The 72,089-nt window shown below is 35.6% G+C and overlaps 1 protein-coding gene and 1 pseudogene across 1 annotated transcript; one reads left to right on the top strand and one right to left on the bottom strand.

Moving 5' to 3' along the window:
- Positions 1–20,436: 20,436 nt before the first annotated feature.
- Positions 20,437–62,143, top strand: C1H1orf185 (chromosome 1 C1orf185 homolog). Its single transcript, XM_047527377.1, has 5 exons — positions 20,437–20,452; positions 29,362–29,467; positions 34,129–34,264; positions 60,542–60,578; positions 61,749–62,143. The coding sequence occupies exons 1-5, from the start codon at positions 20,437–20,439 to the stop codon at positions 62,141–62,143; spliced, it is 690 nt and encodes a 229-aa protein (XP_047383333.1).
- Positions 35,757–36,547, bottom strand: LOC124966321 (60S ribosomal protein L7a-like; annotated as a pseudogene).
- Positions 62,144–72,089: the final 9,946 nt, after the last annotated feature.

Below are 72,089 nucleotides of genomic sequence, written 5' to 3'. Positions count from 1 at the left end.
TTCTGTAAGGTACATCATTGGGATTTTAATTGGAATTGCATTGAATCTGTATAGCACTTTAGGTAGTATGGCCATTTTGACAATATTAATTCTGCCTATCCAAGAACATGGGAGATCTTTCCATCTTCTGAAGTTTTCTTTCATTTCTTTCTTTAGTGTTCTGTAGTTCTCATTGTAGAGGTCTTTCACCTCTTTTGTGAGATTGATTCCCAAGTATTTTGTTTTTTATTTTAATTTTTGTTTTTGAGGCTATTGTGAAGGGGGTAGTTTTCCTAATTATTCTTTCCAAAGATTCATCACTTATGTATAAAAATGTATTAGATTTATGTGCATTGATCTTATATCCTGCTACTTTACTGAATTCACTTATGAGTTCTAAAAGTTTTCTGGTGGAATTTCCTGGTTCCTCTAAGTGTATAACCATGTCATCAGCAAATAGGGATAGTTTGAGTTCTTCTTTTCCTATTCATATCCCTTTAATTTCTTTGTTCTGTCTAATTGCTCTGACTAGAGTTTCAAGGACGATATTGAATAGAAGTGGTGAAAGAGGGCATCCCTGAATGCTTTCAGTTTTTCACCATTTAGAATGATATTAGCCATGGGCTTAGCATAGGGCCATTACAATGTTAAGGAATGTTCCCACTATCCCAATTTTTTCTAATGTTTTGAGCATGAAGGGATGCTATATTTTATCAAATGCGTTTTCTGCATCTATTGAAATAATCATGTGATTCTTCATCATATTCCAAAGTCTTTCCGTGTGACGGACCAGGGAGGGACTCGAACTGTGGTCCTTGCTTATGCTAGGTGAGCGCTCTCCAAGAGGAGCCATCTCTCCAGCTTCGCAGGAACTTAATCATGTGATTCTTGACTTGTTGATATGGTGAATTACATTTATTGATTTCCTGATGTTGAACCAACCTTGCATTCCTGGGATGAAACCCACTTGATCATGGTGCACTATCTTTTTAATATGTTTTTGTATGCGATTTGCTAAAATTTTGTTGAGAGCTTTTGCGTCGATGTTCATTAAGGATATTGGTCTGAAATTTTCTTTCCTCGATGTGTCTCTGTCCGGTTTAGGTATCAGGGTAATATTGGCTTCATAGAACGAGTTTGGGAGGGTTCCCTCCTCTTCTATTTCAAGGAATACTTTGAGGAGTATTGGAATGAGCTCTTCTTTAAAGGTTTTGTAGAACTCGGCTGAGAACCCATCTGGTCCTGGACTTTTCTTTGTTGGTAGGCTATTGATGACTTCTTCTATTTCATTGCTTGAAATTGGTCTATTTAAATTGTGTATATCCTCCTCGTTCAGTTTAGGCAATTAATAAGTCTCTAGAAACCTGTTGACGTCTTCGAAATTTTCCATTTTGTTGGAGTATAGATTTTCAAAATAGCTTCTAATTATGTTTTGTATTTCACTCACATCTGTTGTGATATTTCCTTGTTCATTCCGAATTTTAGTGATTTGGGTTTTCTCTCGTCTTCTCTTTGTTAGTGTGGCTAAAGGTTTATCAATTTTGTTTATTTTTTCGAAGAACAAACTATTTATTTTGTCAGTTTTTTGTATTGTTTCTTTTGTTTCAATTTCGTTGATTTCAGCTCTGAGTTTGACTATTTCCTGTCTTCTACTACTTTTGGTGTCTGTTGTTCTTTTTCTAGGGCTTTGAGCTGTAGTGTTAGGTCATTTATTTTTTGAGTTTTACTTCTTTTATTAAATGCGCTCCATGAAATAAATCTTCCTCTATGTACTGCTTTCATAGTGTCCCAGAGATTTTGATATGATGTTTCTTTGTTCTCGTTTACCTCTAAGAATTTTTAAATTTCCTTCCTAATATTTTCTGTTATCCATTCATCATATAATAGCATATTGTTTAATCTCCAGATGTTGGAGTAGTTTCTGTTTTTTACTCTTTCATTTATTTCTAACTTCAATCCATTATGATCTGATAGAATACAAGGTAGTGTCTCTATCTTCATGTATTTGCTAACATTAGCTTTGTGGCATAATATATGGTCTATTTTAGAGAAAGATCCATGTACTGCTGAGAAGAAAGTGTATTCGCTCTTGGTTGGATGGTATATTCTATAAATGTCTGTTAAGTCTAAATTATTGATTGTGTTATTGAGATCTATGGTTTCTTTGTTCAATTTTTGTTTGGAAGATCTATCTAGTGGTGAGAGAGGCGTGTTAAAATCACCTAGTATTATTGTGTTATGGTCTATTTGGTTTCTGGAATGAGAAGGATTTGTTTGACATACATGGATGAGCCACTGTTTGGGGCATAGATGTTTATGATTGTTATGTCTTGCTGATTTATGCTTCCCTTAAGCCTTATGAAATGTCCTTCTTTATCCCTTCTAACTTTGGTTTGAAGTCCATATTATCTGAAATGAGGATGGATACCCCCACTTTTTTGTTGAGTCCATATGCATGGTATGTTTTTCCCCATCCTTTCACCTTTAGCCTGTGGGTATCTTTTTCTTGAGGTGAGTCTCTTGCAGGCAACATATTGTTGGATCTTTCTTTTTAATCCAATGTGCCAGTCTATGTCTTTTGATTGATTAATTCAGGTCATTAACATTCAGGGTCATTATTGAGATATGATTTGTATTCCCGGTCACTTGGTTCATTTATTTTATTTTATTTATTTATTTTTCTTTTGACACGAGTTGGTTCCTCCTTTATTTGACAATTCCTTTAGGATAGCTCCTCCCTTTGCTGATTTTCTTCTTTGTTTTTCATCTCTTCATCATGGAATATTTTGCTGAGAATGTTCTGTAATGCTGGCTTTCTTTTTGTAAATTCTTTTAGCTTTTGTTTATCATGGAAGGATTTTATTTCATTGTCAAATCTGAAGGTAAGTTTTGCTGGGTATAAGATTCTTGGTTGGCATCCGTTTTCTTTCAGGGCTTGGTAAATGTTGTTCCAGGCCCTTCTAGCTTTTAGGGTCTGGATTGAAAAATCTGCTGATCTTCTTATTGGTTTCCCCCTGAATGTAATTTGATTCTTTTCTCTCGTGGCCTTTAAAATTCTGTCTTTATTTTGTATGTTAGGTATTTTCATTATAATGTGCCTTGGTGTGGGTCTGTTGTAATTTTGTGTATTTGGAGTCCTATAGGCCTCTTGTACTTGCTTTTCCATTTCATTCTTCAGATTTGGGAAATTTTCTGATATTATTTCATTGAATAGATTGTTCATTCCTTTGGATTGTTTCTCTAAGCCTTCCTCAATCCCAATAATTATCAAATTTGGCCTTTTCATGATATCCCATAGTTCTTGGAGATTCTGTTCATGATTTCTTACCATCTCTTCTGTTTGGTCAACTTTGTTTTCAAGGTTAAATATTTTTTCTTCAATATCTGAGGTTCTGTCTTCCAGGTGTTCTATCCTATTGGTTATGCTTTCTATGGAGTTCTTAATTTGGTTTATTGTTTCCTTCATTTCAAGAATTTCTGTTTGGTTTTTTTTCAATATCTTTAACTCTTTATTGAAATGATCTTTTGCTTCCCATATTTACTCTTTTAACTGTCGATTGGTGCTATCATTCAGTGCCTGCATTTGTTCTTTCATCTCGTCATTTGCTTCCCTGATCATTTTAATTATGTACATTCTGAAATCCCTTTCTGTCATTTTTTCTGGCATGTTGTCATTGGATTTTATTGATGTAACATCTAGATTTGTTTGGGGCATTTTCTTCCCTTGTTTTCTCATATTTTTCAGGTATCAGTGAACCGCTAAGATATTGCAGATTTCCTCTATTGACTTATAATGTCCCTGAAGATTGCTAGTATATCCCCTCTTATCCTTCAGTAGCCTGAAGTCTTGGAGGAAGTTGATAATGCAGTGTTCCACAAGGAAGCTGCCTCTGTAGGGATGGTGGCCTTCAGGTGGGGTATATTCCCTGCTAGTGGGCAGAGGTGTCTTCACTTGTTGACCAATGGTCATCCAAAGGGGAAGTAGGCTACAGACTGAGGCAAGGCCTGTTTGGGCCTGTGTCTGTGATTTTACCGTCCTTGTGGGAAACCCTCTTGGCAGGGAAGACTCACTGGTGGGGAGGTCTCGCTGTTCAGTTCCCTTCCAGAGGTTCCCCTCAATCTACAACTACCACCTGGGCTGGGCTGTCTTCCTCTGCAACGTTCCCAGGGGCCCGGACCTACCTCTTGGGTCTGGGAGCCTCACCCTTCGCAGATGAGTCTCCTTAGGCTGCCTCTCCTCAGAGAATCTGCCCGCAGTCCTGGAACCTTCACTCCGCACTAAGTGTGTCTCTGTGCAGCTCTTCCACCAAGAAGCCTGCTAGGTCCTGGGACCCTGCTCTGTACCTAGTCACCTGGCTATGTGGCCCGTCCTCTGAGCAGCCACCTGGAGCCCCGTATAGTCGCTCCGAGTCCTAGGACCTGCCGCACCCCTCTTCCTCCGGATAGCCACCCGGTGTTCCAGTGCGGTCACTAGGAGTCCAGGCAACTCACTGCATGCCTCTTCCTCCCACCAACAGCCCGTAGCCCTGGGCAGTCACTCTGAGTCCAAGTGACCCGCCCTGTTCCTCCTCCTCCTGCGGGCAGCCCCCCAGGTGTTCAGGAGCAGTCACTCTGAGTCCAAGCGACCCGCCACACGCCTGCTCCGTGCAGCCCAGAGCTCTGGTGCGGCCACTCCGAGACCAAGTGACCCATCGTGTTCCTCCTCCAGGCAGCCCCCCGGTGTTCTGGAGCGGTCACTTTGAGTCCAAACAACTCACCACTCACCTCCTCCTCTGAGCAGCCACCCGGAGCTCTGATGCAGTCACTCCGAGTCCAAGCGACCTGCTGCGCTCCTCCTCCTCCTCCGGGCAGGCCCCGGTGTTCAGGAGTGGTTGCTCTGAGTCCAAACAGCTCGCTACACAGCTCCTCCTCTGGGCAGCCACCCGGAGCCCCAGTGGTTGCTCCGAGTTCAAGCGCTGTGCTGAGCGGCCTCCTCTACGATGCTCCCAGTTGTCCATGTTCACTGCTCCAGTGGGGGGGAAGGGTGTCCTGTTGGGCAGCTCTACTTCACAAAGTTCCCTGCATTCCAGGACTACTTCCCCATCCAGGACGCCTCTCCAATGGGAGAGACTCACCCGGTGGCCTTGAGTTGGTCCCAAGTCTCTCAATATCTCCTCTTTTGAATCCTGAGTCCTGGAGCAACATGAAATGCAGCCACCCTCTAGTCTGCCATCTTGAAACTCCCCTGAAGTTGGTTTTGAACTTGTGATCCTCCTGCCTCAGCCTTGGGAGTCTCTGGGACTATAGGTGTGCACCACCATGCCTGGCTTGGATGACAGGGACTTTTATCTGTTTGATCTTATGCTTCACACAAAGTAAGAAATCAACAAATACTTGTTGAATTGATGAATAAAATAATGTGGTTAAAAATTATTAAAGTTGATGTACCTTTTATATTCATCCGAAGAGGCTCATCTTTTTTCATGAGTTTATTACATAATGTTTTTTCAGAATTGCTTATGGTTATTAATGCTAACCTGGACTAGCTAATTATAATTTAGAACTCTATTCCACTAGATGTTTCCTGCTTTCCTTTCAAGCCATAAATGGAGCTAAATGAGCTTGGAGACAAAGGCCAAAAATATATGAGGGACATGGACACAGACTTTGGAATCAGACAGACCTGGATTTACATTCCAGATATTCCATTTGATAGTATAAGTTATTTAACTACTATGTGCTTTCATCGTTGTAAAGACAGTGTGAAACGAGAAAGAACACATTCACTTAGAAATCTGATTCTTAGATTCCAATCTAGCTGTGATTCTGGGCAAGCTATTTAATATATTGCTCAGTCTCAATTTCCTCACCTATAAAATGAGGATATCTCCTTTATAGGACTCTTGTAAAAATGTGCACTAATAAAGCACCTCACACAAAAAGTTAATTTCTACCACTAATATAAGGTATTCATGAATTTTCTTCTCAAGATAACTTCATTTATTGCTAATTTGAGGGTTTTCTTCCCTAAGACTTCCACCTTCCTAAGCAACCTAAGGTCACCATTTCAATATTATTACTAATCTCTATCACTAGACACCAAAATCGGAAGTATATTCCTATTAGCAATATTTTACTCACAAATATGGATTCCTAAGGGAATAAAAGACAATAGCAAGAACTTCCCAGCTTACAACATTCCTTTTTCATTCGCTTTCTGTTTTCTATTACAGGTGGAATCTCATTTTAATGAATACCACTTTAAACATCTGTTTCTACATAGTGAAGTTATTTTTGTGTTCTAACAGATGGGCCACAGGAACTGTGCTTTGTTGACTTGGCTAAAATAAATTCTAAAAATGAAAATTCTTACAAGTACTATCCTTACAGAAATAAGTTTTTAAATAAAAGATAATTAAGTAAAATCATTTGTAAGTAATATACCTTGGCCTACACTAGTTTCAAGAAAAGAGACCGAGGGCAAGGGCTGAGTGGGTATGTAAAAGGCAAAGGGACTAGACAGCAAGAGAAAATAAATGGACCAAAGCCCTCAAGTGATATCTGTTAGAAAGTACAAAACTTAAGCCAAAACTCTACTTGCAAACATAACCTCTCTTTCTAGGGCCTACTTTACATGTTACCTTCTCTACCAAGTCATTAAAATTCCCTCTAAACATATAACTCAGTGCTCTGCTTCCTGTATTCCCACTTGTCCTGAATCTGGGTAGTAGCATTTTCCAGCATTTATGCTGTCCTTGAAAGGTAATTTTTTCTGCTCTGTACAAAGCTGTGGGCTCAGATCATAAGATTGATTCAATTTTCTACACCCAACACCTAGCACAGAGTTTACTATATGATAGTTGTTTAATAAATTCTCACTGAATTTAATACATATGAAGACATACTGATACGTTTTGAGCATTTCTACCTAACTTGGGTGCTCTCTGAGAGCAAGAACCATGTTTTACTTCCTCAAGATTTGGAACAAAGACATTAGTGCTATGTACTGATTAAGAAAAAAAATTACTGAACTGGGCAAGGTAGTGCCCATTTATAATCCCAGCAACTTTGGGAGGTTGAGGCAAGAGGATGGCAAGGTGGAGACCAGTCTCAGCAACTTAGTGAGACCCTCAGCAACTCAGAGCCTCTCTCAAAATAAAATAAAAAGAAAGACCTTGGGATGTAGCTAATTGGTAAAGTGCCCCTAGGTTAAATCTCTAGTACCAAAAAAGAAAAAAAAAAAATTACTGAGATTAATATGTCAAAGTTGGTAAATCCAACATTTAATTTCTTTCAGGACTTGGAGGCACAAGTGAATCTATTACATGCAACTTAACTATTACATGCAACTTAACTAAAAGCAGATAGTAACTAAAACACAGCATGTGCTCTGGGGAGGCAAAGCTTAAGTCTCACCACCCTGGCCATTACCTAGGAAGGGGCAAAACACAGTTCCCGGGGCAGGGACTTGGAAGGGCTTGACACACCACCACGAGGGAGCTGGTTACCTCAGAAGAAACCGCCCAGAGCCCGGACTGTGAAAATGGAATCGGAGGAATCCTGGTCCCGTTCCATTAGGTTACATCAGCCCACGGTATTGGTGGCAACGGTCTGAGAGAGATGAGGCCTTCCAACATACAAACCCCAAGCTTCCTGCCCTCAAGGCCTGGCATCAGAAGGCCTGCTGACCCCAGCATTTCCGCTTAGAGACTCCAACTTCCTGTTTCAAGTTCCACTTCCGGTACGAGGCTTTGGCTTCTGGCCAGGCGCGGAGTGAAAGCGCCAAGCAGGTGCCTCATCTCTAGGCTCTCTGGTAGACCTGGTTTGTTTTCCCAGTCCGCCCACCAGCGGGGTCCTTTCTCTCTAGTTTTGCCACGTGGACCAGCAAACTTAAAAACGCAATGAAAAGAATATCCCCTTCCCTTTGAGCCTATGGCAAATGGTGACCTCTGTGAGGTCTCCTTTTATCAAGTCTGAGCCACAAGGCAACCACCCATATGTGCTCATATTTTCTCTTTTTCCATTTCTTTGACATCCACTGGGCTTTGGGGTTTTGGGGTCAGTAACTTCCCTTTCTCACCTAGATTTTCTGGAAGAGCTTATGCCCTAGTTGACACCTCTGCTTTGCTTTGCAAAGATGAGCTCCTCATCCTGTTTGTAAGAGAAAGGTTTGAATCCTCTTAAAAGGAAGAAGAAAATGCTCACTCTAAAACTAAAATTGTTGCCTTAATCTGACCCTTCCAGTATGGTCTTTAGAAAGATTAAGATAGCCCTCTTTCCTCTTCCTTACATCTGAACACTTTCTGAAAAGAAATCTACCACTTGTTAATTAAGGTGAACATCAGGAGTCACCTTCATATGTGACCTTACTTTTGCAGGGTCTGCAGTGGTAATTAAGTGTAAATATTTTAGTTATGCATGAGTTTAAGCAACCCTCCCCACCTTGTACTGAGAAGTGAACCCAGGGGCTTAGCACATGCTAGACCCTATCTCTGATTATACTCCCAGATCTTTTATTATTTTTGAGACAGTGTCCCACTGAATTGCTTGGTCTGGCCTCAAATTTACTATTCTCATGCCTAAGCCTCTGGAGTAGCTGGTACAGGCATGTGTCATTAAACCCAGAAGTGATCTATTTATCTTAAATTAGGTTCTCCCACAACTAAGACTTTAAGATAAATAATTGGGATGTGGAGAATTTTATTTAGGAAACCTGCTGAGAAAATGAAACAGGGAAGGGAGGAAAGTAAGTAGAAAGTGTTTTAATAAACAGGTTACCACTTAGGGCAAATGTACCTCAATTCCATTGGAAACTCTGAGAGACTATATAGAACAGAACTCAATTATTCAACTGAGGAACAAGAAAATTGGGATATTTATCCACCAAATTCCTGCCCTCAGTGATCAAGGGTTACTTCTGGGAGTGTTAACTTCCTGGTACTTCCTTTGGCAGTCTTCCTTAGAACAGAATCCTCCTATTGCTAGGAAAAAATCCTTGGGCAGAAAGAAAAATGGTTGAGATCTGAAGCCACTGGCGTGGAATGTATGGGAATTGCTGCAAATGGCCTGAATGGTGGACCAAGGGGATATAGGCAGGGCACTGACAATATCTGATATATTCAGTCATTGAATCTTAGTTTCTGTCTTTGTAAACTGGAAATATTAATTGCCATCCTGTAGAGTAATGTTAAGTCTCTGATCCATTTTAAAAATACTAAAAACTGAGCATGGTGGTTCATGCAACTTGGGAGGTTAAGGTAGGAGGATTGCAAGTTGGAGGTCAGTCAGGGCAATATAGTGACACCCTGTCTCTACTAGACCTTAGTAAGAACAAAGACAGTGTAATTATCTTTCAACAAAAATGTATGAAGCACCAGGACAAACAGGAATTTAAAGATAGGATATTTACAATTCAGGTTGGGTATAAATCAAAATTTAACAATTAAAATGTATTTTGATACTCTGAAAAGTATAAGCTCAAGTTGTTGTAGAAGTAAATAGAAGGAGTAAACTGACCCTGACCATGAGTTGGGGAAAGCTGCAGGAGGAAGTGATTGATGAATAAGTAGAATTTAGTCCACAAGAATGTGATCAGACTGTTAATAATAGGTATCTGTGAAAAAGGAATTGGGAAGTGCAAGTGTGTAGCGGGGGGAGAGTTTGGTCAAGATGAACAGTTAACTTTTTATTATATGTATTTTTTTGTGTTGTGTAAATATTTTCTAAAGAACATGTAATCATAATGTGCTTGTGTAATTAAGAGGAAAATAGCTTGAAAGTAATATATACCAGGTTTCTGTGGTGAATACTTTGTATACATTATTGTATCAATCATTGTTATAAATACATCAAGAGGTGACTAATATCTTGTTCAGGTCTCACAACTGATAACTGATGAGCCAGAATTTGAACCCTGAGTTTTTGGCTTCAGATCCTATGACTGATATGCCTTTAAGGTTTAGCGAAACCCAAAGATGTGCTATTATATTTGTACAATCAGGCCTTATGTTGAATAGGGGGAAAAGTACACATGGAAGTAAAGTCAGAGAGTGAAAATAAATAAATTGGGGAAAAGAGGAGAAAGTCAAGGGTTGGAATATCAATGATAAAAAGTTATAGTAGGATTAAGGAAGTAAAAACTGAAATAAGGATAAGAAAGCATATTTTGGTTAAAAGAATATAAGAATGTGGGCTGGGGTTGTGGCTCAGTGGTAGAGTGATCACCTAGAATACATGAGGCACTGGGTTTGATCCTCAGCTCCATGTAAAAATAAAGTTACTATGTCCATTTACAACTAAAAAATAAATAAAAGTAAGAAAAAAAAGAATACAAGAATATTTCAGTCAACTTTTTTGTTATTGTGAACAAAAGATCTGACAAGAACAATTTTAAGAAGGAAAAGTTTATTTTGGGCTCACAGTTTCAGAGGTCTCAGATCATAGATGGCTAACTCCATTCCGCAGAGGCTGGAGGTGAGGAAGAATATCATGGCAGAAGGGTGTAGCATCAGAAGAAAGCAGTTCAGAACATCACACCAGGAAGCAGAGCAAGAGAGCTCTGCTCAACAAGGACAAAATATAAACCCCAAAGGCACATCCCCCAGGGACCCACCTTCTACCTGGCTACAGTTACCACCAAATTAATCCCTATCAGGGAATTAATGGGCTGATTAGGTTAACCTCTTATAATCCAATCATTTAATCTCTAAACTTTCTTGCATTGTCTCACACATGAGGTTTTGGGGGACACCTTATATAAACCATAACACAGGAGTTATGCTTTCAGAGTTGGCATAGTTTGGATCTGAGGTGGTTTGGGAGTGAGGCAAGACCTAAAAAGTAGGGAAAGAGTGATGATAGGTATCATTTATGGTTTTAGAGTGATGAATACTCTACTGAGCATTTTATAGGCAGTATCTCATTTAATTCTCACAATCCTTAGGCAAATAAGTATTATCTTAACTTCCATTTTCTAGATGAGGTGATTTGGATTGTTTTCCCAAATTAAGCTAATATAATCAGAGTTTTATAAGGCAGCTTCATTTTTTAATTAATCTCCTTACTACATTGTTTATAATTTTTTCAGTTTTACTCTTTACCATTAGAATTCTGCAAAATGATAATCATAATAATCAATGATTTAATATTGAATAACAAAGTGATTTAAAACATCTGTTTTAGCTGGACTTGGTGGCGCATACCTGTAATCCCAGGCACTCCTGAGGCTGAAGTAGGAGGATCAAAAATTTGAGGCCAGCCTCAGCAACTTAGTGAGACCCTAAGCAACTTAGTGATAACTTGTCTCAAAATTAAAAAAAAAAACAAATAAATAAATAAAAAGACCTGGGGATATGGCTCAGTGGTTAAACACCCTTGGATTCAATCTCTAGTACCTATTCCGAAATTCTGCTTTATAATATTCTGTTTGTATGTTTAATATTTTTCGGAGCAAATAAAAGGGCATCAGTATCAGTGCTAAACTGAACTACTTTCAAAGTAGGCTATGCTTCAAAATTTAAATTATTGAAGTATTAAATTTATAAATTTAAATTATTAAAGTTTTCAGAAATTCTACACAAAATATGAAACAAAGAATTGGCAACAAAAACTTTTACTTAGAAAAAAAAATTTTTTTTGTACCAGGGATTGAACCCAGGGGGCGCTTAACCACTAAGTCACATCCCCACCCTCATTCATTTATTTTTTTATTTTTTATTTTGAGAAGGAGGTCTCACTAAATTGCTTAGGGCTTCACTAAGTACCTGAGGCTGGCTTTGAACTTGAGATCCTTCTACCTTGGTCCCACCTCCAGCCACTGGAATTACAGGTGTGCGCTACCATGCCCAGCTACTTAGAAATATTTAAAAGATCATTTTATAAAGCAAAAAGGAAAAAAAAAAGTCAGTGAAATAAAATATCTATGTACAGAAGAGAAACAAGAAATAAGAAAGGCAGTTCACTTTAACAGAAAAAACAGTATTGTTGGGAATTATAAGAAGAGTGAAGAAACACAAAGATATCAGATCATGTGTTATAAAGGGATTTTAAGTCAATTTACCGAGGCCCTAAGCAATTTAGCAACACCCTGTCTCAAAATAAAAAACAAAAAAGACTGTGGTATGGCTCAGTGGTTAAGTACCCCTGGGTTCAATCCCCTGTACCAAAAAAGAAAAATGAAAGCAATTGAAAAGAATATCAACCTAGCATACTTTAATGAATTTTAATATGTGATCTGACATGTGGTTGGTATATGCATTGAGAAAGGCTCATGAGAATAAAAAGCACTGAGTAAGCATCTCAGTATTTATGTATTTATTTATGTATGTATGTATGTATGTATGTATGTATGTATGTATGTATTTAGGTGAGGGAGGGTACTCGGGATTGAATCCAGAGGTGTTTTACCCCCAAGCTATACCCTCGGTCTTTTTTTGTTTTTGTTTCTTGTTCTTAATTTGAGACAGGGTCTCTATAGATTGTTGAGACTAACCTCAAACTTGTTATCCTCCCTGCTTCAGCCTCCTGAATAGCTGGAATTACAGGTTACAGGCATGCACCACCACACTCAGCTGTGAACATCTCAGAATTAAATTTAACCAACTCTCTTCAGGATGACAAAAACAAAATCATTTCAAACTAAAAGTGAAAAACAGATACTGTGTTGTTAGTAGATTGCTAACATTTCTTGATAACTTTAATTTCAGAACAGGAAAAACATGAATTATTTCAATCACTTCATTCAAAACTATTTTATGTGTTAAACAAGAAAATAAAGTGGGAAGAAATCCCATAATGTTTTATATAAAGCATGAAGGATTATATTATATTATTTATTTATTTTTTTGTGATAATGGGGATTGAACCCAGTGCCTCCCACATAGTAGGCGAGTGCTCTAAGCTACACTCCTAGCCCTTTAAATATTTTAATAAATGATAGAAAAATCATTTACCAAAGTTTCCCAAAAAAAGGACAATAAAATTTCTTCAGTCTTCTTAACCTCTGTTGAAAAAAAAAACCAATCAAAATTCAGAAGAATCAATTTATAGAGAATGTAGATTTGTTTGTCAGTAGGACAAGATTATTCATGGTAACTCAATAAACCTTTGGAATAAAATGAATAACAGATTGGAACAGTTATTCAATTTTAGTTTTTAATTTTTTAAAGATTTTTTAAAAAATTGTTTTAGTTGTAGATGGGCAAAATATCTTTATTTGTTTTTTAATGTGGTGCTGAGGACAGAACCCAGTGCCTCACACATGCTAGGCAAGCACCTACTACTGAGCTACAACCCCAGTCCAGTTATTCAATTTTAAAAAGCAAAGGAAAGCAGTTTCAGAATTTATTCAAGAAAAACTAAAAAGTCTGATGTTCATTTAAATTGACACTCAATTGGCAAAAAGAATGTGAGATTTTAATATAGTCATATGATAGGATCTTCAGAACAATTTGAAGGAATTTCACCCAAACCTCCAAAATAACAAGTTGCTAAAGCCAAGATGTCACAAAAGAATCAGAAGTCATCTACAGAAGTTTAAATTGATAAGGGGTTGAAATGAATTACCAAAAGAGGTACCTGAAGTAAAAAAATAATAATAAATTTTGAAAAAGAAGTAAGGTGAACGTGTATAAATGTGATCTATAGTCAATATCACATTTGAATTATTAAATCAGATTCAAATAATGCAAATGTTTAAAAATGTAGTCATTGCATTTATTTGAAAATTCAAAACAGTTTCCTAACAAGTTGAATATATTATTTAAAACTAAAATGAATTATCTTTGTTTTTGAGGGGGCATTTCTAGGGATCAAACCCAGGGGCTTGCACTTGCTAGGCAAGTGTGTATATATATATTTTTTTCAGAATTTTACATACTCCTTAATGAGATGGATCACTAATTATCAAAATTAAATCACAAGGCTGTTTTTTCGAGTCCTTAAAAAAAGAGGAAGAAAAAGGTAATAAATAAGGATAATAAGACTGTCCCAGTAACTGTAGATAAATTTGATCCCATTATTTTCCTCTGTGTGAGTACACATTATTAGTATGTATTCATTTGCAGTTCATTGCTGGTATTGAACCCATGGATGTTAGACAAGCACCCTCCCACTGAACTACATCTCCAGTAGTTATTTCTTAAATCTCAAAGATATGAGAAAGTAATCTATGAGCTATATATTTGCACAAAAATTTCATAGGTTATACATTTGACAAGTGGTTCTAGGATTTTGTTATTTAGGCTAATATCATTGCACTGAAGTATATTCTAGGTTGCTAGAGAAAGTTTCTAAAGACAATTATTTTCCTATTCTTAATATAAAATATCTTTCATAATAAATATGAACACCTGAGACTTTCATATTTATCTTGAGTGAGAAATGAAAAATTAAAGCACGTTTCTCTCTGCCCAAAACTCCTATCAGTTATGTGTGATTGTACTGCATATAGTAGGGACTCCTTTAAATAAGATCTTAAGTAAGCAGAGAATAAAGGAATCTCATTCGGAGGTTGTATATCCCATGGTTGTCTGGTATCAGACCCTGGGATAATTAGGCTTGGCAGTGTAGTGACCCAGAGTGTGGGATTCCCAGTAAAGGAGGAGTTTGAGGGTAAGAACTTTACAGGTTGCTCCAGAAAGGGAATTGACCATTCTCAAGCCAGGACCTCAAAACAAGGTCAAGACAGCATTTATTAAAAAACTAAATATAAGGAAATCTTTTGCTTTTATATGTGTAGTATTAAATGAATGGAATTATATATAACATTTTTAATGCATACAGACATGTCTGTGAGGTTGCATATACTAACTAGTCTTACTAGTTGGATTTATCTGAGTCTATAAAATGTGGAAGTTTCAGTTTGTTGTGGAATAAATTATTTTTTTTCCTTCTTGATCTCTTACTGGCTTTTAGGGGGTTAAAATAACTTCTAGTCATATATTTGATCATTTCAGAATGTGCAATGAGCTTAAATAACAAAACTGCTTACTTCAATTCAGAGACTCTTAATAGGATTGCAGAGGAATGGAGGGGAAAAAATCGGTAGTTACAAAGATAATATTTCACAGTGTTGTGGAAGTTGGAGCTCAGTCAAATTGTAACAGTTCACTGCAAAAACTGTCCTTCATTAAAGTGGACAATCCATGCTGGGTATGGTGATGCATGCCCATAATCCCAGTGACTAAAGGGACTGAGACGGGAGAATCACAAACTCAAGGCCAGCCTCGCCAATTTAACAAGGCGGGAAGCAATTTAGGGAGACCCTGTCTCAAAATAAAATAAAAAAATAAAATCAATAAATAGATAAGTAAAGGCTGCAGGTGTAGCCCTTTAACCCAGAGGCATCCAAAGCAACTCTGGGTTAAATCTTTAGACCCTCCCCATCCCCCACCCTACTACCTCACCCGCGCCAAAAAAAAAAAGTAGATAGTCATGGCAAGGCCAGCCGTGCCTATAATACCAGCAACTCGAGAGCTGAGGCTGGAGGATTGTAAATTCGAGATCAACAGTGGCAATTTAGCAAGACCCAAACTCAAAAATAAAAAGGACTGGGGATGTGACTCAGTGGTAAAAGACCCCTGGGTTAAATCCTAGTAGCAGCCATTCAGAAGATGTTAAAGTAGAATAAGAATGCTCTGGTTTCTTATAATCTAACTAAACATCTTATGCTTGAAATTTTATTCTCTGCCCAGATAACAGCTGTAATTGCACCTCTAGTAGAAACTGGGTAACTTTAGAGTCCTCTTCGTGGTCCATAAGCATTTGGTTTTCTCCTTTCTATTTTTCTGTGCATTAATTAAGATTTGCATAAGTCCCACCTCTTCATCAGGTCTTTGATATAATAAATATCTTTGATGGACAGCAACATATAATTTACTTTCCTAGCAAATAAGTCCTATCTCTGACATTGAAATTTGAGGACTTTGAGATTGCCAATTAATCCATAGTCATGGCTTTGACTTTATTGGTCCCTTGAGATCCTTTCACTTATTACAATTCTTGGGTAGTAACAATATACTAGAAGGGGAAAATATTTCAAAAGTAAAATGGTACTAATCTCCAACTTTTTATTTTATGACCTGTTATACATCAGTGGCTTTATTGATTGGGCTATAAAGCATCCTGTAAGAATTAAGGATCTGCCAAATCCCAAAAAACCAAAAGCCAAATGTTCTCTCTGATATTCAGATGCTAAACACACAGTAAGGGGGGTGGAAAATAGAAGTTCATTGGATTAGACTAAGGGGAGGGAGGGGAGATGGGAAAAGGAAAGACAGTATAATGAATTGGACATAACTTTCCAATGTTCGTACAATATGAATAACATGACCAGTATAACTCCAACTCATGTACAGCCACAAGAATGGGAAGTTACACTCCATGTATGCTTAATATGTCAAAATACATTCTACCGACATGTGTATCTAAAAAGATCAAGTAAAAAAATTAGAAAAAAGAACTAAGAATCTTTGTTACTTGTTTTATAAGAAACAATATTTTATTTCACCAATTTTGTGTTATTCACAAGAAGCAAATTATTTAAATAATTTCTCTTGAATAAAAAATTATACTTAAATATCTTATGTTACCTTTTCCCAAATGTACATTTAAAAACATTTTTTGTACTAGGGATTGAACCGAAGGACACTTAGCCACTGAGCCATATCCCCAATCCTTTTTATATTTTATTTTGAGACAGGGTCTCACTAAGTTGCTGAGGCTAGCTTTAAACCTGTGATGCCCCTGCCTCAGCCTCCAGAACTGCTGGGATTACAGGCATGGGCAACCGTGCCTGGAACTTTTTAACTTTATGAATATATAATAAATGTGAATATGACAAATAAAAAGAATATTCACAATTAGAGGATTTAAATTGCGAAAATTTTGTTTTCCTTTTAAAATTTGAATGGAATTTTTTCAGAATAACATATTCCCTTTTTATTAGTAGTAACAATATTATTTATGTTTACTATATTTTTATCAGAGATTTGTTTAAATTTGACAATAAACACAAATATGATGCTTTATTTTATTAATCAAAAGAAAAAAAAAGATAAAGCACTGTATATTTTATTCTTGTTCCAAAAGCTATAAAAGCTTTTCTCAGAAGGTATACAATAAATTAATGCCCACCAGAGGATGCTACAACTGCACGGAAAAAAGCCAACAATGACCTCAACGTCTTCCTAACTCAAGTCAGGGAAACTATTACTTAAGTATTTATGCTAGACAGTGATATGTATCTATCTTTTGGGTCTATGACCCACACCTTTTGGAAGACAGGTTGCAGTGAAGAGAACAGAGGTAAATTCAGGGAAAACTTGAGAGATAAAATTAAAGACTACTTTGGTGAAGGCCAACAGACTTCTGCTCTCCAGTGGTATCTTGTTCAACATTCACTTCTACATACTTAAACAGGGCTCTCTAGCACTATTAAAAAAAAATTCCGGGGTGGAAGGGGTGGGGGGGAAGGGAAAAAATAACAGAATGAATCAAACAGCATTACCCTATGTAAATTTATGATTACACAAATGGTATGCCTTTATGCCATGTACAAACAGAGAAACAACATGTATCCCATTTGTTTACAATAAAAAAAAAAAAAATTCCCCCAATGATTGAATCAGTGACAAATACAGGCAGAGTCCCTCTCAAATGGACTTCAGATCTTTCAGTGAGTGATAATATGAGAATATATATTCTCTTACACCATCCTTTGCAACTCCCTCCTGGTCATTAGATAATTTCTTCAAGACCTTTATCAATTTCTAAAAGTATCTTATTTGCTTCTGTTTTTATTTACTCATCCCTTTGTATTAAAATACGAGACCTTGGACACTTGTCTTACTTACCACCACATTATTGGCTTCTAGATCAGTACTGGTACATAGTAGGTGTTCAGTAAATATTTGTTGAATGAACGAATTCCACTTCCATTGTGTAGTGATTTTTCAAATGGGAGTATAAATCTTCACAATTAAACCTCTATTGTGTACCAGGCAGAAAATAAATTTATTTATGAATACATTTTAAAGTGTCAAGAGACACAAAAGTAAATAATATCAGACCCTTTCCTTTGAAGTACTAACAATTTATGGCAAACTAAAATTCGCTGAAACTTGTCTACTGTGTTTGTTTATCTTGACTACTTTTACAGTTTAAAATAGCTTTCAGTAAAAGTCATATATAATAGAACAAATTATGTAAAAGATGAAAACTGGAAGGAGAAATGGAAAAGTCGTCATTTTAAAATTTGAGTTAAATGAATTTCCATAATCAAGCAGGAATTTTATATTTAAACTTTCTGGTATGCACAACAAAGAAACTTTGGGTTTACAGTCTTGTTATCTGACAAATGAACACAGTTGACAGTTTAACAAGAATGTTTCTTGATATTAAATTCTAGAAGAAATTTGTCACAGGATTCTTATGTAAGGGACACAGGATTATGTAGTGGATAAAATAGTTAATGTTTAGATAATTACTCCCTATATAATCACTTCTTTATTAGATCCTCACTTAGGAACAGATAATATTGAAGTATAATTTATTAAAGGCATTTCTTTAGAAATACTAATATCACTTAGATATACTTTCTAGTAGGGTTACTTAATACAAGTAACATGTGCTTCTTATATCTTTTTTTATATATATTTTGCTTTAGTTGTTGTAGGTGGACACAATATCTTTATTTTATTTTTTTTGTGGTGCTGAAGATCAAACCCAGGGCCTCATGCATGCTAGGCAAGCACTCTATCACTGAGCCACAATCCCAGCCCTGCTTCTTATATCTTAACTATTTCAAATTTCATTTGTCTGCACTGACTTCAAGGAGCTAGATAGAAATAAGTTCAAGATATCTATCAGACAAGGATACAAAATAGTTTATTATTTCTTAAAGGAAAATCAGTGTATTTTATATGGTAGGTATGTAGAAAATAAAGTAGATGACCTATTTTATGAATTATTATTCATCATTAATCTCATCAGATGACTAATATATTTTATAACTATTTCCAGCTTTTAATTTTTTATTAATTAGCTCATAATCTCACTAACAACTCCTTGAGGTAGATGTCAAGAGGTAAAATCAGAATTCAACTCAGAACTTCTACCTTGAAAATCTGGTGCCTTTTCACTAATTCTAGCCTGTCTTCAAAAATCAAGATGAGTCCCAGGAGTATCTGCAATGATAACTACTTTTCTTTTGTACCAGAGGAGTATTTATTTATTTATTATAGTTGCTGTCTTGTTATTGAACATGGTACAGGTTATTTTGGCTGAACTTTTTTTTGGGGGGGTGAAGAATTATTGTTATAGTTTGGCATCTATTATAAAGGAGTTGCCTATATCTTCTGGCCATCTAGTTTTTATTTTACTTGTTTATTTATCTTTTTTAAAAGACAGGGTCTGGCTATGTTGACCAGGCTGGTCTCACATTCTTGGGCTCAAGTAATTCTCCTCCCTCATCTTCCCATGTAGCTGGGTCTACAGGCATGCACCACCATACCCAGCTGAGTGCTCAAATCTAAATGATCAGCTTCATAGAGTCTGACATTATGAATTTGTCCTTGTAATGACTGCACAAGGTCAGGCATGGCTTTCTCTGGATGTGCCAGCTCTGAGCTTAGTGTTTTCTTTTCTTTTTGGTACTGTGTACTGAACTTAGGGTTGCTTTATCCGAGAGCTACATCCATCCCTTTTTATTTTTTATTTTGAGATAGGGTCTTACTAGTTTGCTAAGGCTATCCTTGAACCTGTGATCCTCCTGCCTCAACCTTGAACAAAAAGGAGAAAGTTTAGAATATCTTCAGTGAAGAACTGGAAAAAGAGTTGATTAAATATCTGTATAATTCATTGGATTTAATTTACTTTAAAAATAAGTAAAAAAGTCATCAGAAATAATTATTTCTAAAACCTCTTTCACTATCATATGAACCATTAGATTACAAAATCTAGGTCGATAATTCATTGAGAGTAAAAGTGCAATGCCTTTTTCATTAAATATGTAGTATAATACTGGTTCTATAATTTTACAAAGCTAAGGGATTGCCCCGTTTATGAAAAAATAATAGATTATACCTCTTAAGTGCTGCTTTAGTAAGTAGCATCCCATAAATCTTGATGTATGGTGTTTTCATTTTATTTGTTGAAAATATTTCGTATTTTAATTTGAGTCTTCCTTTTTTCACCCATGGATTATTTAGAAATGTATTATTTAGAAGTCTTAATGATTTTCAACTATTTCTATTAGAGAATGTACCACATGCACTTGAAAAGAATATGCATTCTTCTGTGGTTGGATTGCTTTTTCTAGTGTCAATTATATCCAGTTGATTGATGGTGGTGATATCATGGCTTACAAGGTTTCCTGGGGATCATCTCCATTTCAGTCAGGGAAAAGAACGTGGAGAAAAGTATTTGAGAGGTTTTTGTGACATCACTTCCATTCAAATTCCATTGGTTAGAACTCAGTCAATGGCTTCACCTAATGGTAGGGGAAGCTGGAACATGTAGTCTAGCTTTTTGCCTGGGAAGAAGAGGAAAATGTATTTGGACAAACAGCTAGAAATCTCTTTTTGTTCTCTGGAAGAGCTTGTATAAGATAAGAAATACTTGAAAATGGGTATACAATAGAAATTGTAAAGCTACTAGTCCCTGCTGTTTTCTTTGGGGGAAAGTTAGTAACTGCTAATTCAATTTAATGGATACATATTCATTTAGGTTTCTATTACCTCTTGAGTCATTTTTCGTAAGTCATTTTTTAGGTATACATCATTTTATATAAGTTTTAAAATATATTAGCATAAATTCATTTAAAGTATTTTCTAAATGTCTGTTATTTGTAATTATGCTTTTCTTCATTTTTAGTATTAACTTATACCTTCAGAATTTTTAATTTGGTTAATTTGACCAGATTAGATTATCAATTTCAGTAGTCTTTAACAGAATCATAATTTTTATTTCATTAATTTCTGTTTTTTATTTTTTCCTTCCTCTACATTCTTTGGGTTTATTTTTTGGGTTCTTTTTCAACTCGCAATTTGGATGCTAAACTCATTGTTTTTCAACCTTCTTTTCTAATATATTTAGGGCTATACACATCCCTTAGATTTTGCTATAGGTGTACTGTTTGCAAATACTTATACATAGTACTTTCATTATCAACTAGTTTTATATGTTTTCTAATTTCTATAGATTTATTATTTAATATGAGCTATTTTCAGTGTGATTTTAAATTTACAGAAGTATGGAAACTTTTCTTAGGCTATATTTCAGATTGTTAATTTAGAAATAAATTTTATTGTCAGAGAATGTGATCTATATAATAATGATTTTATAAAATTTGCTTTACGACCTGGTGTATTCATTTTAGGTTTGAAATGCCTTTCTTTTTTTTTTTTTTTTTTTTGATTTTTTTTTTGTTGTTGTTTTTAGTTGTAGAGGGACACAATACCTTTATTTTATTTATTTATGTGGTACTGAGGATTAAACTCAGTGCCTCATGCATGTGAGACAAGCACTCTACCTCTGAACTACAACCCCAGCCCTGAAATACCTTTCTATTTATTATTACTATTATTATTAATTTATTGCAACATTCTTCTTTCCTACTGTAATTTTTTGAGATTATATGATTCCCATTATTCAAGGGAGAACATTAAAATTTGATCAACATAAGAGGTAAAAATTTCAAGTTCACAGGTCCAGTTAGGTTTATATCCAATCAAAGCAGATACACAATATAAAAAAAAATAAGTATGGACTCCTTTATTACTGCTTGTGTAACAACTCTGTTTATATATTATTATAGAATTTTAAACCTTAGGGTGAGGATTCTTATTTAAATAGATTTTTTTAACTTCCTATTTTCTATTCCTTTGGTGTTCTACACAATGTCATCCACAGTGAACTACTGGTATTCTACAGCTATTTGTTAAATTGGAGTAAACCATTTGTAAATAATATAAGCCTGAGACTGAAATCTGGCAAAACTCCAAAAGAATAAAATAGGTAGTTTGTAATTAAAAATAAGAGGTTGTTTGTGATTACTTAAAAAATAAAGCAGTGCTTACCATTCTGGAAACATTGCAAAAAATTATCTGAAATACTAGTACAATGCCTAGTAATTCTGGCTTAGTAGATGGATACATAACCTATAAATATGTAACAGATAGATATATAATAGATAGACTTGGGAAGAGGAACCTACAAAGGCAGTAAAGGCATAAACAAAAATAAGAGAAAAAACCATATGAATTTAAATTACATACACAAAGAGAGAAATGTCAATAGTTACCTTGCAATTTAGTGTTAATGAAGTTATTAATCACCTTGGAAATAAAAGTTGTGGGAAAATATGTTTTTTTGAAAAAGAATTTTGGCCATAAATAAGAAAAAGATCAATTATTATGTAGAGGGTGAGTTTTGTCTATTTTGAGATGAAAAAGTCATAACCAGGTTTCAGACTGAATCCCTTTGGCTAGCTATTTCTTAAATTATGTCAGATTCAGCTCAGGTGTCATCTCTAGAAAACTGTTCCTACATTAGGTCAGACTACTTCTGTCGTAGTACTATGAACAGAGCACTATCATAGCACTTGGAATATTTTAGGGAATACATGTATTTAAATGTCACCTTCCAGATTTTAAGTCTCATGATCATGTATCACTTACTATTGAATCACCAGTTCTTGACAAGAATTTAATAATAGAACATTCTCAGGTGACGTTTAACTAGGGAGCCTTTTTTTTTCTTTACACTTTCTCCTTTACAGATTTTACTGTGTCTTTATGTTATACTTATTTCTTCCATTAGAATATCTATAATACTTTAAAACTTGTTTTTACATGTATGTTGTTCCTACTAAGCAATGTACTTCTTGAGGGAAACAACCTTGTATTATTCATTTCCTTAATACTACCATCTAGTTCCTATCTTTCATTCATTGACTTCAACCATTTCTTGAGTAACCAGTCAGTATTCTACATTCTGAGAATACCATGGTGAAAGAAACATCTTCCAATGGAAAAGGACAGACAATAAGCCAAGAAGTAAAGAAGACTATGATAATAATTATTAAAGACAAAGAAACATTGACATGTTAAAGTAACTGTTGAAAGTGAGGAATCATTACTTTGGATAGAATATTTAAGGGCAGAGTCAAGAAAGTAAAAATAGTAACTTTGTATATAATGTTGCTAAATTAAATATATTTACTACACCTTCAGAATGGGAGAAGAACTTGGGTGATCACTGAGTTAAGCCTTCTCATCTTATATTTTATTATATTTTTGAAGGTGTTAACAAATACATAATTTATCAATGCAATCTTTAGATCTCATTGAAATTTCCTTGAGATGTAAATAAGTCAGTGATACATTTAAACCAAGGACTAGAGGGTGTATTCATCATACATATTTTTCTGCCCTACTGAAGAATTTTTAAGAGGGAAAAAGAGATCTTCAGGAGATGAAAGTCCAGTGGGCTACAGTGATAAAAATTAAGAGAAGGTGCTACAAGGAGACTTGTTGCAACTAAGTAGTTAGGAATTACATATTAGGTTTCAATTTTTACTCTGATTTTTCTAAGATATTCATGACAGAAATTTTGAATATACAGAAAAGTCTGGAGTGAAAATTTTACCTATAAGCCTGTACTACAGGAATAGTCAGTGTTGATTGTTTTTCTTATGCCAATGTTTCTTTTTCTTTTTCTCCTTCTTCCTGTTCTTCTTACTCTTCTTCCAAAATTGAGATTATATTCTTTTACATTTTTTAGATATTTGAGAAAATTAGAAAAAGGAAAAGGAAAAAAGGACAACAGACACCCATGGATGTCCTAAATGAGCATTTTTTGGTGGAGGGGGTCATATGAGTGCTAAAGCTTTGATTTTTTTTTTTTAAGGTATAAAACATTACAAAGTCTGTAATTCATCCATAGTCCCACTTCCCTCATTTCTCCCCAGAATCAACTAACATCATGAATTTGATGTATTTTAATACTTCTATTATATTTAATTATAAAAATATATTATTTTTCATTTCTTTCAAGTTCATAAATTAAATCAGTATCAGCTGGAATTATTGAACTTAAATTTATGGAACTTACCTTTTTAACTGAATGTTAAGTGTTTCAGTTCAACTCATGCTATACATACGGATTTATTTTATTTATAAGTTGTGTTAAACTTTTTTTAAGATGTTGATAGACCTCTATTTTATTTATTTGTTTATTTATATATGGAGCTGATAATTGAACCCAGTGCCTCACGCATGCTGAGCAAGTGCTCTACCACTGAGCCACACACTAGCCCCAGTATTAAGCTTGATTAAGTTTCACTGAACAAATACACACACACACATATATATGCACATATATCCCAGCACTCAAAAAACTACCCTTAATATCTGTGTTTGAACTTTGTGTCTGACTTCTTTTGCCCAACCTTCTGTCTATTGAAATTTATCCACTTTGTCATGCATGGCTATAGTCCATTCTTTCCCATTACTGTGGGATATTTTTTTTTTTCTTTAGTCAATTCATTCAACTGCTCATGAAATTTGGGCAGTTTCCAATTTGTGGTTTTCTCAAATATAGTGCTGCTATAAACATGTTTTTGTGAAAATATGTGTGCTCTTTAGTCCAGTATATGCCTAAAAGTTGAATTTCTGGATCATAGGGTATACATACATTCAACTTTAATGAGAGTGTCAAACAGTTTTCCAAAGTATTGTACCAAATTACACTGTTAGCAGCAGCCAATGAAAGTTCAGTTTACTCTTCCCTTGTCAAGTCTTGATATATTTTGTCTTTTTCATTTTGGGCATTATATATAGTGGTCATAGTACCACACTGTGGTTTAATTTGCACCTCCTTGATAAGCAACACAGTTTTCCTATGTTTTGGCTACTTAGCTATCCTCTTCTATGACACGCTTAAACTTTCAACATCCTTAAACTGTTTTTCTAATAAAGTCTAAAGATAATCACTGCCTCTAGTCTTTACTCAATCTAGACAAGGAAGGACCTTAGCAGTTTAAGTTAATACTGGTCCCCCACTTGGCATTTGTATGCCTTTGACATCTGTTTTTCTCATTGCAGTGAAGAAACGATAGTATTTAATTCATTGGGTTTTTGTGATAAATAATCAAGTTAATATATGTAAAGCACTTTGAACAATCCCTGATATATAGTATTTGCTATTTAAATGTAAAACGTTATTGTTATTGCTGGAAAAATAGATAATATAGATCAAATAAACAGAATTAAGATTACAGAAAAAGATTGGCACAAATATAGCTAATTGATTTTTGGCAAAGGTGTAAAGGCAAGTCATTAAAAAAAGTTTTTTCAACAAATAACAATGAAAACTTTGTATGTCCACATACAAGGAAAAGAAGAAAAATAACCTGATCAATACCTGGCACCTTATGCAAAAATTAATTCAAAATAAATTAAATGTTAAACATAAAACTATAAAACATTTAAGGGAAAATGTAGGAGAAAATCTTTGTGACCTGGGTTAGGCAAAAAGTTCTTAGATAAGACCCATAAGTATAATCCATAAAATAACAAAGTTGAGAAACTGGACATCTCCAAAATGAAAAATGTTTTGATCTGTATTGACACTCTTAAGAGAATTGAAAAGGCAAGTCATAGCCTGGAAGAAATGTTTCTAAATCATGTATCTTACTAAGGACTTGTAACTAGAATATATAAAGAATTCTCAATGCTCAGCAAAGATTTGAATAGATGCATCAATGAAGAAGATATGTGAATGGCAAATATGCACATGAAAAGATGTTCAACATCATTATTTACTAAGGAAATGCAAATTAAACTACAAAGAAATATCACTACACATCTATTAAAGTGACCAAAATGAAACTGATAGTATCAAGGGCTGGTGGTGGTTATACAGGTCACTTAGAATGACTGTATATTGCTGGTGAGAAAGTAAAGGTGGCACAGCCCCTGTAGAAAGTTGTTTGGCAATTTCTTATAATTCTTTTTGTGTGTGTGGTGCTGGGGATTGAACCCAGGGCCTTGTGCATGCAAGGCACGCACTTTACCAACTGAGATATATCCCCAGACAATTTCTTATAAATTTTAATAAATACATGCTTCATGAACCCAGTGAAATAAAAACTCATGTTCAAACAAAGACCTATATGCAAGTGTGTAATAACTTTATTCCTAACTCCCCAAACTGGAAACAACCCAAATATCCTTCATCTAGGGAAAAAGCAAACCATGGTACATCAATAAGATAGAATACTACTCAGCAATACAAAGAAACAAACTATTGACATATACAACAACATGGATGGAATTTACATGTACTATGCTGCGTGAAAAGCAGACTCAAAATGCCTTTCCATACCATTTATGTGAAATTCTGGAAAACACAAAATTATAGAAAATATTCTGGTTGCTAGCAGTCAGTGAGGGATACAAGAGACAGAATGAAGAAATTTGGAAAGAAGTAATGGAGGTACTTTGTAACTTGCTTGTGGGGTGATTAAACACTTTGTATTTGTCAAGATGTATATAATTGCACACTTGTGTGTTTTACTATGTGTAAAATGTTAACATAAAAAACCTTGGGTTTTACTTCAGTGTACTGCTTTTCTAGTCTGTAATCTCTTTTGGAACTCCTTTTGGACAGGAGGTGTAACTCAGTGACAGAGTACTTAATATGTGCAACATCCTAGGTTTGATTCCCAGCACCACAAAAAATAATAGTGGAACTCCTGGTTTTTGTTTTTGCAGTACTGGGAATTAAACCCAGGGGTGCTCTACCACTGAGTTACATCCCAGTTCCTTTTTTTTTTTTTTTTTTTTTTTTTTTTTTTTTTGAGGCAGGATTTCACTGAACTGCTGAGGCTGGCCTCAAACTTGCAATACTCCTTCCTCAACCTTTGGAGTCGTAGGAATTTTAGGTGTGCATCACCACACCTGGCATCCTTTTGGTTTTATGTTACATATTCTTAAGCTTTTCCATGTCTCATAATTTCTTTATCATATTTTTCATTTCTTTGTGTAATTGGATGAATTTCTCAGTATTATATTTTATTTCATTTATTCTTTCTTTGTGTTCAGAGAAGGGTTTATTCCATTTTACAGTTTTGAAATTTTCATTTCTAAGATTCATCATTGGTCCTGTTTCAAATTGGTCTTTTGTTGAAGACTCAGTTTCCTTCTCTCAGAGTTATTGGTCATATGGATTCATTCACTATGCCAGAGGATAGTCTGGAGTAGGTTTTGTCTGTTTCTTTGGGCTAATTCCTGTTTGCAGATTTCAGAGCCCAGCATGTCCATGGTTTTAGCCCTTCCTTATCTGTATTGCTTTTCTTTTTTCATCTATTGAGATCCTAATATTTGAATACAACTGTATCTTTTTAAAATACAGATTTTATTTATTATTATTTCATCATTAATAATAACTGGTATTCTCTCTCTTTTTTTTTTTTTTCCTTTTTTTTTTATTGTAAACAAATGGGATACATGTTGTTATACCACTATATCAGTGGTTCAGAGCAGGGGACAATTTTGCCCCTCAGTGTATATTTGATAATCTACAGGGATGTATTTGGTACAATGCACAGAACAATCCCCCACAACAAAGAATTATCTAGCCAAAGAGATCAATAGTATTGACATTGCTATACAAAACAATTGAAGAATACTGTATTTTTCATATATAGCATCATCACAACATACTTGACTTCCTAATTTGAGCTATTTAGAGTATTTTGTTCTAAATGTGTCACTCTGATAAATGACCCTGTGTACTTTTTTTTCATGTTAATTCCTGAATGTAGACCTTTCTGAATTCAAAGAAAACCAAGGTTTGAGAGATACTATCTTGAAGCTAGAAATTACTTAGGAAACAACAAAAATATGGAAACAAGAGTATTCATCATGTAATATCCTTAGTGAAACTTGATAATATGTTCTCATAAAAAGATCTTCAAGTAGTTTTTTACTTCTTAACTCTTCTTCCCAAGTAATCTATTCCTCAGTTAGATTCTATATTGCCTTCTGTGAAAGCTTTCTGTTGTTTGTTTTTTGCTTAGGTAATAGGTTGCAGAACCTTAAGGAAGACTTAACCAAACTGTCTATAATTACTTACTTTCTTTACTCATTATTTATTTATTTACTGAATTATTTATTTAATTGAATTGAATCCAGGGTGCTTACCCACTGAGCCACATCCTCACTCCTTTTTATTTTTTGAGACAAAATCTCACTAAGTGACTTAGAGCCTTGCTAAGTTGCTGAGGCTGGCGTTGAACTTGCGCTCCTCCTGCCTCAGCCTCCCGAGTCTCTAGGATTACAGGTGTGCACCACCATGCCTAGTTTTATTCTTTATTATTTTTAATAAACCAGAATTAAGATGTTTGGTAGCTGAAATTATAGAAAAAAAACAAAATACTGGTATTAATTTGCTGCACAATCTTAGTTCAATTACTTCTCTTACATGGGCCTCAGTTTACCAACTGTAAAGGAGTAAAACTGTAATTCCTATAGATTTTCACAATTATAAAATTTGTGATAAGCTATTATTTTCTATTGCTTTCATTTAGTTTTTGACCATGATCTTTTGCAGTTCCTTAAAATGGAAAGAAATTTTTTAAAGGTTTCTTAAATCTTAAAAAAAAAAGCCAAGCACTTACATGACATTCTTAAAATCAATAGTATATGGTGAATGAATAAAAGGCAACTTAGATTTAAAAACAAAACAAAACAAATTCCCCATATCTGTTCCTTTATTTGCTTCATTTGCCTCCTTATAGTGATTGATAACATGAATATGTGTATAATACTGGGGATTGAAGCTAGGGACACTTCATCCCTGAGCTATATTCCCAGTTCTTTTAAAATTCTTTAATTTTTTTAAAATTTAAAAGATATTGAGGCTGGCCTCAGACTTGTGCTCCTCCTACCTCAGCCTCCGGAGTCTCTGAGATTACAGGCATTCACCACCATCCCTAGATATAATATGAATTTAAAAATGAAAACTTTCTTGTGTCAGAGGTCTATCAGTATTGATACCAGAGAAATAACAACAACAAAAAAAATCACAGTTGAACTGCAAAGGGAAAAAACTAAAAAAGAAAAGAAGGAGGTGACAGCTGTATAAAAACAAAATCTAGGTTTCAAATCCTGGCAGGGTCAAAGAAATGTGCCTTAGGACCTAATCTGCAGGAGAGACTGTGCCACTTTATTTCTTGGAGTTTTCAAATTATTATAATAGCACAGGACTATTCAGGTCTCCCAATGTCCTGGAGTTTTCATACTATACTATGTTATATCATTTGGAATATTATGTAATTTAACTTTACCTAGAGAATGAAGATACATACATGTAATAATCTTTCATAATTTATTTGTATAGGTTTTTTTAACCACTTAACCTATTTTCTGGCTGCTGGTGCTGTTAGTTTGGGAATTGGTTTCTTTGCTTTGGCATCTGCTTTGTGGTTCCTGATTTGTAAACGAAGGTAAGTTTTATTAGAATACTTTTTTCTTTTAAAAATTCAAAGACTTTTTCAAATAGTATTGAACTTATTATAGTAACTATAATAGTATTGATTTTGTAATCTGCAATTTGGTTGTAGATCCTTTGGTTGGGGAGGAAAGGGTTTATGTGTTTTAAATAGCTCAAAGAACTAGAGTAATATAATAGCAATCTTCATGCATTAAAATTTTGAGGAATAATAAATATTATTTTATTTTCAATAAGTCATGGGTCTGGTTGAAATACAAAGCTAGAAATTTTAAAAATTTCAACTTCCAATTTGAGATTTAAAACATTGCTGAGAGGGAAATACACTCTTTAGGAGACATCTAAGAAAAGAAATGACAGAATGCTCCGGTATGGCCTAAAAGTAGTGCCTTGCCAGAAACAGAAAAAAAAAAAAAAAAAAAAAAAAACTGACACCCTCATTCCTTTCAATTCTAAAATCTGGTGCATCTAATTATTTAATCATATCAGTATTTGCATCATCTTATGTTTAAAAACTGTAAATTGCAACATGATTTTCCCACATATTCTTATTGTATCCCCTGTCTCAGCAAATGACTAAGTGGTATCCGCATGTACAAATCAGAAACCAAGAAATTATTGATTTACTCACTCTTCCAACAAATATTTATTGGATGTCTGCCATTGTTCTAGGAATTGAGGTTACAACTGTGCACAAGTTAGACAAAGTTTCTCTTTCATTGACTTGCAGTACCACTGGCAGGAGACAGATAATGAACAAGTAGATAAAGTGGTCAGGGAATGCCTGTACAAGTAGTTGATATTTAATTTGAGAACTGAGTTTAAAAGAGGGAACCAGATATATGAACATCTTGTATCAGTGTTTTCCAAACTGAAAGCACAGTAAATGCAAAGACTCCAATGTGAGAATGACCTTGCAATTGTCAGTTAACATAAGGCCAGTGTGAATAATCTGTAGTAAAAGTGGGAAATTATGAGATTGAAGAGGCAGGTCTAAGGACCAGATTTGTAGAGTGGAATACAGAGTCTGGATTTATTATTTGTGTAGCACTGGAAGATTTTAAAAAGGGCAAAGGCATTATCATAGTACCCAACATTGAGTGTTGACTACATGCTAGGAACTGTTCTAAGTGCTTTAAAAGTTTTTCCATTTGGACTCTACAATGTCTCTCATGGCTGATTCACATATTAACATTTTAAAATTGAGATATAATTAACATACAATGAAATGCACAGGTTTTAAATGCACAGAGATAAATTTCAATAAACAAATTCTTATGTAACCACTCCAGTCAAATTATGGAACTCTTTCATCCCCTGAAAAGTTCCAACATGTTCCTTTCCAGGCTTCAATTCCTATGTTCTACCTTAGAGGCAACCATGATTCTGTTTTCTATTGTCACAGTTTACTTTTGCCTATTCTTGGACTTAAGTGGAATCATATGGACTTCTTTATGACTGCTTTTTTCACTCACCATAATATTTTTGAGATATATTTGTTACATTTATCCATAGTCTGTTGTTTTTAATAATGAGTAGTACCATTGTGTGAATGAATATACCCTGTTTTTTTGATTCTTCTATTAGTGGATATTGGAGTCATTTCCAGGTTTTAGCTTTCAGGAAGATGGTTGCCATAGACATTCTTGAGTAAATCTTTTGTACACACATTTTCAATTCTCTTAGGTAAATACCTAAAAGTAGAATTGTTAGATAATATGATTAACTTTATAAGAAACTGCTGAATAGTTTTCCAAAATGAGTATATATTCCCAACATCAATGTATGAGAGTTCTGGTTTGTATTTTTTAAAGATGTTTCTTATTTCTCTTTGAAGACTGAATTTTAATAGAGCAAGAATGAAAGCAGATAGAGAACTTAGGAGGTTATTTAGTTCCATGTGAAAGGTGATGATGTCTTGAACTAATATTAACATAAAGGAGATGAAAAGAAGGGGCTCGATCTGGAATGTGTTTTGCAGGTAGAATCAGGATTTGTTGATAAATGAAGTGATGGAGTTAATGCTGATGTGTAGGTTTTTGTGTCGAACTGAGTAATTGGTTGTGCCATTTTCTTTGATGAGGAAATTATCATAAAGGGGATCAATTTTGGGGAGTGGTGATAAGCTAGGAGTTCAGTTTTGGATGTAAGCTTAAAAGACTATTAGGAAGTCTATTAGACATTAAAGTGGAAATGTCACATAGGCAGTTGAATACACACATAAACTTCAGGACAGAATCCAGGGTTGAAGATTTGATATACAGAGAGTATCTAAAGTCTAGAACTTGATAAGACCAACCAGGGAGTGATTGTCAAAAGAGAGACATAGTACTATGCACTTCTTGCTACCATGAAGAAATCTAGTATAAGAGTAAAAAAAGTCAACAACATCTGTCAAAAAAAAAGGTGTGGTGTCAACAAAGTCAAAACCAAAAAAATGTTACAAGAGGGAGATGTCAACCAGCTATGTTGAAGGTACTTGAGAAAGATAAGGAGAAATAGATTTTCAGATTTGACAATATAGAGGTCATTGGTCACCTTGATGAAGTTTTGGGGGAGAGATGGGTTTAGAAACTCCCCTTGGAAGAGAAAGCAGGAGGTAAGAAAATTGAGACATAGACATCTCTTTCAAGAAGTTATTTTTGTGAGGAGGAGTTGGTGAATGGTTAGTAGCTGGAGGAATATGTAGAGCCAAAGATTTTTTTCCTTCTAAAAAGCTCCCCTTCTCTGCCCCATTCACACTAAATGTGAACTATCACCAAGTTATATTTTATCTCAAAAATTGCTCACACCTATTCATTTCTCTCGATTACCTCCACCGTGACTCATCCAGTTTTTCATTATCTCCTGTATAGACAATATAGACTACTATAATAGAGGTTACAAAACCCCATACCTTCAATATTATCTTCATTTAATCTCCACACTTCAGCCAGACTTTTTCCAAATACAAATTTGGTCAAGTCACCATATCCTTTTTTTCCAGCCCCATTATATTTTAAAGAACTTTCTATTGCTTTTAGAATAACCACAAAACATGACTTTTAAGACCCTGCATGGTCCATCCACACACAGTCCCCAAATTCATGTTCTATTTCCCTCTTGCTTTCTGTGTTTCTCTTAATCTAGATGCTAGATGGTTGTACCTGATGTTCTCTTTGTCCAGAATATTTTTACTTTCACATCTTCCCTCTTCTACCAAACTCTTCCTAGTTAATATTACTTTTTCAGATGCTCTGTTCAATCATCCCCTCCTCAGGAAAGCCTTTCTCAACCACTGTATGCAGGAGAATTCCCTGTGTTACATAACAGCACCAGGTAGCTTTCCTCAATAGCACTTTTCACAGTTGTAATTTTTCATTGTGAAAAATTTAGTGATTATTTAGTTGTCTGTCTTCTCTACTAGTATTTAACGTTCCATGACAGCAACGCAAATTCCATGAGGGTAGTGATTGTGGCTTTTTTTCCCCCATCACTAAATATATAACATCTAGCACATCTGGCATATAAGTACTCAAATATTTGTTAAGTGAATTGAATTAAATAATGAATGAATTCTAATTGTTAATACCTCCTTAACATAATATGATATCTTGATTTAATTTAGAATTTTCCTAGTACCTCTGAAAGAAGAAATGGCCAATCAGCACTATTATTATTATTAATTGGGGAGGGTAACAATTGAGAAACTTATATCAGTACTTCATCATTCACCATCTGTATGTTATGTTAAGGTTTACTCGTGGTGCTGTGCACTCTGTGGATTTGCACAAATGTATAATGACATATTCACATCTTTACAGTATCACAGAGCATTTTCTTTGTTCTAAGAACTCTCTGTGCTTCATCTATTCCCTCCCCCAAGCAACCAAAGACTTTTTTACTGTCTCTACAACAGTTTTGCCTTTTCCAGAATGTCATGTAGTATGTAACCTTTTCAGATTTGCCTCTTTTGTTTTAAAATGTGCATTTAAATTTCCATGTCTTTTCATGACTTGATAGTTCTTTTCTTTTTAGCTCTGAATATTATTCCCTCGTCTGGAAGCATTATTTCTTAAATCCTTAAGTTTATAATAACTGTTTGAAACCACATTCCTTTGTACTTAATTATCTGCCTTTGATCAGCTGAATTTTTACTTGCCACTTCATTATTTTTAATCCTTCCTCATTTGCTTGTAGTTGCATGAATAATAAAAAATCACAGGTACTCTTCCTTTGTAAGTCATTAATTTCAATTCAGTTTCCTTCTTCTTACTTTTTTCCAGAGATATTATTAAATACCAAAAGTGACCAGTGAAATTCATTTTATTTCCTTTGCTATGAAAGACAAATTTTTTAAAAGGCTAATTAACATTAAAGTCAACTAATTATCTCACAGTCAGAAAAAAAGTATACCAGTGACTCCTGGTTAATATTCAAACTAGAAATATTAACCCTTTATAATTAGCTTAATTTATATTCTATGAATAAGATAGATATAATAAAATCTAACATGTAAGAAAGTATATAACTTGATGTGTGCTTTTAAAAATAAATATGCTGCAATATATTTATTCTGATATTTAAACCCTCATGTATAAATATTAGAAATAATTATTTTATTTGGTTTATAATCTATTTCATGTTTAATAATATTCTCTATAAACTATCTTTCAGAGAAATATTTCAAAATTCCAAATTTAAAGCAACCAGTGAGAGATTCAGGCAAAAACCATCAAAGGCAAAGATTAAATCTCATTCTCAGTGTGTTTTTATTTCTCGAAATTTTCATACTGGAAGATTCCAATTACAGGTATGGTGTAATTTTTTATAGTAATCTTTTCAATTTTTTTGGTGTCATGTCATTAGCATTACTGTCTTTAAATTTGAAGGAGAAGATATCCACTGTTGTTTTTTAATTCGAGGGACAATAGTATGAAGCCAAGGTTAACTTACCCACGCTAGTTAGAGTTTATATTACAGGAAAACTGAGAAGTTAAATGAAAATATTTTCTATCTAAAGTTGCTTTTCTGTGATTTTAGCCCAAGAACCTACATTCCCTATATTGGAATTGTTATAGGGATGAAAATCATGGCATATGAAAAACTGAAAACAAAATTATCAGAGCAGTCAGAGGAAAAGAAATGAAGATAAGAGTTACTTGAATAACCAGATAACACAATCAAACCAACTGAAATTGAATTCAGTTTGTCAAAGAGCTATTAGTCGTTTATTATATCCCAACCCCTGGGTCCCTCTATTGGGGATGGTAAGCCCCTTCAAGGGGCTTATGTAGTATAAGTGAGGAAGACCATAATTTACTTTGTACTATATGAGAAGTGTCAAAACAATGTTATATATATGGACAAAGTAGAACAAGACAAAGACTAGTAGAATTTGAAACTATGATATAGCTAAGCAAAACAAATGGTTATATAGCATCAATAGATAATGACAAACTATGTATTAATATAATTAATGGTCATATAGCAATATTAGTGACAAACTGATAGAATGCCAAAGTTTCAATCTACATCTTGACTACTGAACTCAAGTTGAATTCAGTGTTGGTTCATTTAATAAGCATTTTAGTGCCTTATATATGGCAGCACTAATTTTGCCACCGAGCCTATTTATAAATGAATAAGATATGAGCCTAGCCTTACAGAGAAGAAAACCATACAAACTAATAATTATGACAATGTGATAAGAACTCACAAAGTTTTAAGAGTACAAACGTGGAAGGCTGAATTGAGGAGGGCTTCAAGAGAAGAACTCTTGAACTGGATTTTGAGAAATGAATAGAAGTTTGTCAGGAGGAAAGGGAATAAAGGAAATTTTTTGTTCAAAAGTAAATGTTACCATTTGGAGTCTAGGGTTCATAGAAGGGAGAGAAAGGAAATGACTTTGGACATAATATTTAAATGGGCCTCCTAAGAATTTTGGGTTTTGCTCCATTGTCTATACAAATCCACTGAAAGGGTAGAGGATTATGGTCAAGAGTATACATTGTAAAGCCAAATTCCATAGGTGTAAAATCTGGCTCTACCACTACTAACTGTGCAGTAACCTTAGGCAAGTTATTTAACTTCTCTGTGTCTGCTTCCCTCTTTTGAAAAGTGAGAATAATTCCACCTCCATTGAATTGTTGTGGGAGTAAATGAATTAGCATGTGGAAAGATTCAGAACAGTGAGCACCACAGGAGTACACTATTACTATTACTGCGAGGCTTTGGGGTTCTTTTTTCTCACTGGATGAAGGACAATTTATTATTTTTATGTACAGAAACACAACAGCGTACATTTATCCCAGTTTAGTGGCAAGTTCTTTTAGCTTTTGCCTTTTCCAACTTGGCAATGCAAGCAATGGATTTTGGACCCAGGATGTTGCCTTCCCAGTGGCGGTGGATCTCATCATATCTGTCATTGTAGTTGGTTCTGGTAGCTTCCACCAACTTAGCCAGAGCTCCTGTGTCTTCCGAATTAACCTGCGTGAAAGCAACAGTGATGCATGTCTTCCTGTAAACCAAACGTCCCAGCCTGGCCTTCCCCTTGTTGATGCAGTAAGGGACTCCCATCTTGCGACACAGGGTGGGCAGGAAGACAACCAGCTTGATGAGATCCAAGTCGCTGGGCCTTCTTATTCACCAAGGTGGTTGTCAGTATTGACCCCTGCTCCAAGGACCCGCGGTCTCTTCATGGTGACATCCCCTTTGCCAGCAGCCTCTTCTCATCCCGCGCCAACAGCCTCTGCTTCTTCTCCTGCTGTTCTGGTCTGTACTTGTGGGCAAGCTTGCGCAGCTGGGTGGCTGGCGCTCCAAGGCCTGGGCGAACTGGGTAATCGCAGGAGGCACTTTCAGCCGCCTGAAGAGAATAGCCCCTTTGCCGCTGCAGCCCGATGTAGCGGGGCCACTTTACAAAGCGGGTAAGGTCCCTGTTGGGCTGCATGTCCTGTCCGATGCTGAAGTTCTTCGGCCTCTTCTCGAACAGCGGGTTCACCACCTTCTTGGCTCCCTGCTTCTTGAATGCGGCGGGGGCCTGGGCCAGCTTCTTCCCCTTGGTTTTCTTTCCTTTGGACATCTTGGGCGGCTGGAGGAGAGAGAAAGGAGAAGGAATTGTCTACTGCAAGGTTTTAAGCAGATGAATATAAAGATCAAATTGATTTTGAAGGTTATTAGCTCTGACTTTCAAATAAAGGTGTTTGAAGTAAAGGTTACATTGCAGAGAAAGATATTGTTTCTGTGTGCATATTTGACATTTATTTCATCTATTGAGCATTTTGCGAGGCATTTGGCTAGGGACTCGTCATATGATGATACCATCATATTTAACGGGGGATACACCAAATAGAAAATTACAAGTGTCATAAGCGCAATGTTAAGTAGTTTATTATTCATTCAACAAATATGTGGTAAGCATTTTATACTAGGCATTGTTTTAGGCAACTGGGAATTTGGTGGTAAACAAGTCAGACTACAGTCCCTGCGTTCATGAAGTTCGTGGTGTAGTGGGAGAGATTCAAAGTACGAGTAGACATAAAATATTCAGGAATCTTTTAAAAATTATTTTTAATTGATAAATATTTTATCATTTATTATATAACACGTTTTGAAGTAGTTACACTGTACAATAGCTAAATTGAATTAATTAATATCTGTGTTACTTTACATACTTTTTTTTGTGGTGAGAACACTTAAATATACTCTCAACAGTTTTAAAGAATATACTACATTGTTGGTAACAGTCACCATGTAATACAATAGATCTCTTGGACTTATTCCTCCTTTTTAACTGAACTTTTCTATCCTTTCACCCACATCCCTATAACCCCCACACTACTACCCCAGCTCCTGGTAAACACCATTCTACTCTCTTATTTATGAATTCAACATTTTTAGATCCCGTGTATGAGTGAGGTCTTGTGTTATTTGCCTTTTTGTGCCTTACTTATTTCACTTAGTACAATGTCTTCCAGATTCATCCATGTTGTCACAAATGACAGGGTTTTTCTTTTTAAGGCATTTTTAAGACCAGGATTCTTGATTGCCAGGGATAGGAACACCATTTAAATGGTAATAAGAAAGAATAAATAGTACAAAAAAAAAAAAAAAAGAAATGCTGACCTCAGTCATAAAGCAATTTCAGTATTAAAAAAACTCTTTCAAAGAGTCTCTTTTCTTCCTGTCTCAATTTCTGCCTCTGTATTAGACTCCTCTCCTACTAGGGATAGACTGCTTTGTCTGGCAGGAGGATGAAAAGTATAACAAAAATATGGCTTCATATAATAAAGATCTAGGGCCTGATTTTTTTAAAAATCACATACAGAAAAGTATGCACACACATGATTTAAAGAATAATAGATGGATTTTTTTAAAAATAGGGAGAACCTCACTATGTTACCCAGGCTGGCCTTGAACTTCAGATCCTTCTGTCTCAGTCTCCCAAGAAGCTGGATCTACAGGTACACACCACCACACCTGGCTATGAATGAGATTTCTAATACATGCTATCCAGAATAAGAAATAGAACATTATCAACTCCTTTGAGATATCCTGAGTCTCAAATCTCTCACAACTTATTTCTTGTCCTCCACTGTAGGAACTGCTATCCCATAAATGCAGTTAACCCAGTTAACCATTTTTTTCCTTTATAGTTTTACTATTAATGTTATGGATTCCTGAACAATATATACTTTTTGGACTCCATATCTAATGTTTCCTTTTGTGTCTAGTATTACATTTATAAGATTCATCCATGGGCTGGGGAGATAGCTCAGCTGCTAGAGTTCTTGCCTCGCAAGCACAAGGCCCTGAGTTCGATACCCAGTACTGCAAAAAAAAAATAAATAAATAAATAAATAAATAAGATTCATCCAAGTTGATGCATATAGTCACAGTTCATTATTTTTACTATTCAATATTCTGTTGTGTGACTCTAACAAGTTTGATGTGGTAGATATTTGGGTTATTTTCAATTGTTTCTCTAGGAAACTTCTATAGAGACTATACTTAAAACTAGCTGGCACAGTGGTGCACACCTGTAATCCCAGTGTCCTGGAAGGCTGAGGTAGGAGGATCACAAGTTCAAAGTCAGTCTCGGCAACTTAGCAAGTCCCTAAGCAACTTAGCAAGACTCTGTCTCAAAATAAAAAAAAAAAAAGGGGGGGCTAGGGATGTGGCTCAATGTTTAAGTGTACCTGGTTTCAATTCTACAATGAAAAATAAAAAATAAAAAACTAGAATTGCCGAATCAAGGATTATGTGCATGCTCAACATTATTATATAATTCTTTGTTTTCCAAAGTAGTTTTATCAGTATACATGTATAAGAGCAAAAATCACTTCATATCTTCAACAAATATTAATATTTTAAGGCTGGCAATTTTCTGACAATCTAATGAATTGGTAATAATATCTCACTATAGCACTTTGTTTTAGGTTTTTTTTTAAATGTGTTTTTGTTGTTGTTGTTGTTTTGGAGACAGGGTCTTGCTATATTTTCCAGGTTAGTCTCAAACTCCTGGGCTCAAGTGATTCTCTTGCCACTGCACCCAGCTTAGTTTTGTTTTTTTCTTTAAGTAGACATTATTATTAATTTATTATTATTGTTATTGTTACTATTAGTAGCTATTTTAGGTTCACAACAAAACTGAGCAGAAAATACAAAGTTCCCATATATCCCTTGACTCCACATGCACAGCCTCTCTGACTGTCAATACCTTGCACCAATGGTACATTCATTACTATTTGTAAACCCACATCAACAGATCATAATCTAAAATCCATAGTTTACATTTAAGGTTCACTTTTGGTATTATGTGTTCTTTGGGTTTAACAAATGTGTAATGACATGTATCTACCATTATGTTATCATACACAATAGTTTTACTACCCTAAATATCTTTTATGCTCCTCTGATCCATTTCTTCCCTTTTCACCCCCACAGCCACTAATCGCTCTATTGTTTCCATAGTTTCTGCCTTTTCTAGAATGTCATATAGTTGGAATCATATGGTATGTGGTCTTTTCAGAATGACTTCTTTCACTTAGGAATGTGTCTTTAAGTTTCTTTCTTCCTTATCTTTTCATGGCTTGCTAGATCATTTCTTTTCAGCACTGCATAATATTCCATTGTTTGGATATACCACAATTTATCCATTGACCTACAGAAGGGCATCTTAGTTGCTTTAAAGTTTTGGTAATTGTGAATTAAGCTGCTAAGAACACCTGTGTGAAGGTTTTTGTGTGAACATAAGTTTTCAACTCATTTGGGAAACTACCAAAGAACACAATTGCTGCATCATTGCAAATGTGTATAGTTTTGTAAAAACTGCCATACCATCTTTCAACGTGGCTGTATTAGTTTGCATTCCCACCAGCAATGCATGAGAGCAATTGTTGCTGCATATCCTTGTCAGCAATTGGTGTCATAAATATTTTGAATATTCCCTTATTTGTAAAAGATGTCTAGTGGTATCTCATTTTAAGTTACAATTCCCTAATGACCATTTTTGTGTGCTTATTTGTCAGCTGTATATTTTCTTTTTTTTCTATTTTTTATTTTTTTTATTATTGTAAACAAATGGGATACATGTTGTTTCTCTGTTTGTACATGGAGTACATACCATTTGTGTAATCATAAATTTACATAGGGCAATGATGTTTGATTCATTATTTTTCCCTTCCCCCCCACCCCTCCAACCCCTCTTTTCCCTCTATACAGTCCTTCTTTCCTCCATTCTTACCACCCTACTTATCCCTAACCCTAAACCTAAACCTAACCCTAACACTAACCCCTCCCACCTCCCATTATATGTCCTCATCTGCTTATCAGCGAGATCATTCGTCCTTTAGTTTTTTGAGATTGGCTTATCTCACTTAGCATGATATTCTCCAATTTTATCCATTTGCCTGCCAATGGCATAATTTTATCATTCTTCATTGCGGAGTAATATTCCATTGTATATATATGCCACAGTTTCTTCATCCATTCATCAATTGAAGGACATCTAGGTTGGTTCCACAATCTGGCTATGGTGAATTGAGCAGCTATGAACATTGTTGTGGCTGTATCTGTGTAGTATGCTGATTTTAAGTCCTTTGGGTATAGGCCAAGGAGTGGGATAGCTGGGTCAAATGGTGGTTCCATTCCAAGTTTTCTAAGGAATCTCCATACTGCTTTCCAGAGTGGCTGCACTAATTTGCGGCTCCACCAGCAATGTATGAGTGTACCTTTTTCCCCACATCCTCGCCAACACCTGTTGTAGCTTGTATTCTTGATAATCGTCATTCTAATTGGGGTGAGATGGAATCTTAGGGTGGTTTTGATTTGCATTTCTCTTATTACTAGAGATGTTGAATATTTTCCCATACGTTTGTTGATTGCTTGTATATCTTATTCTGTGAAGTGTCTGTTCATTTCCTTAGCCCAAATGTTGATTGGGTTATTTGTATTCTTGGTGTTGAGTTTTTTGAGTTCTTTATAGATTCTGGAGATTAGTGCTCTATCTGAAGTATGATTGGCAAAGATATTCTACCACTCTGTAGGCTCTTTCTTCGCATTGCTGATAGTTTCCTTTGCTAGAGAAAGTTTTTTAGTTTGAATCTACCCCAGTTGTTGATTCTTGCTTTTATTTCTTGTGCTATGGGAGTCCTGTTGAGGAAGTCTGGTCCTAAGCCAACATGTTGAAGATCTGGACCTACTTTTTCTTCTATAAGATGCAGGGTCTCTGGTCTGATTCCGAGGTCCTTAATCCATTTTGAGTTTAGTTTTGTGCACGGTGAGAGATATGGGTTTATTTTCATTCTGTTGCATATGGATTTCCAATTCTCCCAGCACCATTTGTTGAAGAGGTTATCTTTTCTCCAATGCATATTTTTGGCACCTTTGTCTAGTATGAGAAAATTGTATTTATTTGGGTTTTGTCCATATCCTCTATTCTGTACCATTGATCTACCTGTCTATTTTGGTACCAATACCATGCCGTTTTTGTTACTATTGCTTTGTAGTAGAGTTGAAGTTCTGGTATTGCAATAACCCCAACTTCATTTTTCCTGCGAAGGATTGCTTTAGCTATTCTGGGTTTCTTATTCTTCCAGATGAATTTCATGATTGATTGTTCTATTTCTGTAAGGTACGTCATTGGGATTTTAATTGGAATTGCATTGAATCTGTATAGCACTTTAGGTAGTATGGCCATTTGGACAATATTAATTCTGCCTATGCAAGAACATGGGAGATCTTTCCATCTTCTAAGGTATTCTTTAATTTCTTTCTTTAGTGTTCTGTAGTTCTCATTGTAGAGGTCTTTCACCTCTTTTGTGAGATTGATTCACAAGTATTTTATTTTTTTCGATGCTATTGTGAATGGGGTAGTTTTCCTAATTATTCTTTCCAAAGATTCATCACTTATGTATAAAAATGCATTGGATTTATGAGCATTGATCTTGTAACCTGCTACTTTACTGAATTCACTTATGAGTTCTAAAAGTTTTCTGGTGGAATTTCCTGGTTCCTCTAAGTATACAATCATATCATCAGCAAATAGGGATAGTTTGAGTTCTTCTTTTCCTATTCGTATCCCTTTAATTTCTTTGTTCTCTCTAATTGCTCTGGCTAGAGTCTCAAGGACGATATTGAATAGAAGTGGTGAAAGAGGGCATCCCTGCCTTGTTCCAGATTTTAGGGGGAATGCTTTCAGTTTTTCACCATTTAGAATGATATTAGCCATGGGCTTAGCATAGATGGCCTTTACAATGTTAAGGAATGTTCCCACTATCCCTATTTTTTCTAGTGTTTTGAGCATGAAGGGGTGCTGTATTTTATCAAATGCTTTTTCTGCATCTATCGAAATAATCATGTGATTCTTGACTTTAAGTCTATTGATATGGTGAATTACATTTATTGATTTCCTGATGTTGAACCAACCTTGCATCCCTGGGATGAAACCCACTTGATCATCGTGCACTATCTTTTTAACATGTTTTTGTATGCGATTTGCTAAAATTTTGTTGAGAATTTTTGCGTCGATGTTCATTAAGGGTATTGGTCTGAAATTTTCTTTCCTCGATGTGTCTCTGTCTGATTTAGGTATCAGGGTGATATTGGCTTCATGGAATGAGTTTGGGAGGGTTCCCTCCTCTTCTATTTTATGGAATACTTTAAGAAGTATTGGAATGAGCTCTTCTTTAAAGGTTTTGTAGAACTCGGCTGAGAACCCATCAGATCCTGGACTTTTCTTTGTTGGTAGGTTTTTGATGACTTCTTCTGTTTCATTACTTGAAATTGGTCTATTTAAATTGTGTATGTCCTCCTCATTTAGCTTAGGCAATTCATATATCTCTAGAAACCTGTTGATGTCTTCGAAATTTTCTATTTTGTTAGAGTATAGATTTTCAAAATAGCTTCTAATTATGTTTTGTATATCACTCGTGTCTGTTGTGATATTTCCTTGTTCATTCCGAATTTTAGTGATTTGGGTTTTCTCTCGTCTTCTCTTTGTTAATGTGGTCAAGGGTTTATCAATTTTGTTTATTTTTTCGAAGAACCAACTATTTATTTTGTCAATTTTTTGTATTGTTTCTTTCGTTTCAATTTCGTTGATTTCAGCTGTGATTTTAACTATTTCCTGTCTTCTACTACTTTAGGTGTTGGTCTGTTCTTTTTCTAGGGCTTTGAGTTGTAGTGTTAGGTCGTTTATTTGTTGAGTTTTACTTCTTTTATGGAATGCGCTCCATGAAATAAATTTTCCTCTAAGTACTGCTTTCATAGTGTCCCAGAGATTTTGATATGATGTTTCTTTGTTTTCATTTACCTCTAAGAATTTTTTAATTTCCTTCCTAATATCTTCTGTTTTCCATTCATCATATAATAGCATATTGTTTAATCTCCAGGTGTTGGAGTAATTTCTGTTTTTTACTCTTTCATTTATTTCTAACTTCAATCCATTATGATCTGATAGAATACAAGGTAGTGTCTCTTCTTGTATTTGCTAACATTAGCTTTGTGGCATAATATATGGTCTATTTTAGAGAAGGATCCATGTGCTGCTGAGAAGAAAGTGTATTTGCTCTTGGTTGGATGGTATATTCTATAAATGTCTGTTAAGTCCAAATTATTGATTGTGTTATTGAGATCTATGGTTTCTTTGTTCAATTTTTGTTTGGAAGATCTATCCAGTGGTGAGAGAGGCATGTTAAAATCATCTAATATTATTGTTATGGTCTATTTGGTTTCTGAAATTGAGAAGGATTTGTTTGACATACATGGATGAGCCACTGTTTGGGGCATAGATGTTTATGATTGTTATGTCTTGCTGATTTATGCTTCCCTTAAGCCTTATGAAATGTCCTTCTTTATCCCTTCTAACTTTGGCTTGAAGTCCACATTATCTGAAATGAGGATGGATACCCCTGCTTTTTTGCTGAGTCCATGTGCATGGTATGTTTTTCCCCATCCTTTCACCTTTAGTCTATGGGTATCTCTTTCTAAGAGATGAGTCTCTTGTAGGCAGTATATTGTTGGATCTTTCTTTTTAATCCAATCTGCCAGTCTATGTCTTTTGATTGATGAATTCAGGCCATTAATATTCAGGGTTATTATTGAGATATGATTTGTATTCCTGGTCATTTGACTCATTTTATTTATTTATTTATTTATTTTTGACACGACTTGGTTCCTCCTTTATTTGACAGTTCCTTTAGGATAATTCCTCCCTTTGCTGATTTGCTTCTTTGTTTTTCATCTCTTCATCATGGAATATTTTGCTGATAATGTTCTGTAGTGCCAGATTTCTTTTTGTAAATTCTTTTAGCTTTTGTTTATCATGGAAGGATTTTATTTCATCGTCAAATCTGAAGGTAGGTTTTGCTGGGTATAAGATTCTTGGTTGGCATCCGTTTTCTTTCAGGGCTTGAAAAATGTTTTTCCAGGCCCTTCTAGCTTTTAGGGTCTAGATTGAAAAATCTGCTGATATCCGTATTGGTTTCCCCCTGAATGTAATTTGGTTCTTTTCTCTCACAGCCTTTAAAAGTCTGTCTTTATTTTGTATGTTAGGTATTTTCATCATAATGTGCCTTGGTGTGGGTCTGTTGTAATTTTGTGTATTTGGAGTCCTATAAGCCTCTTGTACTTGGTTTTCCATTTCATTCTTCAGATCTGGGAAATTTTCTGATATTATTTCACTGAATAAATTGTTCATTCCTTTGGTTTGTTTCTCTAAGCCTTCCTCAATCCCAATAATTCTTAAATTTGGCCTTTTCATGATATCCCATAATTCTTGGAGATTCTGTTCATGATTTCTTACCATCTTCTCTGTTTGGTCAACTTTGTTTTCAAGGTTAAATATTTTTTCTTCAATATCTGAGGTTCTGTCTTCCAGGTGTTCTATCCTATTGGTTGTGCTTTCTATGGAGTTCTTAATTTGGTTTATTGTTTCCTTCATTTCAAGAATTTCTGTTTGGTTTTTTTCAACATCTCTAACTCTTTATTGAAATGATCTTTTGCTTCCTGTATTTGTTCTTTTAACTGTCGATTGGTGCCATCATTCAATGCCTGCATTTGCTGTTTCATTTCATCGTTTGCTTCCCTTATCATGTTAATTATGTACATTCTGAACTCCCTTTCTGTCATTTCTTCTGCCATGCTGTCATTGGATTTTATTGATGTAACATCTAGGTTTGTTTGAGGTATTTTCTTCCCTTGTTTTCTCATATTGTTCAGGTATCAGTGGACTGCTGAGATGTTGCAGATTTCCTCTATTGACTTATAATGTCCCTGAAGATTTCTAGTATATCCCCTCTTATCCTTCAGTAGCCTGAAGTCTTGGAGGAAGTTGATAATGCGGTGCTCCTCAAGGAAGCTGCCCTCTCTAGGGGTGGTGGCCTTCAGGTGGGGTATATTCCCTGCTAGTGGGCAGAGGTGCCTCCACTTGTTGACCAATGGTCAACCAAAGGGGAACTAGGCTGCGGGCTGAGGCAAGGCCTGTTTGTGCCTGTGTCTCTGTTTTTATCGTCCTTGTGGGAAAACCTCACCTGGTGGGGAAGACTCACCCGGTGGGGAGGTCTCGCTGGTCACTTCCCCTCCTGGAGGTTCCCCTCAATCCACAACTACCGCCTGGGCAGGGCAGCCTTCCCAGGCAACGTTCCCAGGGGCCCAGACCTACCTCCTGGCCTGGGAGCCTCACCCTTCGCAGACGAGTCTCCTTTGGCTGCCCCTCCTCAGAGAAACTGGCCGCAGTCCTGGAACCTTTGCTCCGCCCCTCAGCTTATCTCTGTGCAGCTCTTCCACCGAGAAGCCGCCTAGGTCCCCGGACCGTGCTTTGCACCTAATCGCCTGACTATGTAGCCCCTCCTCTGAGCCGCCACCTGGAGTCCCATACAGATGCTCCAAGCTCCAGCAACCCGCCGCACATCTCTTCCTCCAGGCAGCCACCCGGTGTTCTGTGTGGTTGCTTGGAGACCAAGCAACTCACTGCGCACCTCCTCCTCCTCAGGGCAGCCCCCACCCCCATTGTTCAGGAGGTTGCTCTGGGTCCAAACAGCTCGCTGCGCAGCTCTTCCTCTGGGCAGCTGACGGAGCCCCGGCGGGTTGCTCTGAAACCAAGCGTTGTGCTGAGTGGCCTCCTGTACAAAGCTCCCAGTTTTCCGTGTTCACTGCTCCAGCGGGGGGAGAGGTGTCTTGCCGCCTGGGCTGGGCAGTCTTCCTCTGCTATGTTCCCAGGGGCCCGGACCTACCTCCTGGGCCTGGGAGCCTTGCCCTTCGCAGACGAGTCTCCTTAGGCTGCCTCTCCTCAGAGAATCTGATTGGTGCGATCATTTAATGCCTGCATTTGCTCTTTCATTTCCTCCTTCAATGCCTGCATTTGCTCTTTCATCTCCTCATTTGCTTCCCTGATTGTTTTAATTATGTACATTCTGAACTCCCTTTCTGACATTTCTTCTGCTGTGCTGTCATTGGGTTTTATTGATATAGTATCTAGGTTTGTTTGGGACATTTTCTTCCCTTGTTTTCTCATATTGGTCAGATGTCAGTGGGACCCTGAGATATTGCAGATTTCCTCTATTGGCTTATAGTGTCCCTATAGATTTCCAGTGTATCACCTCCCAGCCTTCAGTAGCCTGAAGTCTTGGAGGAACTTGATAATGCAGTGCTTCCAAAGAAAGCTGCCCCTAGCCTGCTACTGGTTCCAGGGCTTGGAGCTGGCTCTGTGCAGAAAGGCTCTCACTGGGGGGCCTGCAACGTGCAGCTGGCCGTGTGGGAGTAGCCCACTGCCGGAGTGTGCAAGGGTACCTGGGGGAGACTCTAGCTGCCCTGCCCTGCTCTGATAAGCCACCCCTATCCGTGCCTGCCGCCCAGGCTGAGCTTCACCCGGTGGGGGAGACTCACCCCGTGGCTCTATTTTAGTCCCAGTCTCTCAATGTCTCCCCTTCTTGAGTCCTGGGTTCTGGAGCGACTGGAGATGCAGTCACCCTCTAGTCCGCCATCTTGGATCGCCCCTGTATATTTTCTTTAGTAATGTGTCTGTTCAGGTCTTTTGCTTATTTTTTAATCAAGTTATTCATTTCCTTATTATTGAATTCTAAAATGTTTTTTGTATATTTTGGATAACAGTTCTTATCAGATGATATTTTTTTGCAGATATTTTTCCCCAGGCTGTGACTTATCTGCTCACTCTCTTGTTATCTCACTGTAGTTTTAATTTTTATTTTTCTGCTAACAAATGGAGTAACTGTCTTTTCCAAAGTTCATTGGCTACTATTATTTCCTCTTATATAAAATGCCATCTATCTTTTACTTTTTTCCTAATAAATTGTTTGTCTTTTTACTATAAAACTTTGAAAGAGTCATTCATTCTAGAAACTAAACCTCCAGAAACTAATTTTAATATCTTCATCCATTTTGTAGTTTTTCTTTGCATTATTTTATGGTGTGTTTTAATGAATAAAATTACACTAAGTCTACTTTGCCTGTGCTCTATAAATGGATGACATCTATTTACAACATGGTGTACTGAATATTTGAAGACTACATTTGAAACCTACTGCTCAAAAAGAAAGATTTCTTTCAGAATGTTACTGCTTATTGGCCATAAACCTGGTCACCCAAGAGCTCTGATGGAGACGTACAAAATTAATATTGTTTTCATGCCTAATACAACATAAGTTCTGCAGTCCATGAATGAAAGAGTAAGTTCACCTTTCAAGTCTTATTATTTAAGAAATATATCTCCTAACGTCATAACTGTTATGAATAGCAATTCCTCTGGAGAATCTAGGCAAAGAAAATAGAAAACCTTCTTGAAAGTGTTCACCATTCAAAATGCCATTAAGAACATTCCTGATGCATGGAAGGAGCTCAAAATATTAGCATTAACAAGAGATGGAACAAGTTGATTCCAACCCTTACGGATGACTTCGAGGGGCTCAAGTCTTCAGTGGAGAAAGTGACTGTAGATGTGGTAGAAATAGCAAGAGAACTAGAATTAGACATGGAGCCTAAAGATGTCCCTGAAGTGCTGTAATCACAAGAAAAGACACTAAGTTTGGGGATGAGTAGTTGCTGCTAGTATATGAGCAAAGAAAGTGGTTTCTTGAGACAGAATCTATCAGTCCTGGTGAAGATGCTGTGAAAATTGTTGAAATAACAACAAATTATTTATAATATTACATAAACTTAGTTGACAAAGTAGCAATAGGATTTGAGAGGATTGACTTGGATTTTAGAAAAAGTTTTACTGTGAGTAAAATGATACTAAACAAGCATCATGTGCCACAGAGAAATCTTTCATGAAGGGAAGAATTGATCAATGTGACAGATGACAGTGCACGCACGTGTGTATCTGTGTGTGTGCATGTGTGTGAGTGGCTGGGGATTCAACCTAGGGCCTCACACATGCTAGGAAAGTGCTCTACCACTGAGCTACATGCTCAATCCGTCACTCTCTTATCTTAAGAAATGGACATAATTATCCCAGCCTTCAGCAACCACTGTCCTGATCATTCAACGACCATAAATATCAGGGCAAGAGGGGCATCCTGGAATATTTTTTATTTTCGTCAATCTGAAATATGTGTAGTGATTTTAACTTGCTTTTCCCTAATGCATAGTAATTTTGCATATCTTTTCATGTTTTATTTTTCATCCATATACTTTCTTTCGTGTCTGTTTAAATCTTTTTTTATTTTCTAATTGGATTGTTTCTTACCATTTAATTGGGTTCCTTCTATATTATAGGTAAAAGTTCTTTGTCAGATATATGATTTTCAATTTTCTTCTTTCTTTTGGTGACTTGGGTTTTCATTCTCTTAACAGAGGATTTCATACAACAAAACATTTTCAATATTGACTAAGTCTAATTTATCCATTTTCACTTCTTGGATAATGCTTTTGGTGTCAAGTTTATAAACTCATAGCCTACCACCAGGTCACAAGGATATGCTTCTATGTTCTCTGTTAAGTTTCATTTTTAAATTGCCATATACAATAGCTTTATTGAGATATAATTCCCGTATTTCTGTGACTTGGTTTTAACTTGGTTCCCAATGTGGGAGTGTTGAGTTGGCAGAACCTTTAATAGTTTGACTTAATAGAAAGTAATTAGGCTATGGAAGTTCTACCCTCAAGAATAGATTAATGCTGTCTCAAAGGAGTGGGTCAGGTCTCATGGAAGTGGATTAGTTCCCACAAGAAAGCATTATTAAAAAAGAATGAGCCTGGCCCCTTCCCACTCTTGCTTTTTTGCTAATACATGTGTCCCTTCTGCACATAACTGATTTCCTTTCCACTTCTCCACCATTTTGCAACACAGCCACATGGTGGCACCACACTGTTTGAACTTTACGACCATCAGAATCATGAGCCAAATACACTTCTCTACTTTATAAAGTACCCAGACTCGGTTATTTTGTTACAGCCACAGAAATTAGACTAAGATAGGCACAGTGGCACATACCTGTAATCACAGCAGCTCAGGATGCTGAGGCTGAGTGAGGCACTAAGCAACTCAGTGAGACCCTGTCTCTAAATAAAATACAAAATAGGGTTGGGTATGTGACTCAGTGGCCAAGTGCCCCTGAGTTCAATCCCTGGTACAAAAAAAATAAAAATAAATAAATAAATAAATATATACATATATATATATATATATATATATATATATATATATATGTATATTTCAAGGGCTGTGAGTGTAGCTCAGTGGTAGAGCATTTGCCTAGTATGTGTGAGGCTCTGGGTTCAATTTCCAGCACAACAAAAATAAAGAAGCAAAACATAATTTGAAACAAACATGCTCTTAGAAATCAACCCTTCCTCATTACCTCCCATGCATCACAGGCTTAAACAACCACCAATCCACTTTCTATATCTATATATTTGCCTTTTCTGGACATCTATTATAAATAAAGTCATACGATATACAGTCTGTTGTGTCTGGCTTCTTTCACATAGCATGTTCTCAAAGTTCATTCATGTTATAGCATACACTAGTACTTCATTCTTTTATGACTGAATAATATTTCATCATATAGATTTAGGACATTTTGTTTATCCATTTTTTGCCCATTGGACATTTGGGTTATTTCCATGTTTTGGCTGTGTGAATAATCTTGTTATGAAAATTCATGTGTAAATTTTTGTGTGGACATGTGTTTTAACTTTCTTGTGCATATACTTAGGAAATGAAATTCTAGGTCATATGGTAACTATCTTTAACTGCTAAAGAACTACCAGACTGCCTTCTAAAGCACCTGAACCATTTATATGCCCACTGGCTGAGTATGAGGGTCTCAGTCTTCCACCATTTAACATTTATTATTATTGGACTTTTTAAATAATAAGCATCCTAGTGGGTGTCTGGAGTATCTTGCCATGGCTCTGATTTGCATTTCCTTAAAGGATAATAACACCGAGCAACATTTCATCTGCTTATTAATGTCTTTGGATTAATGTCTGTTCAGATTCTTCATCCTTTTAAACTTGAGTTGTCATTTCATTACTAAATTATAAGAGTTCCCTCTATCTTCTAGATATAAGTCCTCTGTTAAATATACTATTTGTAAAAATTTTCTCTCATTTCTTGGGTTATTTTCATTTTAGTTTTTTTTTACCACTGAGCTACATTCCCAACGCCTTTTATTTATTATCCTTTCATTTTCTAATGATGTTCTTTGAAGAACAAAAGTTTTTTTTCTATTTTATTTATTTTTATGTGGTACTGAGGATTGAACCCAGGGCCTCACATGTGCTAGGCAAACGCTCTATCAATGAGCCACCACCCCAGTCAAAAGTTTTTAATTTTCATGAGTCCACTTTTTTTTATTTTGTTGTTTACACTTTTGGTGTCATATATATAAAAAAAGAAAAAGGCAGAAAATGCCAGGCATATTGGTACATACTTGTAGTCCCAGCTACTCAGGAAGCTGAGGCAAGAGGATTGCAAGTTTGAGGTCAGCCTCTGCAACTTCAAGAGACCCTGTCTCAAAATAAAAAGTAAAAAGCACTGGGACTGAAGTTCAGTGATAGAGCGCCCCGGGTTCAACTTTCAGTATCTTAAAAATTTTTTTTTTTTTGCCTAATCTAAGGTCACAGAAATTTATGCATGTTTTCTTCTAAGAGTATAACAGTTTTTGCTCTTTTTTTGGGGGGGTGCTGGGGATCGAACCTAGGGCCTTGTGCTTACAAGGCAAGCACTCTACCGACTGAGCTATCTCCCCAGCCCCCCCATTGAATCTTATTGATATTCTTGTTAAAAATCATTTGACTGTAAATGTACTTATTTCTAAACTCTCAGTTATGTTCCATTGGTCTAATATGTCTATTTCTACGGCAGTACCACACCGTCTTGATTACTGTAGCTTTGTGGTAAATTTTGATACCAAGATCAGTCAAGATTGATTTTTTGAATAACTAATGCCTACTTGTCTAAGTCCTGTTTGTTCAAAGGATTATCCTTCCTCCAATGAACTGCTTTTGCACCTTTTTAAAATATGTTAGGCTTATGTGTATGAATGTGTTTCTAGGATCTCTCTTAGTTCCATTGATTTGTGTATCTATCCCTCTGCCAATAACACATTGTAGTGATATAATAAATCTTAAAACTAAATAATATGCCTTCTCCAATTTTATTCTTCTTTTTCAATATTGTTTTTACTGTTTCTTGTTCTTTTCTTAGTACACATAAAATTTAAGATAAATTTAACTCCAGGTACAAAAAAAAATCTTCTTGAAGTTTTAATGTAAATTACATTTAATTTATAAATTTAGAGAGCTTTGCCAACATTACTATGACTGGTGCTTATAGTGACCTGTGTTTTGTGACCTTCATAAATAATTTATCACTTCAAGTAGTTCTTTTGTGGGTTCTATAAGGTTTTCTTCATACACAATCATATCACATATGAAAAAAAAACATTAGTTTTACTTATTTTCCAATATTTATTTTTTTTTATTTGTTTGTTTTATTGTGTTGGCTGGGACCTCCAGAATAATGGTGAATAAATGTGATAATAAAAGATGACCTTGTTATATTATGATCTTAAAGAGAATACTTTCAGCTTTTCACCACTAAAATCGGGAGTTAACTTGAGGATTTTTGTAGACGCATATTGTCAGATTGAAGAAATTCCCCTCTGGCCCTGGTTTTTGTCATTTCGTTTTTCTTAAATCATGAAAGGGTGATGAATTTTGCCAGGTGCATTTTTGGCATCCATTGAAATGTTTGTATGGGTTTTTTATTTTCTATGTGAATTACACTGAATTTCAAATGTTAAACCAACTTTGTAGTTCTGGAATAAACCTCACTGGATTTAATTAACTAGTATCTTTTAAAGGATCTTTGCATTGATGTTCCTGAGGAATATTGTTCTATAATTTCCTTATAATATCTTTATTATATTTTGACATCACAATTATTCTGGTCACAAAATGATTGGGAAGTGCCTCTGCTTCTCTTGCTAAAGAATTTCATTTTAAAATATATTTTATATTTAATTGACACACTATAGTTATACATATTTATGGGGAACTCCATGACATTTTGATACTTGTATACAATGTAAGTGATTAGATTAAGCTAATTGGCATTTCTATCACCTTAGACATATATCATTTCTTTGTGTTCTAAACATTCAAAATCCTCTCTACTAGCTGGTTTGAAATATTTAAGTAATTTTAGTCAACCATAGTTATCCTACCATGCAACAGGACATTAAAAGTCATTCTTTCTATCTAACTTATTAACACATATGAACACATTAACCATTCTCTGTCTACCCCACCCTCCCCTACACTCTTCCAAGGCTCAGTTAATCACTATTCTATCCTCCATTGAGATCAGCTTTTTATTTTCCACAAATAAGTGAGAACATGCAGTATTTGTCTTTCTGTGCCTGACATTTCACTTAACATATCTTCCAGTTCTATCCATGGTACTGCAAATGACATGATTTCATTCTTTTTATGGCTGAATAATATTTCATTTTGTTCATATACATGTGTGTGTATATAACTCACATTTTCTTTATCCATTTGTTCATCATTGTATACCTATGAATATTGTGAATAGAATGTCCAAAAATATACAAGTGCAGATGTTGCAGATGTTTCCTTTGTCTTCAATTCTTTCGCATATATACTCTGTGTGGACTGCTGTATCATATGACAGTTCTACTTCTAGTTTTTCTTAGGTTCCTCCACACTGTTTTTCAAAATGGTTGTACTAATATACTTTCCCATCAACCGTATATGAGAGTCCTCTTTCTCCAGATTTTTAATTTTTTGTCTTTTTTATAATAACCATTTAAACTGGAGTGAGATAATATCTCACTGGGGTTTTTGGTTTGCATTTCCCTGATGATTATTGATGTTGAACTTGTTGGCCATTTGTATATATATCTTTCTTTGAGAAAGGTCTATTTAGGTCACTCAATTTTTTTTCTGTTGAGTTTTTGAGTTGCTTTTATATTCTGGAAATCAATCCCTGGTCAGATGAAGAGTTTAAAAATATTTTCTCCATTTCTGTAGGTTGTCATTTGACTATTTCCTTTGCCGTATAGAACTTTTTCAGTTTGATGTAATCCCATTAGTCAATTTTTGCTTTTGTTGCCTATACGTTTGTGGTCATATCCAACAATCCAGACCAGTGTCCTGAAACACCTCCTATATTTTCTTCTAGTACTTTCAGGTCTTAAACTTAAGTCTTTGGGACATTTTGAGTTAATTTCTGTATATGATAAGAAATAAAGGTATACTCTTTTTTAATTAATATTAGTTATTTTTTTAAAAGGTACCTTTCTTTACATATATATATATATATTTTTTAGTTTTCAATGAATATTTATTTATTTATTTATATGTTGTGCTGAGAATTGAACCCAGTGCCTCACACATGCCGGGCAAGTGCTCTACCACTGAGCCACAACCCCAGCCCAATACAAAATAAAAAGGGTGGGAAATAACTGTATTTTGTGGGTTTGTCTCTGTTTCTTCTATTCTGTTTCGTTGGTCTTCTTACCTATTTTGGTGCCACTATCATTTTGTTTTGTTACTAGAACTCTATAGAATAATTTTAGGTCTTGTATTGTGATGCCTCCTGCTTCATTTTTCTCACTAAGGATTGCTTTGGCTATTCTCTTATTTTTCCAAATGAATTTCATGACTGTTTTTTCTATTTCCATAAGAATATAGTTGGAATTTTGATGGGAATTGCTTTTGGTAGTATGGCCATTTTGACAATATTAATTTGGCCTATCTCTAAGAACATGGGAGATCTTTCCATATTCTAAGGTCTTCCTCAATTTCTTTCTTTAGTAGTCTTGTAATTTTCATTGTAGAGCTCTTTCACCACTTTTGTTAGATTGATTACAAAGTTTTTTTGTTTGTTTGTTTGTTTTTAGGGCTATTGTGAATGGGATGATTTTCCTAATTTCCCTTTCAGCTGATTTGTCATTAGAGTACAGAATTTCAGTCGATTTATGAGTGTTAATTTTGTATCCTGCTACTTTGCTGAATTCATTTGTGAACTCTAGAAGTTTTCTGGTGGAGTATTTTGGGCCTTGTAAATTTAGAATCATGTCATTGGCAAGCAGAGCTAGTTTTGGCTCTTCTTTTCCTATTTGTATCCCTTTTCTTTCATCATTTGCCGAATTGCTCTGGCTAGGGATTTGAGGACTGTTGAACAGAAGTGATGACAGTGGGCATCCCTGTCTCGTTCCCGTTTTCAGAGGGAATTTTTTCAGTTTTTCTCCATTTAGAATGATGTTGGCCTTGGGTTTGTCACATAGAGCTTTTACAATGTTTAGGTATGATCCTTTTATCCCTATTTTTTCTAGTGTTTTAATCATGAATGGATGCTGTATTTTATCAAATGCTTTTTCTGCCTCTATTGAGATAATCATGTGATTCTTATCTTTAAGTCTATTGATGTGTTTTAAATTATATTTATTGATTTCCATATGAACCAACCTTGCATCCATGGGATGAACCCATTTAATCATGGTGCACTGTCTTTTTAGTGTGTTTTTGTATTCAATTTGCCAGTGTAGGCACCAAAATCATACATTGGAGAAAAGATAGACTCTTCAACAAATGGTGTAGGGAAAACTGGAAATTCATATGTACTAGAATGAAACTTAACCCCTATCTCTCACCCTGCACACAAAACTCAGCTCAAAGTGGTTGAAGGACCTAGGTATTAGACCATAAACCCTGCACATACTAGAAGAAAAGGTAGGCCCAACACTCCAACACATCAACTCAGGAACTGACTTCCTTAATAAGAGCCCTAAAATGCAAGAAGTAAGATCAAAATTATCAATAAATGGGATGGCATCAAACTAAAAAGCTTCTTCACAGCAAAGGAAACAATAAAGAGCATGACCAGACAGCCTGCAAAAAGGGAGAAAATCTTTGCCACCTGCACCTCAGATAGAACATTAGTTTCTATGATATATAAAGAACTCAACACACACACACACACACACACACACACACACACACAAATCAATAAATGGGCAAAGGCACTGAACAGATACTTCACAGAAGAAATATGAATGGTCAACAAATATATGAAAAATGTTCAACATCTCTAGCAATTCAAGAAATGCAAATTAAAACTACACTGAGATTCCATCTCTCTCTAGTCAGAATGGCAGTTATCAAGAGTACAAGTAACAGTAAGTGTTGACAAGGATGTGGGAGAAAAGGCACACTCATACATTGCTGGTGGGACTGCAAATTGATGCAACCACTCTGGAAAGTAGTATGGCGATTCTTCAGAAAACAAGGAATGGAACCACCATTTGACCCAGGTATCCCACTCCTCGGTATATACCCAAAGGGTTTTAAGTCAGCATACTATAATGACGCAGCTACATCAATGTTTATAGCAGCTCAAGTCACAATAGTTAAGCTATGGAATCAACCTAGGTGCCCTTCAAGAGATGACTGAATGGGGCACTTAGAACAAAAAAAAAAAAAAAAAAAAGAAAGAAAAAGAAAAAAAATGAGATGAATGGATAAAGAAAATGTGGTATATACACACAATGGAATATTACTCAGTCATGAAGAAGAATGACTTTGTGATATTTGCCAGCAAAAGGATGGATCTTGAGGCTATTATGCTAACTGAAGTAAGCCAATCCCAAAAAACCAAAGGCCAAATATTTTCTCTGATTTGTGGAAGCTAACCCACAATAAGGGAAGAGGTAAGGGGAAGAATAGAAGTGCTGTACATTAGACAATGGGGAATGGAGGGAAGGGAGAAGGATAAAGAAGGTAAAGACAATGGAATGAATCCAGCATAACTTTCCCATGTACACACATGAAAATATCATAGTGAATCCCACCATCATGTACATGGAATTCTTACTAGAATAAGATATATTCTGTGCTTGTATAATTATATCAAAATGGATTCTGCTGTCATGTATAACTTAAAAAAAATAAATTTTTTTAAAAACTTTTAAAAAAGGTTGTAGAATGCAGCTCTCTAGTACCAAAAAAAAAAAAAAAATCAATTGCTGAAAGTATGTGGATTGATTTCACATTTCTTTATTCTAATGCTACATGTCTACTTTCATGACAGTGACATGATGTCTTGGTTGCTATCATTTTGTAATATGTTTTGAGGTCAGCTGTTGTAATGCCTCCAGCTTTATTCTTTTTGCTTTTTTACTTCAGCAATTCAGTGTCTTTGTGGTTCCATAAAAATTTTAGGGGTGTTTTATCTATTTCTTTGAAAAATGTATTGGTATTTTGATAAGCCTTGCATTGAGTAGTTCATTTTGCATAGTATGAACATTTTAACAATATTAATTTTTCCAATTAATAGTGGAATGTCTTAACATGGAATGTCTTTCCATTTGTGTGTGTGTGTGTTCTCTGCCATTTCTTTCATCATTGTTTTGTAGTTTTCATTGTAGAGATCTTTTATTCCCTTGGAAAATTTATTCCCTAGATATTTAAAATTTTTAGGTAGCTATTGTGAATGGGATTGCTTATTTGTTTCTCAACAATTTCTTTATGGATATATATAAAATCTGATTTTTACATACTGATTTTACATCTTTTGATCTGATTGAATTTATCAACTCTTTGAAGTCTTTAGGTTTTTCCATATAAAAAAATCATTTTGGGGCCTGGAGTTGTAGCTCAGTGGTGGAATGTTTGCCTAGCACATGTGAAGCACTGGGTTCAATCCTCAACACCACATAAAAATAAATGAATAAGATGAAGGTATTGTGTCTGTCTAAAAAACAAAAATTAAAAAAAATCATTTTGTTTGCTAACAAATGGAATAATTTGACCTCCTTTCCTATTTGTATACCCTTCATTTCTTTCTCTTATCTTATTTCTCTGGCTAAGAATAAGAGTGTTGGGAGGCTGGAGTTGTGGCTCAGTGGTAGAGTGCTTGCCAGGCATGTGCAAGGCCCTGGGTTTGATACTCAGCACTACCTATAAATAAAAGATCCATTGACAACTAAAAAAACATTTAAAAAAAAAGAGTGTTGGAAGTGGATAACCTTGTCTTGTTCATGACCTTAAAGGAAACAATTTCATCCTTTCCCCCATTCAGTATGATGTAAGCTGTGGGATTTGTCATATGTAGTCCTTATTGTGTTGAGATATCTTCCTCATATACCTAATATTTTTGAGAATTTTTATCACGAAGGGATATTGAATTTTCTCTAATACTTTTTTAAAATTACTTTTCCTGCATCTATTTAGTTGACTATATATTTTTTTATCTTTCACTCTGTTGATGTAATATGTTATATTTATTGGTTTACATGTTGAAATATTCTTGCACCCCTGGGATCAATCCCACTTGGTTCTGGTGTACAATCTTTTTGATGTACTAGATTCAGTTTGCTAGTATTTTATTAAGATTTTTTTTTTTTTTGTATCAGAAACTGAACCCAAGGGCACTTAACCACTGAGCCACATCCATATCCCTATTTATTTTTCATTTTTTTTGAGACGGGGTCATGCTAATTTGCTTAGGGCCTCACTAAGTTGTTGTGGTTGGCTTCAACCTCATGATCCTCCTACCTCAACGTCCCAAGTTGCTGGGATGCATGTGCCACCACGACTGTTGAAAATTTTTGCATGTATGTTCATCAGGAATATTGGTTTGTAGGTTTAATTTTTGTTATGTTCTTGTCTGGTTTTGTTATCTGGGTAGTGCTATGTAGTGTTTGGACGTATTCTTTCCCTTTTGATACTTTGTAATCGTTTGAGAAGAATTGGCATTGGTTGCATGTTATCCTCCTTTAGTCCCTAATACTTAAGTGTACAACCTATGAATGAGGTTATTCACTTCTGTTACTACAATACATTTTTCTAATTCAAAAATTTAATATTGATTCAATATATACATATAATCTATAGTCTATATTCTTTTTTCCACTTTTATCAATTATTCCATAATGTCCTTTATAGAATTTTTTCCCTCTAGTTAAGGATCTTGTCCAAATTATATTTGATTTAATTCTGCCATCTCTTCAGTCTTTCTAAATGCTCAGTCTTTCATCTCTCAAGATATTGGCATTTCATTCTTCCGTCATGTGTAACTAATTAGAACAACAACAAAAAGACCAGGATGGTCTTGCAGGCCCTGCCAGGGAACTGCCAAACTGCCATGATGCTGGGTGCCAGGCTTCTGGCTTGGGCCCCCTCCACTCTCTGGAGGGGAAACCCAAGCCAGGAGGGTCCCAGGCCATGGGGCTAAGTCATCCATGACATGGTGCCTGGAGGTCCCAGGAATCAGGATCCATACTGGGAGGTGAGAACTGTGCTATCAGAATGTGCAAGACATGGCCCACACACTTGCGTCAGGATTCCCTAATCCTTGGGCTACCGTGCAAACCCTTCTTAAAGTTCCTCTGCCACAGGAAGGGATGGTGTCAATCTGGGATCACTGCTTGTCATCCTCCTGGCAGCAGCACTGTGGCTCCCTCAGCCATGGGTCAGCCCACCAAGTCCCAGAGAGTCTCCCACCCCATGTCCACCAAGAGTCAGCATAGTCACCACTGGGATTACTGGATTATGTGGTTTCTAACTTTATAAGAAAATGCCAAACTGATTTCAAATTGATTGCTCCATTATACACCTCCAGTACCCATATGTAGAGAGAGTTCTAGAAACTTGAAATTGCCAGAGTTTTTTGTTTTTGTTTTCTAAGTATGTAGTGGTATTTCATTGTGACTTTGTCTTTTCCTAAAAAATATTGATGTTGAACATCTTTTGATGTATATATTTACCATCTGTATGTCATCTTCGTTCAAAGGTTTTCCCCATTTTTATTGAATTATTTCTTCTGTTATTGAGGTTTGAAAGTTCTTTATATACTCTGGCTATTAGTCCTTTATAAGGTACATGATAGAACATACTTTGTACTACTCTGTGGTTTGTCTTTTAATTATCTCTCTTCAAGAGTAGAAATATTAAATTTTAATAAAGTCTAAAAAAGATTTTGGCATTTTCAAAAATATAAGGCAGTTAATTTATGAATAATAAACTGTTCTTTGGTTTAGTTTTTCCTTGTGATCAGATTCAGTTTACCATATCAAAAGGCATACAATGTTTTTCCTTAATTACAATGTTTGTCCTTAATTATTTTAGTTTGAACGCATAAGATAATGCCTTGCTATGTCATTCCCATTTAAGTATGGATTCATGAATTTCTGTTGTACTCAGCACATTATAATCATTGCCTTTATTATTTTGATGCCTGAATTTAATCTGTAGATACCCTTCAAAATTGTTCCTCTGTCTTTACAATGTTTCCATAGTTTTTTTTTTTTACTTTTAGAAATTACTTACTGATAAATAGCATCATTTTTTATAATTGAAAGAATATAAACTGGGTGCATAGCACATGCCTGTAATCCCAGCAACTCAAGAGGCTGAGACAGGAGGATCCCAAGTTTGAGACCAGCCCCAGTAATTGTGGAAGACTGTCAGTGACTTAGCAAGATCCTGTCTCAAAATAAAAAATAAAAATAACTGGGATGCAGGTCAGTGGTAATGCACCCCTGGGTTCAACCCATAAGTACAAAAAAAAAAAAAAACAACAACAGAGAGAAAAATATCCTTTGTATATCTATGTATAGTAATGCATTTAACTATTTCTTTAATCTTGAACTTATAAATTATAAGGTTTTTTTTAAACACTACATGTACTGGATGAACATTCTGGTAACTGAATATTGACATGAAAACAAAATTATATGCGTGGCATAATGTATTCCAAGTAGATTTGTTAAATTTCTCTCAAAAATATTTCTACCTATTTAGGTGCAGCAGTATAAGAATGCCCACTTTTTCATTCATTTAATTGGGTAGAATTTTAATCATTCTAGAGCCATACTCTGGTTCCCAGACCAGTATATCAGCATTATTTTGGGGAGCTTGTTTGAAATGCAAATAAATGTTAAAATTTCTTACTCTTCCTGATTTGTAGTCTTTGTAATAAACCTGTAATCATAAGTGCTAAAAATGTATTACTCTTATATAAGCATATAGATCAAACATAGTAAGAAATTATATAAAAGTGATTTCATTTTTAAAATACAAATACATTTTTATGTAGGAGGAGCAAAGAAAAAAGGAAGCAGCACGTATGAAAGGTATGTTTTCTCCAATAGATTCTTAGAAACAATCTTAATATATAATAATTACATCTTAAAGAATCAAGAAGCTATGCTTAATATTAACTATTTTAAATACCATGAATATTGAAGAGAAATGCTAATGTATTTGTATGTGAATGGGCACATGAATTTTAGAAAAACAAAAATTGCAATGTCAGATCTTAAATTATAAGTTTTAAGTTGTGTACGACCAGAGCCCAAATATATCATAGTCAGTGCCATGTCCTCATGCTTGAGGATCAAAATAAATTGAATAGGGAAAGAAGCAGAGCCAAAAAAAAAAAAAAATATATATATATATATATATATATATATATATGTCTTAGAACTTCAAATGATTGTCTCCTAGATAACTTTAGAAATGCTAAATATAAGATAAAATACTTAAAAGAACTTTAAAAATTAATGTGCAAAATATCAAAAGTTAGCAAAATATAAAACATTTAAAAATATTATAAAAAGCATTTAAGATAGTATATGATATTTTCTAAAACGTAGCACTTTGAAATGACCAATGTGCAGCCTAAATAATTCAAAAGCATTAGACTTAAAGTAAGAAATATCTAGATTGAAATCCATTTTGTATCTAATTTGTGTGGGTCATTTCCCTAAGTCTTGGTTTTTTCTCTGGTGAAGTGGTGCTAATAATAACTGCTTTGAAGAAGTATTAAGATAATTATGTCAAAACACTTTGCAAATCATAAAGCTCTGTAGTAATATTGTTACTATTATTGGTATAGGGACAACCCATTGGCCCTTTCCATTTTGTAATCCTCCTGCTCAAGGAAGCTTATATATTTAAAATAGGGCAATATTTAGCTATAAATCTTTAAGAATCTGTCTTCTTTAAGGAACATTCCAAAACTGAGGTTTCTATTCCACTTAGAATCTTTTTCCGTAAAAACAGGTAGGTTTTATTTACAATAGGCTTTTCTACTCTTGATTTTCATGAAAATATTGCTAATTCCCAATTATGTATTTAACCATTGTACAGATGATGATAGCAACTCAGAATGTTCTTAAAGAGCATTATCTTGTCCATTATAGCCCTGAAAAGAGTCTGAATTTTAAAAAGAAAGATCCTTATAAATTAAGATTTGGCTCATGAATATGTGATATTCATAATAAGTATAATTTTTTTAACAGCAATTAAAGATCACTCTAAAAATGAATTCCACCTTGCAACAAAAAAGGTCATCTGTGATTCTCCAGAGACTAGCTCGGCAACAAATGGCAGCAGCGTTCCACTAAGCTTATCAACATTACCGTCTGAGGCTTATTACAGCCAAAGCATAGAAGCAGCTGAAGACTGGTTTTCTGATGGTTCTCTAGCAGAAAAGAATTCTACAAAGCCTTTTCTCAAGGAACCTCTAATGGAAAAAGTATTTTCATATCTGTCAACAATTTCATTAGAAGAATGTACTGGAAATGTAAAGAATATGGCACTTTATGATGATGAAAAAGATGACAACATTAAGGAAATATTTACACGAAGAAACACAGAAGTCGAAATACAAAACCTTCAACATAATACTGAATGACTTTTTTTCTTTTGAAACCTTGTATATACTGAAATCAGGTAAAGTTAAAACTGAATTACCAGTTTCTAAGTCTCTTAACATGTTCACATTAATATTGCTTTTCTTCTTAGTTATCATAGAGTGGTCCTACTTTCCTTGCTGATTCTTATTTCTAGAAACAAAACTATGGGAAGAACTACAGTAGTATCATGAACATTAAGTTTAACTCCCTATATCTCATCAAAAGATACAACAAATACAGGAATGTGTTTTCAACACACAAGAGAAATACTTTAAGAAATCTTCAGCATGAATATATTTGTAATAAAACATCCACAACATTTCCTTATACTTTGAACATTTTCAGTTTTATTTCAGTGTGAATAGGGCTGGGTGGAATACCTCCATCAGCTTTTCTGAATTTAAAATACAAAATCACCTATCTTTCAAATATTATCACATCATGCATTTGGTAAGTGTTTTAGTCAGCTTTTTCATTGGTGCAACCAAAAGATCTGACAAGAACGATTTCAGAAGAAGAAAATTTTATTTGGGTCTCATGGTTTCAGAGTTTTCAGTTCATATAGGGCCAACTCCATTGCTCTGTGCCCAAGGTGAGGCAGAACACCATGGCAGAAGTGGGTGGCAGAGGAAGGCAGCTTGGAACATGATAGTCAGGAAACAGAGAGCACTCTGCAAAACAAGGACAAAATATAAACCCCCAAAGGCATGCCCCCATGACCCACCTCCTCCAGCCACACACTACCTGCCTACAGTTATCACCTAGTTAATCCCCATCAGTAGATTAATGTACTGATTGGGTTAATCTCTCATAATCCAATCATTCACCATAAACTTTCTTGCATTGTCTCACGTATGAGTTTTTGGAGGACACCTCATATTCAAACCATAGCAGTAAGCAATATAAATTTGCTCTTACAGGGAGGCCTGATACACTGCAAAGAATCAAGAAAATAGCTTTCTTTCCCATCTCCTATGTTTCTTGAATGTCCCCTCACCCCTTGCCCTACTATGATAAAAATAGTTCATAAGCAACTGACTCAAATATATGAGTCAGAGTTCCTCTCTCATCTGAGATACCTTTGGTCAAATTTTTATTTATGGTTCTGAGGGATTTCTGACATCTGCCACATAATCTTTTCTTTTTTCTTTTTTCTAAATGCTTACTATATAATTAACCACTTTTTCTTCCTCTTGGAAAAAATGATTAACAGAGAATAATATTACCATTTATGCTTAAATAACTTATATCAAGACCTCTTCATAACTTTCCATGAGATAAATTCTACCTATCAATAAATACAAAGAAATTTGTCTCAAATAAGATAACATCCAGGTCTCTCATCTCTGACCCAGGAAATATTAAAAAGAGTTACAATATCCTTCTCTTTTGAAGACCTGGTCATTTCCACACACTATGCTGTGGATTCTGAGCATATCTCTCCTATCCACCCCTAAATCTAAGTAAACTATTTCAGTTCCAGGTCTATAAGAAGCAACAAAAACAAAAAATTCCATTGGCCTCTATTCTTGTTTTCCTGAAATTTCTGACTTACTGCCTATCCCCGAGAAAGAAGTTATCTTTAAATTTGGCAAGGTCCTAAAGCTTCCCTAGGAATTTAGAGTGGGAGATAAGAGATTCTATTCCTGATCTGACTAATTTATAGAATAGAGGAAATATAAACAGGAGAGCTGCGGGTTGCTGTATCCTACCATGTAGCTTAGGCAGGGAAAGTAGCAACTCTGTATTAAGAGTACAAAGACACATTTGCAAATTGAAAAGCAGAGATGGGAGAGATCAAGAGAGTATGATTCCAGGCTAACAGTGCTCTGTTCCCTGTGCTAACCTTTCATGGAGTACGGTTATAATCTTTACCCTTGGTTTTGGTAAAGTATCCCTATGTTCTAATTGTAAACTCCCCTTTTTTGCTTAAGCTAGCAAGATTTTATTTCTATTACTGGCTATCATCCCTGAGGCCTGGATTTAACTATTGTTTTTGGCTTTCTTAATTTTGTAATTTTGTAATAAATTCTCCTTTTTGCATAAACTAAAAAAGAAGTTTGTTTCTATTATTACGACCAAAGCATCCTAACTCAATTCTTTTCTATATTACAAATGGGGAGCAAAGATATTCATATATATACATAAAGTAATTGTTATACTATAGTGATATAATTTCTTAAAACCTAACATATTTTACTTGTTCATTAAAAAGTCACTCCATATCAAATGCATATACATTTTTCTCTTTGAAAAGCCCACAGAACAATACTTGTAAGTATAAACTACACCAGTCAAAGATGATCTTATTTTCAAGAACTGTGAGGGCTCTGAGATTTCACCTTCTATATAATCTGACAAGTTAGCCTGAAACAGTTTTATGTTTCTTGGGTCAGACATAAAGGACAGATTATTATTCATAGTAACAGAAGTAGCAAGAATATCATCATTTTTTTTCTAACTTTATTTTATTTTTTATTTATTTTTTTTATTGTAAACAAATGGGATACATGTTGTTTCTCTGTCTGTACATGGCGTAAAGGCATACCATTTGTGTAATCATAAATTTACATAGGGTAATGTTGTTTGATTCATTCTGCCATTTTTTCCCTTCCCCCCCACCCCTCCCACCCCTCCCCTCCATCCATACAGTCCTTCCTTCCTCCATTCCTGCTCCCCTCCCTAAACCCAACTCCAACCCCAACACTAACCCTTCCCACCCCCCATTATGTGTCATCATCCACTTATTAGCGATATCATTCTTCCTTTGGTTTTTTGAGATTGGCTTATCTCACTTAGCATGATATTCTCCAGTTTCATCCATTTGCCTGCAAATGCCATAATTTTATCGTTCTTTATGGCTGAGTAATATTCCATTGTATATATATATACCACATTTTCTTTATCCATTCATCAATTGAAGGACATCTAGGTTGGTTCCACAATCTGGCTATTGTGAACTGAGCAGCTATGAACATTGATGTGGCTATATCTCTGTAATATGCTGATTTTGAGTTCTTTGAGTATAGGCCAAGGAGTGGGATAGCTGGGTCAAATGGTGGTTCCATTCCAAGTTTTCTAAGGAGTCTCCATACTGCTTTCCAGAGTGGCTGCACTAATTTGCAGCCCCACCAGCAATGTAAGAGTGTACCTTTCTCCCCACATCCTCGCCAACACCTGTTGTTGCTTGTATTCTTGATAATCGCCATTCTAATTGGGGTGAGATGGAATCTTAGGGTGGTTTTGATTTGCATTTCTCTTATTACTAGAGATGGTGAACATTTTTTCATATGTTTGTTGATTGCTTGTAGATCTTCTTCTGTGAAGTGTCTATTCATTTCTTTAGCCCATTTGTCAATTGGATTATTTGCATTCTTGGTGTAGAGTTTTTTGAGTTCTTTATAGATTCTGGAGATTAGCGCTCTATCTGAAGTATGATTGGCAAAGATTTTCTCCCACTCTGTAGGCTCTTTCTTCGCATTGCTGATAGTTTCCTTTGCTGAGAGAAAGCTTTTTAGTTTGAATCTATCCCAGTTATTAATTCTTGCTTTTATTTCTTGTGCTATGGGAGTCCTGTTGAGGAAGTCTGGTCCTAAGCCGACATGTTGAAGCTCTGGACCTACTTTTTCTTCTATAAGATGCAAGGTCTCTGGTCTGATTCCAAGGTCATCATTTTGACATTGTTTCTCGAGTTCCAGTTCCCATAAGGTAATGTGAGGCGGACCAGATAATGCCTACACAGAACATAGGGAGTCTGTGTGTCTGCTTATAGACTCACAGAAATAAAAGAAACAAACCTATAATTACATTCTAATAGGGCGTTAGTTACAGTTCTTTTGATTGCAAATAATACCTGGTGACTCATGCCTGAAATTCCAACGGCTCAAGAGGCTAAGGCAGGAGAATGGTGAGTTCAACGTCAGCCTCAGCAATTTAGAAAGGACCTAAGCAACTCAGCAAGACCCTAAGCAACTCAACAAGACCCTGTCCCTAAATGGCATATAAGGGCTGGGGATGTGGCTCAGTGGTTAAGCATCCCTGAGTTCAATCCCTAGTACCAATAATAAGAATAATAAGAATAAGAATACCTGAAACCTTAAATAGGTTAGCTTAGGGGGAAAAAAGTATTTTGTTTCATAAACAGAATCCAAATAATGATTGAACAACTCAATGTAGGAAGCATAATGTTGACAGGAAGCACAATATCTGTAATCTTAGCAACTTGGGAGACTGAGGCAGGAGGATCACAAATTCAAGGTCAGCCTTAGCAACTCAGTGAGACCCTGTCTCAAAATAAAAAATAAAAAGAACTTGGGATGTAGCTCAGTGATAAAGCATCCCTGGATTCAATTCCAAGTACTACAAATAAATAAATATTGAAAAAGCTACAAAAGGCTCACATGCCCTCAGGACATTTCCTATTTGAATTAGTCAAGGTTCCATGAGAGAAGAACCACTATCAGTACAGGAGGAGGGACTTATTATAAGAATTAATATATCTTGTATAGATGCAGAAGAACAGCGACGTGAAAGTTAAGGAAAGAAACTGGAGAATCAGAGAAAAAGTCTCCACTGAGTTAATCTGAGAAGCCACTTTGTCCAACTGCCACAATAAGATGGGGAAGGAAAGGCTAGTAGGAATATTGGTGGGAAACTGTCCCTCTAAGAATGTCCGCAGGAAGCAACTGCCTTTAAAAGTGTACTTCCAAGCATCTGGTGGTGGACCCAGGGCCTTTGTTTGCCAACATGGTCAGCAACTGGAAGAACTTGGAACAGGGAAGAGGAGTGAGGAAAACCTGGAACCCACTGGCCTCTCTGCAGTTCGTTACCATATCTAAGCGTGACAGTGTTCACGAGGTAATGGCTTCTGCTTAAATTATGCCTTCCAGATATTGTACAAAGTTTTCTTTGGGCCATGTGGGGGAAAGGATTATGGGAAACATAAGTCTAGTTTAACCAAGTTGACACAGTACAAACTACCACATTCCACCTGTCATCAATTGGGCATTCATTTATATTTTGGCAATATTTAAAACTTCCAAATAAACAATAGCAGAATGATATCAGCAAGGTAGCAGAAGGGATCTCTCTGTCATATCCTCCCGCCCCCAGAAACAATAAATTTTCAGTCCTCTGTGGATAAAAGTGACTTAGTGGGATTCAGGTAGGAGGTCGTAAAATCCTGGTACAGTCCAAGACCAAGGAGGGCAGTCCTGCACCTAGATGGCAGACTTGCCAACCATGGACCTGACACCAAAATTGGAAATACAGCCCTGTTTGGCTTTGGTCCTATTCCAGAACCATTTACCCACAGACCCAGAAGGAGTCACATCCACTTGTGCCTTGAGGTGACAGACCTGCTAATGTTGATCCTGGCAGTGTACTTACAGATGACTCTGAAACTTCGGAAACTTGACTCTAGCCCCATTCAGCAGCAGTCAGAGAACAGTTCTACCAGTGGCAAAGGATCTCAAACAAAAAGATGCCCACTTGAAACACCAGGAAAGCCTTTATGATCTTAATTTCATAGTAGACACTAAAAAACCTCTGAGACTTGGTTTAAGCTCCTCTCAGCACTAGTCAGACATTAGTCCCATTACCAGCTCAGGGACCCAGAGGGAGACACACCTGCCTGAATCTCTATAGCAGGCTTACTGGCCTCATTTCTAGCTGTGGTCCCTGAAACAGGGCTGTGACTTGGGTTCATCCCTTCTCAGCCATTGACCAGGGCAATACCGTTTACCTGGCAACATACCCAGTGACTAAGCAGGAGATTTTCCAGAGGAAGCCACACCTGGATGCACACCTAATAAAAGGCTCACTGTCTGAAGACCTTAACACTGGCCTGTGTCCCAGCACCAGCCCAATGGACCAAGGCTCTGAGAGAGCACAGTCTACTCAAGGATCAGACAGGATCCATTCTCACTAAAGCCCCTGGTAACAGGGCTGCCAACTACAGACTCCATTACAGATGCAGCAGAGACTATGTAACCCAGCTCCAACCCAACCCCAATCAGCTATGGTACCAGAAGTAGTCCTTCAATTCAGAAACCTAACAAGGAATGTCCTTAATCTGCTGAAAACAATCTGTAAAGACTGGAAGTGGTTCTTCCTCCTTCAAACACAACCTACACAGACGATGAAGGATCAGACAAATATGACAGCAACAAGAATAGTAATTAAGCTCCAAAGACTGAACCCAAAGAAATGGAGATCTCTGAATTGCCTGAAAGAGAATTCAGAACAGTCATATTAGAGAAACTCAATGAGATGCAAGAAAATGTATACAGGGGCTGGGTGGGGTTGTGGCTCAGTGGTTGAATGCTTGCCTCGCACACGGGAAGCCCTGTGTTCAATCCTTGGTACCGAATAAAAATAAAGGTATTGTGTCCATATACAAGTAGAAAAAATTAAAAAGAAAATGTATAGGTAATCAAGTGAAATTGGGGGAAAATACATGAACAAAACAAAAAGGTTAATAAAATAAAATCTGACAGACACAGTGGCACACACCTATAATCCCAATGATTCTGGGGGCTGAGGCAGGAGAATCACAAGTTTGAGGCCAGCCTCAGCTACTTAGCAAGATACTGTCTCAAAATAAAGAATAAAATAAAAGGACTGGGGGTATAGTTCAGTAGTAGAGCACCCCTGGTTTCAACCCCCAGTGCCCCCCCAAAATAGAATTCATTAGAAAAAAAAAGCATAGATTCTAAAACTAAATAATGCAATGATATATCTGAAAAATTCAGTAGCGTTTCAATAGCCAACTCAATCATGCAGAAAACAGGATTAGCAAATTCAAAGGTCATTCAAGCAAGGTGTGGTGATGCACACCTGTAATACCAGCTATTCAGAAGGCTGAGTAAGGAGGATCACAAGTTTGAGGACAAGTGGAACAATTTAGTGAGACCTTGACACAAAAAATAAAAAGGTCTGGGGACATAGCTCAGTGGTAAAGCACTCCTGGGTTCAATCCCCAGTACTGCACAATAAAATAAAATTTAAATTTAAAAAAAGTCATTTAAGATAAACCAATGGAAGGAATACAAACAAAAAGGAGTAAAGAAAGCATAAGGAACCTAGAGGACACCATAAAAAATATGAATATATGTGAATTATGGGAAGCCAAGAAGAAGAAGAACAGAAAGGGAAAAAAAGCTTACTTAAGGAAAATTTCCAAAGTCTTGGGAGGAAGTTACAAACACATTCTAAAGTTCATAAGCAAGACAACTCAAAGAATACTACTAGTCACATTATAGTCAAATTGTCAAAAGTCAGAGACAAAGAAAGCATCTTGAAAGTGTCGAGAGACAAGACTTACACAAGAGATTCCCCCAGAGGTCTCACAGCAGACTTCCCAACAGAAATTTGTAAAGCCATAAGGGAGGAAGTTGATACATTCAAAGTGCTGAAAGAAAAAACTGCTAACCAAGAAAACTATATCTTGCAAAGTCATCCTTTATAAATGAAAGAGACCTAAAGAATTTTCTCAGCAACAAAAGTTGAAGGAGTTCATCACCACTAGACCTGGCTTTATAAAAATTGCTATCTGAAGTTCTTTGAGTTAATATGAAGAATGCTGATTAGCAACATGAAAACATACGAAAGTAAAAAGCTCAATGGTAAAGCCATACAGTAAAATTCAGAATACTGTAAAGGTGTGTAAATCACTAATTTTTTAAGTAATTAATAATGTGTACTAATTATACAAATTAATGGACTTCAGTCCTTTCCATAAATGCATATATCATGCTTTGATCATATCCACCTTCCCTACTATATCCTTTCTTGCCCTCCCCTCTCTACCCTTCTCTGGTCCCTTCCCATTCCTTAATAATAAGTCATTTTTAAGTCTTCACATATGACAGAAAATGTGTGATACTTGTCTTTGACTTATTTCAATTTACATGGTGTCCTCCAATTTTATCCACTTTAAATGACATTATTTCATTCTTTATGACTGAATAGTACTCCATCATGCATAAATTCCATATTTTAAAAAATCCATTAATCTGTTCATGGAAAACTAAACTAATTTCATATCTTCTATTGTGAATACTGCTAGAATAAATATGGATATGCAGGTATCTCTTTTGTATGCTGACTTCATTTCCTTCGGTATATACCCAAGAGTGGTATTGTTGGGTCATATGATATGATATGATAGCTCTAGTTTTAGTTTTTGGAGGAACCTCCATACTCTTCCATAGTGGTTACACTAATTTACATTCCCACCAATGGTGAGTTTGCTTATTTTTTTTTATAATATACAATCTGGCTGTGGTGAGATGGAATCTCAAAGTAATTTTTTTTTTTTGCAAGAGTGAAAGGAGTAGGATTTATTCAGTGTGAAGAATAGAAACAGAACTCTTGCAGGGGCAAGAGGGGATCATTGTAGGGGTTGCCCTCTCAGTGTAATTTTGATTTGCATTTCCTGGAAGGCTAAAGATGTTGAATATTTTTTCATGTAATTATTGGTCTTGTACTAGTTCTTTTGAGAAGTATCTGTTTAGATCATTTGCCCATTTATTGAATAGACTGAGTTCTTTTGTTGCTAAATTTTTCAAGTACTTTATATATTTTGAATAATAATAGCAAGCGAAAATCTTCTCCCATTCTATAGGCTGTCTTTTTTCTTTTTATCACTCCATTGTTTGCTTTGCTGTGAAGAAATTTTTAATTTGAAGTAATCACATTTTGTCAATTCTCGATTTTATTTTCTGAGATATTGGAGTCCTATTCAGGAAATAATTGCCTATGCCAGTATGTTGAAGTGTTTCCCCTATGTTTTCCTCCAGCAGTTTGTAAGTTTCAGGTCTTTGATATATTTTGAATAGAATTTTGTGCAGGGTGAGAGATAGAGATCTGACTTGAATATGCTACATGTGAATATTCAGTTTTCCCAGCACCATTTATTGAAGAGATTGTCTTTTCCCTAATACATGTCTCTGGCACCTTCATTGAGAATCAGTTGGCAGTAGATGCATACATTTACTTCTGGTCCTCTATTTTATTCCATTGGTTCATGTGTCTTTTTATGCCTGTTCCATGCTGTTTTGGTTACTATGGCTCTATAGTATACTTTGAAATCAGGATTGCTTTGACTCTTTGAAGCTTTTGTGCTTCCATATAAATTTTAGTACTGTTTTTTCTAGTTCTGTAAAGAATGTCATTGGTATTTTTATGGGGATTTCATTGAATCTATAGATTACTTTTAGTAGCATAACATTTTGTTTTATTTCTTTTGATACTGGGGATTGAACCCAGAGGTGCTTTATCATTGAGCTACATCCTTTATCCTTATTTATTATTTTGAGGCAGGGTCTCACTAAGTTGCTGAGGGCTTTTGCTAAGTTGCTATGCTGAGGCTAGCTCCAGACTAGTGCTCCTCCTGCCTCAGCCTCCTGAGTCTCTGGAATTACACACTAGTATGGCCATTTTATTTTATTTTATTTTTAATATTTTTAGTTGAAGATGGACCCAACACCTTTATTTTGTTTATTTGGTTATTTTATGTGGTGCTGGGGATCAAACCCAGTGCCTCATGCATACTAGATAAGGACTCTACCACTGAGCCACAACCTCAGCCTAGTATGACCATTTTAATAATATTAATTTTCCCAACCATGAGGATGGGAAATCTTTCCATCTTCCAGGGTCTTCTTCAATTTCTTCCTTTCTATACTTTTCATTGTGGAGGTCTTTAACCTTCTTTGTTAGGTTTATTTCTAGGGGTTTGGTGGTGGTGGTTGTGCAGCTTAGACTTTGGAAGCTACTGTGAATAGGACTGCTTTCCTAATTTCTTTCTCAGTTAATTATTATCATATAGAAAGGCTACTGATTTTTGTATCCTGCTACTTTGCTGAATTTGTTTATCAGTTCTAAGAGTCGTTGGTGCAGACTTTAGGGTTTTCTAAGTATAGGATCATATCATCTTCAAAC

Source organism: Sciurus carolinensis, chromosome 1, assembly GCF_902686445.1.
Source record: "Sciurus carolinensis chromosome 1, mSciCar1.2, whole genome shotgun sequence".
Lineage (NCBI taxonomy): Eukaryota > Metazoa > Chordata > Mammalia > Rodentia > Sciuridae > Sciurus > Sciurus carolinensis.
This window is presented reverse-complemented; position numbering and strand designations above follow the sequence as displayed.

What these genes read in the sequence shown, in the direction of transcription:
- C1H1orf185 (XM_047527377.1), top strand. An exon ending in TTCCTGATTTGTAAACGAAG is followed by an intron (nt 29,468 to 34,128) that starts GTAAGTTTTATT and finishes ACTATCTTTCAG; the next exon opens with AGAAATATTTCAAAATTCCA. An exon ending in GGAAGCAGCACGTATGAAAG is followed by an intron (nt 60,579 to 61,748) that starts GTATGTTTTCTC and finishes TTTTTTTAACAG; the next exon opens with CAATTAAAGATCACTCTAAA.